Genomic DNA, 68,378 nt, shown 5'->3' with positions numbered 1-68,378 from the left:
AAAAAGGGCCAACTCCCATAACAATAACAAGTCAACAACTTTCTACATATTGATACAAGGACTGATGCCCCCGACGCATAGCCAAAAATGTTTTTGTATGCCCCAACATAATGTATTGGAACTTATGAATAAACATGTTACTGAAAGGGTATTTCGGACTTACACATATTCTTGACAATTGGTTATAAACTGAACACGTATTCAGACAATCGAACGAACCTGTGAAAATAATTTTGAATCGTATAGGACGCCAATCTAAACTGTTTTATTCACACATTCCTATATAGAAGATCAATTTATAAAATAAAAAACAAAACTCTCTTCTACTATGTTAAGATTTTTATGCAAAAATAAAATCATATTTAACTTGTTCAACCATACTGTTAGGGTATGCATTCTTCAGTTATTTTAAAAAGTTCTTCCTTATGTTATTCTTTCACTTTCATGTATACATGTTGCCGTGCTGTGCCGTTTGGTAATCATTCGAATGGCTTCTAATAACATTGAGGTGGATGCTTATATTTATAAATTGTTAAATATAAGCCAAGGTTCCCGGGCATAATAGAAATTCTGAAAGCATCCAACGAAAATAGCAACGCGTTGTATATATTGTGTACAGATATGGAAAATCGGCAGAAAGCACACAAACCGGCCTCAATTGGCCCATCGAGCCGAGGCAATGAGCAGTAACAGGCAGAAGGCAGCAGTCAACAGCATCCTGGCAATGGCAACTTAATGCCAACCAGACTTCGAGATGGCAGGCAGCGAGTGTCAGGGAGGAGTTGCAACACGGAGCGGCCTCCACACAGTTCATTGAGTTCGACTTGCTGTTTGTTTTATTTCCAGACGCGCTTTAATGTCGTTTATATTTATACAATTTAGGGCCGCTTCCCCAGAGCAAGAGCCAAGTGCAAGTGCCGCATTGTGGGTTCACCAACATCATCTTTCGTGCTCACTCCTCCTGGCCTCAATGAACGGGTCGATAGATTTTTACAGCATGCCTTCCTTTTATGACAAGGACAATAACTCCTTTGCCAGCCTTTTGTGTTTACGCATTCGCCGCAGTTCATCAATTTATTTAGCATTTTTATGCGCTTTGCCAACTCGAAATTGTTTAAAACGAGCTATATTGATTTAATTAACGTCCTTAAACGGCCCTAAAGGGAACCAATGTTCCAGTACCAAGCGCTTTGCCCACTTTAGGTACATGCATATTCAATTTGATTGAGCTTCTTCCATTTGAGGACTCTAACAGCATTTTCATGTACGCCTTTTATGTACGGGTTAACAAAAAGAAAATAAAAAGATTATAAATCAAATATTGAATTTTTTAAAATTAATTTAAAACTTCGTTATGGCAATTTTGCAGGATTACCAATGGCAAGTATAATTTTAGTTTATCCATAGTGCAATGTAACATTTTATACTTTGGTAAAGTCAATATATATATATTTATATATAAATATATTAAAATGCATTATTATTAGTTTTTGCTATGCAATTTCTTTTTAAAGAATTTATTTCTGAAAGCTACTATAAATAATAACTAGCAACCTAGAGGCATTTTAACTTTTACAATTTCATTATAGTAAAATCGCGACTCTTGTCAGCATTTCATTTATTTACCTCTTCACCAAGCCATGGTGCTGTATTCCTGAAAAAAAGGCAGGCGCCCTAATTGATAACAATAAAAACCAGTCGAGCAATACAACTTTTTAAATGAAAATTATCTTTAATTCGCTTCACTGACGACTAGGGCTAATTTATAATAATAAGCATGATGGGAGCAAAATGATTGAAGCTTATGAGAGCAATTTGAACCTATTTCAATTATGTGAGACTTAAGCAAATGGCTGCAACACCAGCCAGGAGAACTGTCAAAAACACATTCATGCCACCATCTACGGGAAAAATTGAGAAGATAAATGGCATAAACATAATTAAATTTAAGCAAATTGGGCCCGTTTTCGGTATATGGGTTATTTAGAAGGGCGATCCCTTCGGGCAACTGAACAATAGGGGTTCGGGCTCAAATTCCTTAGACACAGGCCAGCTCAAATAATGGGTTAGGTTTATTGATTAATTATAAGCGAATGCTGACAATAGCTTTTCTTGAGGAACTCTGGTAAAATGTACTGCTACATTTTAAAAATATCTCTATACGAATTATCTTTTTTGCCAGATAACCTAACAAATGCGATTAATATTTGTATTTAATTTATAATTATGAACTAGTAAAATAGAACAATCTGATATTTTTTCATATACATGTGTGTGTACTGCTATGATAAACTACACACACACATGCCCACACACAGAAAGTCACACTAACATACTGCACAAGCCACACGCAATAATCATAACAACCGAATAACCGAAATCCCTTCACAAACACAACTCCCACTCACTATCACACACATACACACACACACAACAGACACACACACACACACGCTTGCCATGCCCCAAGGGTCTAGAGAATTACGCCCGCGCATTTGGTTGAAGCCACCAACAAAGTCATCAGGACAATGATTGCTCTGGCCTTATATATTGGCAAACAAATTCGCTGAGCAGCTGAAAAAGCGCAGGGAACCCGTCCAATGCCAACACCAGGACCCAGGGACGCACACGCATTTCGGTTCATTAACCAACCCAACAAGAGAAGCTAGGAAAACAAAAAAAAAAAAAAACTGAGAATAGAGAATCGAGAAAGCGAGAAACTGTAAAGAACTAGCAGCAACGGGAAACAAAATTACCAAAAGCAAATAAAATGTTTTCGAGGGTTTGACGCTGCTTCAAATTCCGTTTGGGTGATAAGTGGCTCACTCCAAAGTTTTGCCCCTAATCCTCCCTTGCCCCGCCAACAGTCGCATAAGCTTAAGATCTGTGCAGTTTGCGATTTGATAGCCCCCTGCGCTATGCAACGTTTCTTTTTTATTAGTTCTGCGCTTATCCGCCATTTTGACAGTCGTTATTTGGCTGATTACAACAAGGACAATGCCCAGGCAGTCATTCTCTGTGTGTATATGTCGTTGTGGTGGCAACTGCTGATGTGTAACCACTGCTACACTATGCAACAAATTTGCTGCGCATTGTAATACTAGAATACTATAAGTGGAGAAGCTTTAGCCAATTATAAATATGTGAGGTACTACATATACATATCCGTTGATTTAGTTTCCAGTTTATAAGCTAAAAAGAGGTTTAGGTTTTTAATTTATTTGGTTGAGTGGTAGCATAGTGTTATTTTGGACCAAACTGCTTTAACTTTAGTCGCTTTTGTGGGTCATTAGTGCGTTGTGTTGCGTAGGTTTTGGTCGGTGGTTGGTCTCTGGCTTATTTTCTCATTAGTTAGTTGATGCACGTTGCGCGATTTGTCCCCACAATGTTAGCGAAACGATCCAATTTTCGGTGGGGCACGCACTCAGCTTAAACTTTATGGAGCTCAACATGGCAGGAAATTCCGGCAGCTGCTTGCAGTTGGCGCTTGGCTGTTACCAGTTGTTTTAGATGCGTTGCTTGCATTTCGCGCTTTGCTGACTGCATTCATCTTGGACCCCAAACCCCACATCTCCTCGCACCGGCAGACTGACTCGCTGACGGACTGAGTGTCTGCTTGAGCGACAGCTGCACAATGCAACCCCTGAGTGGCTTGTGGCACTTGCAATTGCAACTCTATTGCTTGCCCTCACCCAACCACCCAGACAAGACACCAGAATGTTAACTGAAAACTGTAAACTTTATGTCTGTAGTTTGGCCTCTGCCCCTCGTTGCAATCTTCACTAATGTGTGTGTATCTTTTTGTTGCGTGTCCATCACAAACATAAAGTGTTTTTTTGCGTGCTGCAAGCCACCAAAAGTTCGCACTTGGGCGCAACCAAAAAAAAAAAAGCTTTGGATGCTCGACCAGCTGAAATTTAAATAATGTGAGGTCAGGCTCGAGTTACTGTTTCAATATGTTTTAATCTTAATACACATAGTTACACATATACATACAAACATAGTCGTAATTTCATATATATGGAGTACAAATCTGTTTTGCTGCTTAACTTAATGGTTGGATCTTTCAATTATATGCCTGGCGGGACAAGTTTTGTGCTTCAAGTTCTGTTCGCTATTCCTATCATAATCTCAATGGCAACCATTTCCTGCTCGTTGGAAAGTTGAATCTCCCGGACTACCTTTAACCCCACGTTTCAGAATTATTGAGATTTATATATATACTTAAAAATGAGTTGTAGGCCGACCTAATGAAAAACAAAACGTTGCAATCAAGGCATTCCGCCGATTTACTATTTAAGTGTCGAGCTATATAAATGAGCTTCTTGCCTAATATTATGCTATATAAACTTTGACCCACACTTTCCACACTGGACGAGTTGACTTGCCACACAGACAAGGATCTTCGAAAATGAGTTTGAACCCGATCGGATGATGAACAAAGAAGCTCACAACATTTTCCACCAATTTTCCACATTCGCAAAATTTCAGCCTTCCAGCTCTTACGGGTTAGGCTTTGCTTTGATCGCCAATCAGTCAGTCAGGGCAAACAGTTCTATATATATAGATAAGTTTCTAGTGGATTGGCTCCAATTAATTATTCACTTATGTACTGTAAATTGTAAATTGTAAATTCTTGCTGCTGCTTCTGCTCGCATTGTTTCCCTTTCTCTCTGTGAAAGAACATAAATGGCTAAGTACACACACATATACACAGTAAGAAATATAGCTTCATGTCAAAGTTTATACTTAACGCTATTTTTGGAACGCACACACATACATCAAAATTACTCTATGAGCTTATGTGCTAAACATATTGAATATTAATAATTGCCATTTGTTATCATTTTGGTTTAAATTTCCTTCCTTCTTTTCAAAATTGTTTGTTTTCTAAACAATGAGCATGATTTTGTTTTCTCCACTTTAATTATTTTCCTATGTGAGTATCTGTTATGTCTGTCCGAATGCATTATGATGCACTTCTCATTATTATTAATAGTTTTTCTGTTTTTCATTTTTGTATAAGAAAAATGGTTTGATTAGCTGAGCATTTTATGAGCCTAATCTTAACCCAATAAATTCTTATATAGGTTCTTATATATGCTATTATAATATGTTTTATGCTGTGAGCAGCTTAAGAGCTTATGACATGCCACATTGTTAGATATTTAACTATTGGTGTTGTATCCAGTGTTCACATAGTATGCCTGTGCTACCAGTTTAGAAAATTTACGCTGTTTCATAACTGCCAACTGAAAACTATAAAAATATAAGTAACTTATGGCTAGTTTTAAACTGAAAAAACAGTTTATTAAATTAAGTTCTTAAGACTTTAAGTAGCTTAGCTATACAGATAAACTTATAATATCTTTGACCTTACATAGCTTATTGTATTATTTGTGAATTAAACATTTACTTATAGCTTTAAACTTTTGTTCATCAATAATTTGTGTGCTTTCACGAACAACTGTAAAGTCCCAGCTCCATGTAATAAATAAAAAAAAAAATAAAAATACCCTTTGTGAGCCTTTGCACTAGATGAGCTCGGCTTTTGTGTTTTCTGTTACTTTACCAAATCAAGTTGTGTTTTTTTTTATAATCTTAAACATAATATCAATGCCCCATTTTCTTCCGTTCCTGTGCAAATTGAAGGGCGCTTAGCTTGTCAAACTTTATTGGTTTGCAAAACTGTCTGTCAAAAAGTAGCATGCAGTTAAACGCTCTCGTAGTGTTGCCACACTGAAATTTTCACAACAAACGACAGCACTGGCAACTGTTTTTATTCGACAACATCATAATAGACAAATGTATATTAATTTGAGAAATGTCATTAATTAATTTGATGATGCTCTCAATTTCATTGAAAACATTATATACTCATGCGACATTTAACTTCAAGTCAAGTTAAGCTTATTAGATGCGAAGAGAACGGGCTGCGCTACAAAGATACTACAATTTGAAATAACTTGACATATTGTTAGTTTGGAATAAAATCTTGAGACCTTTTGCTATTTAATTGATAATATTATTTTGAGGCTAAGGTAGGTTTAAATTCTTTTGCACCCGTAATATTATTTTGTAGGAGTTAGGAAAAACGAATAGCTTCATAAACTTGTTAATAGCTTTTAAGTTAATTTTAAATACTCACTAGATAAGCATTACTTAAAGAGGGAAAATAGAGTAAGGGAGGAGTGTCAGGTACGTGGACAGGTTGAAGACGTAGCTTTCAGTTAAATATAATTCAGAGATGGGTTGACATTTACAGGATGCATGGCATAAAGAACTCAGGGGATATAATCTATTAATGGAAGATCTGAGATATGACGTCTAATTGTAACGACTTATATAAATATATTAATATAAATATTGGTCCAATAAGAGACATCAAGATAGTCAAGTTATTGGACCAGTAGGACCAGTAACAAAAGTAATCAAGAATTTTATCGCTTTATACAAATATCAATGTATATCTTATTACTAATATGGTTGAGTGCTTTGGGAGAGTTTACTTAACCGAAGCGCTTGAAGAACTTGACGCCATGCCCGCCTGGTACTCCAGCTGTGGCGTCGTCTGTACCAGGGCCAGACCTACGCTCTCGCTGTCGCTGTTTTCATCGCTGTCATGCACATCGTCCACATCCTCCAGCGTTGTGATTTGACTCTGCACGCTCTGGCGCAGTTCGAGCGCTGCATGCTGTACCTCAGTCGGCGACTCCGCAGCCTTTATCAACGAAGGTGCCGAGCTGGTGGCCACGGCTGTAGCGGCGAGCGATGAGTTAGAGTCGCGCAAACGCTTGATGCCCATCATGGGCAGCGGCATGGGCATAAACGATACATGATGACTCGAACCTGATGAGCCCGATGGTCCTATGTCGTTGGGCGTCAGCGCAAAGCTGGTGTGTTTCATGGCTGGCGTAATTGGAGTATTCGCCGCACTGACGGATTCACCTTTTATCCCACCGCCACCAATAGAGGCCTCTAGCAACAGCGTGCGCGGCACCGAAGCGAGCGTGAGCGTGGACACCGATGAGGGTCTGCCACTGCCACTGCCGAGATGCAATGTGCTGACCGAGGCTGCCGCTGCTGGCGGCGCCGTAATTGTCACAATAGTTTTAGCTGCGCTATTCACCGCCGACGTCGAACTGTAGTCGCCCCGCAGCTGCATGCCTGAGCTGCGACGCCTGGCGCGATGATGATGCCGGTGAAAGCTCTGGCAGCGCGTGCAAGAGCGCTGCGAGGACGAAGGCGTGGGTGCCGCCGATGAATGATATTGATGAGAGTTGCGGGCGACGCCACCGCCAACGCCGCCGCCGCAGTTGCTGCTACCACTGCAAGTGCTGCAGCTGCTCGGCTGACGTCACATCAGGGTGCGGTCCAGCTGATTGACGGAGTGGTAGCCAAAGGATGTTGAGGCGGCCACCATAGCGGCGGCAACATGGCACTGTACGAGCAAAATAGACAGACGGAGAGAGAAAAGTAATATGAGAATCTTGTAGTTAAATTTTAATTTTAGCGCTTTGCATACAGCTTACAGGCAGTGTTGAAATTTGCTTCTGTGTGTGTGTGTGTGTGTGTGTGTGTGTGTGTGTGTGTGTTTGCGAGTGTCTGTGTGTGTGTAGGTATAGCAAAACAATTTGCCTTAAAGCATCGCAACAGCGGCAACAAAGATGTTCAAGGCAACAATGACAACAACAATGACAACAATTTGAAAATGTTGCGGATTTGCTTTCAGTTTTTATGTGCACTTCCGGTGCTTTTTTTTCGGGTGCAGTAAAAGTCAAAGCGAAATGCATGATTGAAAAACAACAACAACGACAACAATAAAAGTAACAACAAGAACAAGAACAGCAAAAATAAAACAAAAGAGAAAGCAATGCAACACAATAAAAGAAATGTGGTTTTTGCAAATGGCAGCAACAGCAGCAGCAGCAGCCTTAGCCGTAGCCAGGTTGGGAGCAGGTTGGGGGCTGGTTTCACACAACACAAAAATACAATTTCCGAATATTAGCTGCAACATCTCTGGCCCACAAATTTCAATTTCTGGTATTCAGTGGGAACGTTCCCCAAACACCAACAAGACACAAAAAAAAAAAACAACAAAAAAAAATAAAATCTTTATCATCATTCTGTTGAATGTTCATTATCATCTTGAGCAGGCATAATGGCTATGCAATTTCATGAGCAAACCGGCCATGTGGTTACTTGTCTGTTGTTTGTATGTGTGTGTGACTCCCATCGAGCTGCATTCCGAATTGTGTGGTTTTTGTGAATTCCTTAGGAATTGCACGTTGCAATTTGCTTCTTTTCAAGACAGATTGGACCTTCAATTCAATTACAGGCTGACAGCAATTGTGGCACATTCTAATATCCTCTTTGCTTGTAAACGACTTTTATTACGCATACGCAACGATTTGCCGGTCCTTGGGCGTTGCCACAATTTGATTAACTGCTCTAACTAGCTTTTGATTTGAATTTCTCCCTCAGGCACTTGAATCACGTGTAACACAACTACGGCTAATTACTTTTTAATAAAACTTATAAAAATATATATATGCACCAAATTTTTGTTTAAGTATCGAATTCTCATTTCTAAACTACATATATAATGAACACGTGATTTCTCGAGTTTTACTTCTTTTCGGATTTATTACTCACAACATAGCTACAGTATTATCTAAAGGGCGTGCCTAGCTCTCAAAAATAGGCGTGCTACGGTCAAAGTTCACTCAACTCTTGGGGCCGTAAAATGATTTCTTTTTCGCTCTGGAATTAGTCACTGCTACGCCCTTTTCTTATAATTTATTACTTAATACTCTATTTGCCAGCAGTCGGGATACACCCAAGGATCAAACTGCCAGACGTTCGGGCAGCTGCCATCCATTCGGGACAATGAAAAGTGTAAAAGTTTTGGAAATAACTGAAACTGTACAGCAAAAAATGTTAAATACAGCTTATGCCGACTATTAAGTTATCCTGTCCTTATCCCATCAGGGACATGGGACAAAATTTGTCGCATTATCACTATATCCCTTAATGCTACAAAAGCATATTATATCAGGGCTTCCGAAGGCAATTTATCACAAATGTTGAAGCTTTGTTATGCACCTAGATATACAATAGCTACGTATATGAAATAAATTATGTCAACTACGAGGCTTTTACCCTTCGAATACATCTGTGTTACAGGGTATTAAATAGGTCAAAAGCTCGGTTTTGTTGAGCAACACCACGCGGCACGACGGTGGCCGCTTTTGGCGACTCTGTCACATAATTATAAACGTTAATTTCACGTTCACAGTCCATTAGGGATAATTGATGTTTTTGCAACATTTGTGGTAAATTACATTTTGATGTTCTGCCTCACGGGGTTAACAAAATAAAACCGAAACCAAAAAGAACAAAATTCCAAAATAAAACAAAAAGTCTGCACTAACTGGCGACAAAATGTCGGTAAGCACGACATCGCTTTAATTTAACCGTCAATTTGTGAAACGGCAAAGAATTTGTTTGATTGATTGTTTTAATAATAATTTGGCTTTGGATCTCATAAATGGCACAAAGCGCTTGCCAATATTGAACACAATTAGCAGCGTTTAGCACAGCAGCTCAAGAGCAATGCATAGTATTGTCAATACATGATAATTGCCTGCGGCAAGGACGAGCTTGAGTTCAGCCTCTACTCGAAGGCGCCAAAGCGCAGCAGCTCCGTTGTGGGCCCCGGTCTTAGGGTGGCCATAGAGTTCTTCTGCAAACATTTAGAATTACAATTACATATTATTTGTGCAATATACGAAATTTTCAAGCGCTAAGCAATGTAAGTGTGAGTGTGTATGGATACGTGTGTGTGTGTAATAGATATGTAAGCTTGCGTATGTGTGGATTTTCCTACTTATAGTGATGGCCGCATTTCCCTTAAGCATGGTCCCAAAGCTATATTGACAAAACACAATGCTATGCAAATTCATTGTCCACTTAGAATGTCACGCGATGCCTTGGGTAAGACATTTTAGAAGCAATCTTGGGAAAACGTTTAAATCCAGTTTAAATCCAGTTTTAAATTTAATTTAATAATTATTTAATTATCCTCTTTCTTAATCAAAGTAAATCAAAGGGAAATATTAAATAAAATCCAGGTATTTAGATTGTTAGTATTTAAGACAAGTCAGAGGACGAGTCAAAAAACAAGCAGAACAGCAGTCAAACAGCAGCAAACGTCAATGAAGTTAATTTTCAGGAGGCACTCATACACACACTTAAGCACATGCACACACAGAAGCTCGCACAGATAAGTGAGAGGACAGCGAATAAACAACGGACCAGAGACAACACAGGACTAAAACGGAAAATAAGAAGATAAGGGGTACCAGATGCACTACGGACCACAAGCTAAGTCCTGCAAAATAGGTAAACGAACCGAAATCACCCTCACACCGAGGCCTTTATGAGCGCTGTTTAACGGAACCATTTTCATTTGTTGTCCGTCTGGGAAATGGCAAACGGAAGTTGACTCATTTACCGCTAATTTCAGGCATTACTGGAACTTGTGTATGCTATTAAGTGACCGCCTTAAACATTATTTACCTTATGCTAGCCTTATGATTGAAGAACATCCCTTAGAGTAATGGGACATGTACCACAATTGATATTTGTATTATGAAAAACTGTTAATTGTATCTGTGTTTTTATTATGTTCACAACAGGATTATTGAACTCAACTTTTTTAAATAGCTTTACCCCTTAAAAGTCGAACTACATCACTGCTACTTTTAGCTTTTATAACTCATTAAAACAAATACAAAAAAATAATAATTTAATTTAATAATTTTCCTGCTTGCCACAGCATTAAATTGATAATTAAGAAAAAGCACTTCTTCTATTAGCGTGGTATTGACAAATTCGGATAATAATTAAGATAATTAAAATATAAGAGTGTCTTAAATATACATAAAAGGCCTTTCGTTTTTACATATGCATAAAGTCAGAGATTTGAAAATCAGTATAATTTCCAAGCTATCGCTTTCATATCATATCATACTTAATCCCAAAGCGTGAGAGATCACATAGCAATCTGGAAATTTAAATGAATTAGATTGTAAGCTTTTTGATTAAAATATTAAAACGAATAGAATTCGATATGCTTTTACTTTACTGGTACTTTTAAGTGCCGGGCCCCCAATAACTCAGCTGCTGCTTTCAAGACCCTTTTCAACGCTTTGTTGTTTACAACAACACATATACAATTGGAAAAGTAAGAGGAATTGGCGTTCTCAGGGTGTAATTGGTATCATGTCAGCCACTCGAAACCCAAGACCGAACTGAAAACGAACAAAAATATCCACTCCCACTTCCAAATGGCATTCGAATAGTTACTATTAAGAGCTGTAAATAACATTTTCATCATTAAATTATATAGTATATTTTGTGCATATGCGTTGAGAATGTGTATATTTGTGTGTCTGATGTTTGTTGAAAATTGAGTTGGAAATTTATAGTGCTAAAAGCATTGATAGCATTTCCTAAATATCGGATGTTGGGCTGTGCGATTTCAAAATATGGCCAAGCACACTTATCAATGGTTGCGGGTGCCTCTGCTTGTGTGTGTGTAAGTGTGTGAGTGTGTGCCAGAAGAGCCAAGTCAAAAGGCCAACAAGTAAAAGTGGCAACAATAACAACAACAATGGCAAGTTAAAATTTCAAAGTAAACACAGAAAAAAAAACACATTTATATACTTACAGTGGGAAAAAATCGGACAGAGAGAGGAGAAAGAGAGAAAGACAAAGGTGGAAACTTAACAACATGATAAACAGTGGGTACATTGTGTGAGTGTGTGCGTGTGTTGTCTGTGTATCTTTATATGTATATTTGTAGTGAATGGTTGGGAAAAGCAATAATAACAATAACAACAACAGCAACAGCAACAATGGCTTCAACGCTGCAAGGACAACATGTCCTTGCCCTGTGTGCTCGTGCTTCCAAGACTTCGTATAAGCAGGGAGCTTTTCTTTAAATTTCCCCTTACACTGAACACACACACACACACACACACACACACTTAGAAAGGGGCTATAAAATTATTGACCAATACAAGCTGTTTTACGTTTTCGCGTATGCTTAATATTGCAAATCGAACAGGAGCTTGTCACTTAGATAAGATTTTTAATTGCGAGGTATCCGATAGAACATTGAGTAGTAGTAGTATGTAGTAAGTAGTATGTTGAACGACAATAACAACATCAATAACAACAAACAAAGCTGCCATGCCAAAGGGAATATGGCAAACAGAAACATTGAGCCAAGAGTCAGGGCTGGGCAAACTCAGTTATACCCATGGTGATATGCGGGCGAGGGAGGCAGCATAGTGTAGGTGTGTTCGCATGTGAGTGGGTTCAGGTGCAATACATTCAACAGGTGGAATCATAGCAAATTTTGCAATTTCTTTTTTCGCCTTCGCATACACTTAAAAAACGAATAACAAACAACAATGTCACAGGTGAGTGAACGAGCACAACAGGCGCATCGACGAGTAAAACATTGATATAGAGACAAAGAGAATTAAATGGAGATACGGATAACAAAGAGCAACAGAGAGAGAGAGAGAGAGAGAGAGAGAGAGAGATTGACAGAAGGAGAGAGGCGGGGGGCAACAATGTGCAATGTGTACAATGTTCATCACATATATAGTTTATATGTGTGCAGGCAACACTTCGCACAGTTGGCAGTGCATGACTTTAAAGAGACGCCACGAACCAACGAACACGAAACAATAAATACAAGTTAGACAAGTCGCTTACCTTGCCATTGACTTAGAAACTTAATAGCTTGGGGAAGCGCCTCAATCATTGCGAGCGAGCCTGTTGAATGGTAACTAAATCTAGGCAAAACTATATATAAGTCTGCTCGCAGGAATTGTGGCGCACGTGTTGAATTCCGTGCAGCGAGCAAGTTGAGTAGCAGCGCCGTGTCGCAAATCTCTGTAAGAACACCACCAGAATCATAATCAGCAGCCGCATTAACCACCTATGAAAAGAGCTCCCTTTGGTTTGGGGCTCTGTCAACATGGTCGCAATGCCGCAACGCAGGGCTTTGTTGGTCTTTAATTGTCGATATAAACGAAGTTATTTTCAACTGATGATACAAATGAATATATGTATGTACACACATGTGGTATATCATATTTGATGATCAGAAATATTGTGCTATATGTTTTCATAGTCGATTTATTACGATAATAGTTATAAGTAGTGAATAACCAACAAAACGATTACCAGCTGCTCAAAAGCTTACCAATTGAAAAATTTAAAATGTTTTGCAAAAGTTTGAGGTGTGCTTTAAATATTGAGAAATATTAATTATTTTTGGCAAGTGAAGAAATCCGACTGAATGTCGAACATTGCCAACTAATCTAAAAAAATAAAACGAATGGTTTGAAATTTGAAAATTATCGGTTCATAAAATCATAGACTTAATATCTTGTTTTTATTTTTTTTTTGTTTCAGTTTAAAGTACTACTGAATTTCTAAAATTTGAAAATTACAAATTCTTAATGATTGCCATTATTCAATAAACGAATCTGGAATTACAAAAAAAGTTGTGACTATTGGATATGGCTGACGCTGACCCACTTTAAGCAGAGCTCAGATACACATTAAAAAATTATTGCAGCAATGAATGCGCGCGTGGGCGGTAGCAGGCGCAGTTGCCGATGACGTTGACTGATGCGCTGTTTATTTATGCTGAATTATGAGGATATGAAGAACCTTCCAAAGCACTGAGTGTGCTGTTCTATCTGTCAGACATGTGTGGATGCAAAGGCAGCAGCTTGGCACAGAGGGAGGAAGCGGATAGAGGCAGGGCAAGGTTAAAACTCGCTACGTTTATTTTTTTCTTCTTCTCATATTCATTAAATTTGTAAATTAATTTTGTCGTTCGTTGAGTTGCGTTTTAGGAGCATACGAGAGTAGATGCATAATTTATAAACAGTTTTTGGCGTCGTTCAGCCCCACAAGAAGACATCATGTTGATGAAATAAAATTAAATATTTCGTTATTCCAATAATGAAAGATTGAGCAAGATTGTTAAATGGAGAGTGCTCCAGATGGAGCTAGAAGTATTTGGCATGAAAGAGACGCGAATGAATGACAAATCCCAGCAATGAGAAACCAAACAAAAACCGCAGCTCAGTTGAAATGGTCCAAAAGGCTGGACAACAACTCACCTGTGACTTGGAGCGCATTGTGGGCTGATATTTACGGCGTATCTTGCGGGGACAACACATGCACAGCAGGCGCACAAAAGCTCTGAAAGGAAGGCTAAGCGTAAGACTTTCGTCTTATGATTGAAGAGTTAGGCACATACCTGCGAAAGTCTCTGCTCCAACAGGCATAGATCACTGGATTCATGCAGGAGTTAATCCAGCCTAGCCATGTCACAATTGCCGAAACAATCTCCTCGTGCTCAATGCACTCGATGCAGAAGCCGGACAGTAGATTCACTACAAAAAACGGTAGCCAGCACACAATGAACACGCCCATCACAATGCCCAGCGTCTTGGCCGCCTTCTTTTCCTTGGCAAACTTGGCCAGCTTCCGTGAAAGTGAAAAGTTCTTGCCCATGTGTCGATGTCTGGCCAGGCCATTATTGTGCAGCGCCGATAGCGGTTCGTCGTCCGGCTCCTCGGGCGTGGATGTCGTTGTGCCGCCGCTATGATTATGATGATGATGCGAATGAGAGTGCGAGTGGCTGAGGGAGCCACCGCCACCACCGCCAGAGACTTGATGTGTATTGGGGGCGGGATCCCGGGTGGTGCCGCCACGATGAATGCGCAAAGTCAGCTGCAGTTCCCCGGATGCCATGAGCACCTGCTTGGTGCCGATCTTAAGGGAGCGCGTCTGAATAACCGCCGCGCGATAAATGCGACAATAGGTGAAGACCATGACCAAGAGTGGCAGATAAAAAGATATGGTGGATGAGAAGACTAGATAGCCCAGATGCTCGGTGAAGGTGCACTTGTAGGCGGGCATCTCACCATCTCTGGCGGCCCGCCACCACACAATCGCCGGAAAACTAATTGCACTCGAGCAAATCCAAACAGCAGCAATCAGGCCAGCCGCACGCTTAACTGTCATCCGCATGGGATAACTAAAGGGATCCGTGATAGCCCAATAGCGGTCCAGAGAGATGACGCACAGGTTCAGTATGGACGCCGTGCTGAAGAGTACGTCCAGCGAGCGCCAAATGTCGCACCAGTCGGTGCCAAAGAACCACGTGTTCTCCAGCACCTCATACAGTGCCGAGAAGGGCATTACCACCAGACCCACCAGGCAGTCAGCAACCGCCAGGCTCGTGATAAAATAGTTGGTGGCCGTGTGCAAGTAGCGCTCCCTGATGACAGCCAGGATGACCAGCGAATTGCCAAATACCGTGGCAAAAGAGAAGAGGAACAGAAAGGCCAGCAGGCCAACACGATCGTTGGGCAGCGCCTCTAGATACTCGGACAGATCTGGCTCCCGTGTAGTACTGCTAGGCGCCCCACTTGTGGTATTCAAATTCAACGCTAGCTCTGTACTCGTAGGCGCCGCATTGAAGCCGTTGAAGTAGTAATAGACATCCTCCGAGATGTTGTAGCTGTTGTAGAAGACCGGAGCACGCGTCTGATTAAGCACATCGCCGCGCAACAGCGCCAGGACGGGCTCCACCATGTCAGAAGCAGCTGCATCAGTTTCCGGCGCCGCCAGCTGACGTGGCTCTTCATTGCTCTCAGCCGTAGCCATGGCGCCGACACCAACCTAATACGATGTCAGTGCAGCTGACACAACACCCAGTTCCTGTTCCTGTTCCTGTTCCAGTTCCTGCTTCAGTTCCACGCTCTGAAGTCCGCGGTAGCCAAGCAAATTAATGAGTTGCATTTTTATGTCTGCGAAGAAAAGTCAATAGGCGAATATCATTATAATTTGTATTCAAAGAATTAATGGTAAGAATGAAAATATTTATATTCTGTCAAATATCCTGCAAATCCTTACAATAGGCCTTTCTTGAAAATTCAAGGTAAACATTCACAGTAGATTTCCATAAGTTAAGTGTACTTTTTCCTGCCATGGAAGCAGCTTGTAGTGAAATTTCATTCAATTAAAATGTTGACTCGCATCCGTCCCTACCACATCTGGGCCTACAGGAAACCACACCTACCAAATTTTCAGAGCTAAAAAAGCTAAACAAACACATTAATTAGAGACGTTCGCGCGTCTGCTTATTGTCCTCTTGTTATTTTTGGCCTTTTTTGAGCACGGCATGCAAAACGATACCGTCAGACAACATTCTGGAGTCCTTCAGGGCTTCCGTTCGAAATTTAGCTGTAGACAACGATGCCAGCTGCTCTCCTTAAGGTGCACAATTAATTTACCTGCAGCCACGGCGGCTGTCACAAAACGACAAACATATAAACAAATTAAATTACATTTCAAGTGGCAGAAAGGACAGGAAGTTCTGTATAAGGCACTTTATGCAGCCACCCAGTATCCCCACAGCGTTCGAAAACGGAAGTCAATAATTGCACAGCATTTAACCACGAGCTGTTGCTACTCCCAGCGAGAATTGGGTGCATAACTCAGTTGATTGGCCTCCGTTTACTACGTATATGACGGATTTTTAAAAGAGGTATCCCAACATGGTGATAAAAAAGCAAAAAAAAAAGCACTCTGGTAAAAAAAAAACGTAACGTCGCGTTGCTGTTCAAGCGGGATTGAGTTTGTCCCGTTCTTGTACTTCAAATTTGAAGTACAATTCATACTTTAATCAAGTACGCATCAAAACTGATTTTAGTATTTGATGGTCTTAAATCATTTGTATTTTGTACATGCTGTAATGGGTATCCATACTTGATACAAATCCATTTCGTTTTGAAGAGGTTAAAACACCTGGAGTGTATTTTCATAAAATCGATTTCTTGCTTGAAATGGTCTTTTAGCGTCTAAGAAAAAAGATTTATAAGGATTAACTAAGAATTCCTAAGCGCGGCCCTAGACTAAATTTGTGCACTGGCAAGGCCAACACGTTGTTGAGCTTTCCAGCGATTGGGCTCAAGTCTAACCTGCATCTTAATAAATACAATGACGGGACTATTTTGTAAATTGCTTATTTCTGTTCTTGTTCTTTAACACTACTGACAGTTTTACTTACAAGTTATTGGAGCAGCCACAGAGCAATAAGTCGAAAATTAATTTGTATAAAAATACAGTTTGTATACTTTTTGTGCTCTTTGGCATCCGAAAATAACTTTTATTTTAGAAAATTATGGTCAAGACAAAATGCAAATTTCGCCCACATTTGAGTAATATTGCAAAAATAGTGACAACTAGTCCGAGTACCTTGAAAAATAATAAAATTTGTTCTTACAAAATTATACTTTCCTAAGAAAGTTATATGATCCACACAGCCAACTTCAACATATGTTCCACCAGAAAACAGAAAAGTATCAATTTTCAATCTGTATTCAGCCGTTATCCAATGAGCTGGGAAGTTGAAAAATGGACGCTAAGACGGGGTTTCGTTCCATCTTTATGTATCGAAAAACTTATGTATGAATCTATTCTGTTTTCCATAGTGTATCGATATGTGCGAATACTTGTTATATCAAAACTGGCTGATATATTTAAATATTTATATTTGTCCAAGCACCCACATTTTAATACATTTTATAAGTAGCAAAAATACTTTTAAGGATATTTCTTTTCTTTTAATTAAATTCTCTTCGAGAGAGTAGCAAAGCTAGAACATCTTTACCACTTCCTGACAAACTCGTTGGCCCTAACGGAAGAACTGTTAACAATATGATTGAAATTGAGTGAATATTCGGTTGACTGACGATTGGATTTGGGGTGCGATTTGCTCTGTATTCATTGAATAGGGTCCATGCAGCCGGTCGTGACTATTTTTTTCTCAGTCAATCCACTCGGGGCAGTCCAAATCTGTCTTGCATTTTAAATGACGTGTGGGTTGGCCACAGTTAGTTTTTGTTTAGCCAGATTCTGCCTTTATCACATCGTCCTGGCTGCTTTTGCAAGCTATTCATTTCATGTCTGCCTGTGATTATCACCTGCCAGTCTAAGACCATGGTGATAAGGCGTTGCTGGCAAGCCAAATGTAGCCACATACCTTGGCTTTACTTGCCTTCCAGACAGCCAGTCAGCCAGAATTTTGCTCCTCATTTCCGGCGGATTCGCGTCGCCTGCATGCCATAAATTTTCCTGCCTGCCTGGCTTCTGTCGTTGGCTTATCTCTCCCTTCACCCTAGACGCCTGCTATCAAGTTCTGGTGTCGTTATGCCTGCTTTCTTCGCCTTTCGTCTTTACTTTTCCAGCTTTTCAGCTGTTTAGTACAATTTCCTGGCGCATTTCTCACGCACGACGAAAAAGAAAACTGCGAACATTTTTTTCACTTACGATGAACGTGATGAGTCCGTGTATGTGCACTAAGTCAAATGTGAGCAAAGAGGAGTCCTGTGTGAAAAAAGTTTTGCCTCTTCAAATAGCCCAAAACACCGCCCCAAGAAACTTACCAAAAAGCTTAAAAACAGGCTGCCACATGAAATACCAAAGAAAACATGAAAAACAAGTAAAATTGCTCTGGACGGGAGTCCCCGGCTAGGAGATACCCTGAACCCAGCGCTCATCTGCCTTGGCAAACATTCTGGCTTCCTTCTAACCAAAATTACGCAAAATTAGCCAATTGCTTTGCAGTTTATGTTGCCAAGAGTAGACACGTTCATACATACGGACAGGCAGAATATACATATATATATGGGGTCTTTTTACCTGTTACATGGATTTGTACAAAACAATATACCCATTTAGTCAAATTCAATGGTCTCAGAATATAAAAACAACGGAAAGCCAAGAAGAAAGCCAAATTCAAATGGCGCACTTAAATGTGTGCATGGATGGTTGTGTGTGCCTGGTTGTGTGGGTGCGTCCGCTGGATTGCGTGGAGTAACAATTTAATTGAAGCAGCCTTAAAGCTGACCTCTACTTGGAACTCTGCCAAATCCGACCCTTTTAATAGTGGTCTATGCAAATGACGTCGGCCACGGCAGCAATTTGTACATGTGCTTAAGCCCTTGCATCCCGTTCCATGTCCTGTGCCTGTATCTGGCTGGAAAAGGACCCAAATTGGTTAAGTCATTGAATAGAGGAATGACTGTTAACCGGCACCCATTTATACGCACTGATTACGAACAATTTTGTTCACACTTCGGCAAGGTATTACAATTTAGTTGTCAACTGAGCTACGCTGCAAATACACGGTGTCCGAGAGATTTGTAATACGTTGCCCTTATAAATAAAAAGCTAAAACAAAATAAAATAATAGTACTTTTAATTATTGTATTTTATTTAGAGATAAAAACCAACTAATGAAAAGTAAAAGTAAGTATGTATTCAAGCAGACAATGTACTTAACATTGCACAACATAATATTACATTTTCAATTTACACCTTAAGCTTATATAAAGAACGAAGAAGTTGTGAATCTTGAAAATTATATTTATTTTTAGGTTGAATTCCAGTACAAGAATTAACAGGGACAATATATGTAAATTAATTTCACAAAGTGAATTATAATATTTTGAACTATATGAATACCTTTCTTAGAAGAGTAAACTGTCGAAGCTTTGAGCAATTTCTCGGAAAGAGACGACACAAAATAGAATGAAATCAAATTTAAGAAAAAAGTACTATTTGACATTTATGTATTTAACATTTGTGTAGAAATGGAATTGAATTTAGCCTTATGTTATGTTATGTTTTTTTTTATGTAACCATTAAAATATCGGTGTACTCTTGAAGACACATTCCTTGATATCATACTTGTGACCATTGACCACTTTATTTTAAATATGCGAGTACAAACACAATCAATTATGGAGAAATATACTGATTCCCACGAATGTCATTTAAGCCTAAGGGCGTTACATTTTACAATATACGATCAATACACAAATCTATTCCTGTTTCGATTTGTCAGCTATTGCAATTGGAGGCGCCTTTTCGGCCGAAATTTTAGCGCCAGCTGTAAAAACACTCTCTGAATTTAAATGTTACAAAAGCAGAAAACGGCAACTACCCTACTATGGATCTCCCCCCACTGGATGTGCTTGTTCTTCAGCTTGCCCAATTGTCGTATTTTTCTTTGAATTGTAATTACATGAACCGATTTCACTTGCCGCCTGTCGTATTGATATCATTTCAATTTATAAAATATCTACTCTTTATTTTCTGCTCTACGTTATTTTAATGTTATTCAAAGTGGAAGCCCGCTGACAAGGCGTCGACAACTATCTATAAATAAATGCTTTCAGAGTATGCATAAGGTAGTCAAATCTATTTTTATGGCCTAGCAAGCTAGTGTCAAGGACATGCTCCGCAGATATTATCAAGTTATATGCCTAAGCTGTTGAGGACATGCCTTCATTAATGTTTTTTCTTTTGACAGTTAAGTATTCGATGCGGGAACATAAATTAATTTAATGCACTATGATTCAATCGTTAGCCCAAGCTAAGAGCAAGTATTTGGTCTGAAAAGGTAAGCGAAGTGCGCACCGGGTATTGACATTGAACAACCTTTTCCCGTGCGAGTTTTCTATGCAAATTACCAAACAGAACGATATAAGTAGGAGCTGTTATCAGTGCCTATCAGCATCACCCACCCAGAGTTGCACGATAAATCGTGCCTTAAATCTCTCAAATTGCTCCCCAAGCGTTTTTAAGTAAACGCACAAATGTCAGGCGCGGCGAGGCAAGGCAAAAGGCACTTCGAGCCAAGTCGAAAATGTAAGGAAAAGGTAAACGCCATTGCAAAGGCAACGGAGTTCAAATCTTGACAATCTTTATGTGAGCCAAGCACTCAAACACGGCGTCGAAAGAGTCAGTAAGGCACTAAAACGTCGGTAAATATATATTTTGGAGTCGACTAGCTTAGCTCTGTCTACAAATGGAATTTAATCACGCGTGCGTCGAGCTATCCACACAATCTGATGTTTGTTTTATTTTCGCCTTTGCAGATTGTCCCTTTTCTGATTTGATAATGCGCTGCCGGTGCTGGTCCCTGGCGGTATCATGCTGAGCGCGGCTTAATTATGTCACAAATATTTACACCAGAAACCGAATGGCAGGACCTTTCGAGCCTTTAGTGTCATGGCACGCAAGGAATCCAGCGAAAACAAACAAAAGGCAACAGAAACAACAACAACAACAGCCAAAGAAATCAACAATACAAGCCAAAATCAAATTAAATGAGGCTAACTCCAACCCAACAATCGGAAGCAGAGAGAGAGCTACGCATTTTTGCAGCAATCAAGGACGAATAAGGACGCCAACCGGAGCAGCAACCAGAAAAGCTGATGGTTATACGAAAGCGGATTTCATGAAAATAGCAGGCATTAATTTCGGCCATAAACCGATGCGATTTGTTCGGTTTCTTGCAATGGTAGAGCATTTTTTCTTGAAATTCCCTCTATAATAAAGCAAAAGGATATTTTAAAAATTCTTAGCAAACTCAATGCATACAAATATGCACCTTTAAGGCATATATCATTTTGATTGAATAAATAGTATGCTCATCTGGCGTCAGGGTCCCTTTGAGTCGTGCATATTGGCTGTAATGATGTCATTTATGAAATTTTTGTCGGGTTTTGCAGTTTTTCATTGTCCGTTGTTGTTTTTTGCTTGCGTGTCATTATTTGTTAGCGTTATACCTTTAGCATGCTCAAAGTTATTGACAACCTCAGCCGGGTAAACACTGGGATACAGAGCTCGGGCCCACATGGGGACACATTTAGTGCGCTTGTCACGCAATGAATAATGATTGGACAGTAACAACAACAACAGGAACAGCAACAACAACAAGGTGTACTGACAACGGCGGAGGGGCTGCCATCCTGCGCAATCAACGTCTGCCGGCTGTCACTGGGCCAATCGAGCGTCCGTTAAGTGGCATATTGCTCATACGACATGTTTTCCCCATACAAATACATATTCGCAGTGACAGACGTCACCATGGCCGCTTCCCCAGCGAGTGTCGTGTTTAATAATTAAATACTGTTGTTAATGTTAAGAGTGAAGTGTGAACGATGAACGGTGAAGCTGCCTGCCCAGATGCTGATTGGCGGCTGGATATCAGAAAACAAACTTTAAAAAAATGCAAACAACCATATGCAGCATGCTGATGTGAATTCATAATGGCCATTGAATTAAAAACTGTGATATGATTTAACGCGTACTCTCTGCAGTTTCCAATAATATGCGTGGCAGATAGTGTAAGGAAATGTTCAAAAATAGTAAGCCCAAATGAGAAGTAAAGTAAGTAGCTTGAGATGTTTTTGGGTAGCACTATGTCCTATTAATTGTGATATTTATTAAACTCTATACCAACAAAATTGATATAAATATATAAATTAAATAAAACATATTTAGATCATTGCCACTTCACATGAAATTCCTCAACACGATCGGACGAGTTAATTAATTGAAATTAAAACAAAACTAAATTGTAAATAAGTTTATATCAAGAATTTATATAGCAATATTTGGAAGTGACTTAAGAGCGATTTAAGCAAAATGGTCTTAATAATAAAATAATTTTTACAAAACACATTAGCCCGTCATGTTTGTCAATGCTCGCCATTAAACTAAAATTACAACTTATCAGTGATTATCAGGTATGCATAGCAAACATTTTTGGTATCATATCCTTGTGAAACCCATAAACTGGAATTTAGTCACATATGTAAGACTTGCACTCATTTATTATTATTACACATTATTCACAGGTCCATCTGCCGTATCTGGCTGCTGAGTGTCGGGTACAACGCAAATAGCTCTTTTCATCTGTGCCTCCGTGCGATTCAGCCAACAGTCCCTTTCCGCTTCACTGAACCACGCACTGCTGTCAGCTCGATTCACTCGCTATATATAGGATCGCAGTGTCCCTCGGCTTAGCTTTGCTTTCATTTGAGGCACGCACGCACGCATTTCATTTGATGCCCTTAGGGCATACATGTTTAAAGTTTAGTTTTTGATGAGTTCGCATATGTTTTATTAGTGGCGTGCCAACTAGTTCTTTGGCCCCAATTTCTAACTTGACCAAGTGCTGGTTGCGTTCATAAAAGTCAACGGCAATAAGTTAAAGTGTATCGTATAATTTGCGTGCAGGCAACGTTTCTGATAACCAACTCCCTCTTTAATAATGTCATAGCATATTTTTGAGCTTGCACCAAAAATGTCGCTGAAAAATAAATTCCAGTCACATGCTTAGCAAAAATGTCAGCCAGTCGCCTAATATGATAACAAAACGAAGTACGCATACGCCATTATCGATACTATACGACTGGTAGATCCCCTTTGCTAAACATTGCATACCTAATCACTATCTGTTAAAATAAGGGATTTCTATTGTTACTCGCATTTATATACTATATTAGCAGAATAATAAGAGAATACCCCACCCAAACCAAATGTATCCAAATAAGTTGTAGATATCACGATGATGAGCAATATCTATAAGATCCTCTCTATTCAACATTGGCTATGGCATTGGTAGAGGCTATTACAAGTTTTTAGATTGAAGGTATTTGGCCATCCGATAGACTAAAAGTTGACTGTGACTTGGCTGTAGGTTGATCAAATAAAATTATATACACTTCATGTGATTGACTTTAGTAAAGTCACATACATCTTCATTGCTTAATGTACCCAGATCCGCGTTTGTATTTTTACAGGGTATTGAAATATATATATATACTTAAAACAAACTGAAAGAAAGAGAAAACTGGGCGCCATGCATGAGCATGAGCAAATTACAAATTGGCCACGCTTCCGTGCCGTTTCCGCTGGCGTCTTAGCACGTGTGAACGCAATAACTCCATTGCAACACAATTCAACTAGCAGAGAAAATAATTTTGATATAATGACAGGCAGACAAAGTCACGTCGCAAAGAATAGAAGGCAAATTCATCAGCGAGCCAATATTGACTTTGGTCCCAGACAGCGACAGCAGCAAAAACAAAAGACTAAAACCACCAGTAATAGACCCCAGGCGATTCCAAAGAGAACATTAATGTCGGCTCCGAGCAAACGGACAACGGCTGGGTCAAAGTTGCAGGCGCGTCGGCAGGAAGACAAAGATTGTGTCCTCGCTTATTGACGGGCTCTAATGATGTCGCAAAATAGCCACTTATATATTTTTATTAGTAATATGCCTATATCTATTTTGATTACATCTTTGTTCGAAAACAATTTTACGCGGTAGAATTTATGTTGTGGAAATTGCGCATACGCCATGTGTGCGTGCCTTGCTCATAGTGAGACCTTATGACTAATATGATTTACACAGCAAATGCCATGCTTAAAATCTTTGCTACATCGCTTTACTCCACACGCAAGTTTTTGCCACATAATATAGTAGTCATAATGCAGTCGCACAAACCAGACCAAGGCCATTTGAACACAATTTCTGAGCCCAAGTCTATCGTATTTATGGCATTTGTTGTTGGCCTTTTTTTTTGTATTTAAATCTAAACTTTGTGTGACAGCTCAACAGAGTGAGAAGCTGAAATGGCGAAGTTGGGGTGGAGTCCTAATGCATGTGTTGAGGCTTATGGGGCTTTTGGGGCTTTCGAGTGACATTCTAATCAACTGCACATTAGCATGTTGAAATGGGCCAACATGCAACTCATTTTCATGCTTCACTCGTCTCGTGGTCTGGCTGCCTAGCTGCATCAATGCCTGCACTTGATTAAAGTTTCATTTGCCACACTTGCTGCAACTGCTCCTGCTGCTGTCGTTTCCGCTCTTGCTGTTGTTGATTTTTGCTCACCATTTTATGGCTAATTAAGTCACAAAATTAACATTAAAAGGCAATCTGGTACCAAAGTTTAGCCATTTCAGCCGCGCTTGACATTTTGCCAAACTAACCTTTCATATGATAACACCCAAAAATACGCATTACTCCTAGATAACCCGGCTAGAACCGTTGAATCTCTGAACTCTCAGGCGAGGGCAACAGCTAGTTTTAATTTTAGATTAATTAGCTTAGGGAAGACGCAACAGCTCACGGACAGCTGCAAGCCAGAAAAAGGGAGCGCGCACAAAAGCTGGCCACGATTTCCCAGTTTCGCGTTCCCGCGTCCTTGGCTGGCAAATAAAAATAAAACACGCTAAGCAAAATATTACTTATGGCTTAATTTTTATGCCAACTCAGGCGCTTTATTAATGCCGGAAAATTATTGCGGCGTATGCAAGTAGAAACGTAAAAAATTTGTTTAAGAAACAACCCAGCACGCACACACACACACATATACAAGCACATTTTTCAAACCAACTTCAGACGCAGGACCTTCAAAACCAAATGCAGGCCAAAAAGGTGAAAATTAGAAATATAAATAGACGGACAAAAGTGATGGGCAAAAATTGCACAGCACAAAAGCAACTACGAAAATTCCTGCCCAAATCAACCGACCGCAGGATACTCTGTTCTCACTTATATAAGAGATCTAAACAGTTGGAAACCACAGACATTTAAGTGGAAGTCGCAACAATATGCCTTTCCAGTTGCATTAATGTAATTCAACCAATCATGTTTTGTTCCCATACAATCAATAATTATCCATACTGTAACTATCAAAGAATCTATAAAAAAGTTGACATAGGGTTGGAAGTCTGTGTATTGAAAGTAATCTTATATTTATATACATCAAATATAATCACACATCAAATATAATTAACCCAATAACGCGGAATGACTTGTATAAATATTTCGAGCTTGGGGGATATCTTTGCGAAATTATTTCCCTCACACGGCAGGCTAATAACATTAATATACTCGTTTTCCCAATTCGAGAAAAGTATAAAAAAGGCATAACAAGCAAAAACTGCTTGCTAAGCCTATTGCGATCATGAAAATATGAATTTAATTTCACTGCCATAATTTGCTGTAAAAAACATAATTTACACAACAACAAGCGCACCACCAGGCAGCCAAATGCGAAATGTGAAATCTTTGCCAGAAAGTAATGAATTCGAATACCTGTGCGCTGCGCCCAATACCAGCTCAGGCGTAATGCGGGCGCCCCGCTGGCGACAGCGCCCAAATGTGTAGGCCACATGGACACACACAGCCACTCACACACAAACACATAGAAACATACACACACACACAGACAGACACCAGCCGCAATAGGCACGCATTGTGAGCCACAAGCAAGCGGCTTGTGTTGTTTACTCGTTCTGCAGCCGCTGCTTGTAAATTGTCATTCAAATCTGCCGTTTTACCCCGCAGCGGCTCCCTTGCGGGTAGCTGGTCGTTGGGAATTAGGTGGGCAGGGTGTGGCGGAAGGGAGATGTAGCCGCTGAAGCAGTTTACTGCAAAATTGTATTTGCGACAGCAATTTTGAGCGATTTGCGTTTAACAGCGCTGTATATGGGTGGGTGTGGTGTATGTGCTGTGTGCTGTGTGTGAGTGTGTGCTGTGTCATTCATTATTTTCAATTTTTCAATTCACAAACTTTTTTCAGCTACTGTTGAATGTGTGGCTGAGTTTTTGCCCTTGCCTCGCCAATTTTCGTAGATATTCAAATTTATTATGATTTTCATTTAATTTTTTGCGCTGCTCACACTTCAGCCAGACACCGGCGCAGGACATGGCTCAAGTAGAGTTTTAAACTTTGCAGGAGTTGGTTCGAATTGGATTGGATTTGCGCAGCAGCCATTTCGATTATTACATGTAAATTCTTTCTTTCTTTTTTTTGGTGTAGCCGTCTACATTTGTTGCTGTCACAAACTTTGCTGCTGCTGGCCAAGTTTTATATTTCAGGTCTGGCGTCCGACGTAAAGTCAATTAGCGCAATTGATCTGTAAATTCCTGGAAATGCGAAAGTCTCCAAATTATTTATTAGCTTCGCAACGGCGGCAGCATAAGCTGGCAAATTGTTAAGTGTCGCCACGTGCTTAGACTTAGTGACTAAATATTGAAACGTGGTTGGACTTAGGCCATCTTTTACTACCAAAATTTTGCACTTGAATTGTGCCGCAAAATTTTAAACGAGCCCTGGGTTTAGCCTACTATCTGTTGGTTAAAAACTTAACTGAAATGTTTTTTGAATGATTTCCTCATGTTATCTTTAAGAAAATTTAATTGAGGTTCGATGGTTCGAACCTACTCTTGCTCCCCACAATGATTGAGCGGATTTGATCGAACTTATGTGACAACGTTGGATGTATTTCATGTAGGTATCAATGTGGCTTGGCTGTCGGTAGCCAAGCGCACACATTTCTCTGGCTTCAATCCTTTTGGCTAAATGCCCATAAAAAACTGTTACATTAATCATTTCCAACCGACAGCAGCGACCGCAGCAGCAGCAACAGCAGCTGACTGGCTGTGTCAAGGCGCATTGTTGTAGCTCTTCTCGTCTAGCAACCGGTCATAAGTTATTAACAAGACGAGCTCGAGCCGGCCCACATACGGTATGGCAATTCACAAAGTACTGCCACGCGTCTACTCGAAACCCAACCTCCACCTTGTCTATTTCAAGAGGAATACGTTATGGCTTCTCTTACATTTGCAGTTTTGCTAGAAAAAAAATTTCAAGTTCGCTGCATTTTATGTTATGGTGAGATCGTGGACGACACTGTCATACCCCAAATTATGACCACTCGGACACAATTTACTGGCACTATGCCAAGGACGCTGACGTAGCCCTTGTGCCTGACAGTTCATTGGAATTTTCATTAGGGTTACAAGTGTGCCGCCATTGAGACGGCAATGACGGCCAACGCAGCGAACACTGCCAACCGACGCGAGTCTACGCGACACGACTCAGACGGTGACCTTTCAGAAAACCTAATGGACACACGCATCTAACGTTAGACCATGCCGACTGTCCTCTTCTTGCTTTTGGCATATTTTAAAAGTCACCAGTGGAAATTGCTATAGCCAAAGAGCCATCTTGAGACCGAAAAATTATTGAAAACACACCAACCATGTCCGTGCATCCTTTTCCACATTTTTTTATGGATAATTATCCATAACAAGACGAAGCCATTTCAATTATTTAATATATTTCCTTAATTTAAATTAATCACAATCGATTTTTTGTTCACGTATACAATTTATGAGAATTTCTTTTATCTCTTTCGTCCAAACCATTGAAATGCAATTTTAAATAATAAAACAAATAAGAGCGCTCTAGTCGGGAGGACCCGACTAGGGGATACCCTGAACCTTCTTTTACCAGAAGGATTAGATAATATATATACTTCATTTGTATATACCTTACGAGTAGCAACATTCCAAACTCTAGCTCTTAAAGTCCAAGAGATATGAAGATTGAAACGAGTTAAGTTATCGATGATTTGAAGGAAACTCCGACCTCGTATGTACGGACAGACACACGGACATGGCTAAATCGACCTGGCTATTGATGCTGAAAACGAATATACATATATTCATACTTTATGTCGGAGATGCTTTCTTCTGCCTGTCTGCCTGTCACATTTGCACAAAACCAATTCAGCCCTTTTACCCATTTTCATTGGGTTCAGGGTATAAAATTACTAAGAGAAATAAAAAATTCGGCATCGCTTCCTTTATATATTTCAATGCAATTTTTCCCAATTTTGTATTATTAAAATTCACATAATCTACGTGCATATGCAAAACTATTAAAGTTTCTTGCTTGACTGCTTGGCTGCTTGGCCGTATAAGCTGAGCGTAGATACCCTAAAGTCATTTTAAACGGCTACAAATACGGTATACTACTTTGTGCGAATGCATGTAACAGGCAGAAGGAAGCATCTATAATATTCTAGAGGCTATAGCCCGGTCTCGCCTGTGGCACATATGAAATAAATTTTCCCAGTTTGACACTGATCGGACGGTAAAAAAACAACTTTCATGTTGTTTTCCGCTATATCATGTATATATTTGAAATTATAAGAGCTAAAGACATTCTGCGAATGTATGGTTTTTTGTATTTCTTCGTTCCAAAATCAAACCATCTTACATTTCTTCTTCTTTGGTGTAAGAAGGTTGCCTTGAGTGCGACATTTAAGACATTAAAATTTTATAACTATCAGACAATTAACCCCAAAGTCATTCAAGAATGCATTTCCCATAGAAAAAATAATAAAGATGAAGAAACAAAGTGTGCATCTAGCGGCTTGCGTGCTTGTGTGCATGTGTTTGTCTATGAATAAATTTGTATAGAAGAAAGTTCCCCTGTTTTCAGGGTATCTCACAGTCGGTGTTCTCGACAAGAACACTTACTTGTTCAAAATAGTTTGTTTTAGTGCCAATTTTTATTTTGTAGGGGGCTATAAACTTTGTTTTTCGCTCAAACGGCTTTAAACTCATTTGTTTAGATCTTAGAAAAAAATCATTGAAAACGTTCTTAACCAATTTGAAATTTGTTTAGATCTTAGAAAGAACTCATAACCAACTCTTAGCCAATTTGAAATTTTCATCCCCCAAATGGAAAATTGCCGTTGAAGATTGTAGGAGAAAGTTTTGTTATTCGTAGTTAAAGAAAACTTAAACTTTGCAAGTTAAATATTGGGTGTTAAAAGCCAGCCTTGGGTAAGTGTGAAGAATCAACCCAACAAAAAACTCTTTTATGATATATTATGAACATCTTATGAAATTTAAGGCCATATGCGCCATCAACTTTTAACCCACCTAGCTTCAACTTTTCCACGGCGATTATGGGTGAACCATTTTAAGTGTGCGCCCGGCACACATGGTCAAACATTGTTGCACACTGCCATACTGTTAATAGCTGTTGTTGTTTTTGGTTTCGTTATTGTTGTTGTGGTAATTGCACTTTCGTTGCTTTATGAGCGGCACAGTCGTAAAACATTATGTTCATCATGTTGATGCTTATATGTGTCCTGCCCAGTGATGATGCCACTAGTTTAGGCTACCAGCTCCGACAATTAAGTATTTATTGTTGGACTTTGCATTCTCTATCCCTATCGCAATCTCGTTTTCTCTCTCTCTATCTCTCTATATGTGTTTTTTGCTTTAAACTATGCAACTGGTTACATAAAATGTTGTAAATTGCAATGCTTGTTAGTCATGCTTTTAGTTTTTTGTTTGATCCTTGTTTGCTTTAAGTGGAAATCAAGAGCTGCATGCAGCATTCCTCATGTATATGTATATATATATGTATATATGTGTATGTATGTGTTGTATGAACGGAAATGTGCACTTGATGTTTGGCTTTTATTGTTTTTCTACGTCGCCCACTGTTTAAAATGTAAACTAAGCTGAATTGGAATCGCATTTGCCGCTTCAAACAACAAAACAATGCGACAAATATAAATTGTGACGAATGTAAAGGGCATAGTGTGTGAGTGTGTGTGTGTGCTTGTGTGTGTGTGTATTTTTCTATGGGTAAAAAATGTGTGTGTAAGCGTCTCATTATTTTTGGGCGCCTAGCTTGGTAGGCCCGCGTGTAAACAATTACTTCTGTCACAAATGGATTTCCTTTGTTTTATTGAAAACAAGTTCAGCCCACTCACACACACACACACACCCATTTCGCACCCATTTGCACATACACCACATGTAAGCCACATTGTTGGTTGAGAAACTATTTCAATTACAGCTGCGCGGCTATGGCGACCTACGCAGAAGCTAGCAGTTGCCAGTACACCTATGAGAAACCCGCCACCTCTCACCACACTCACTTGTATTGTGCCAACAGCAGGCACAACTTATTCCAATAACAAGTGTGTGCGCGTGTGTGCTTGTATGTAGTGTGCCTGAACTAAGGCATTTGCCTTTGCCCCAGCATTGAAATATTTATATGCAAATAAATAGTTTAGCGAGCTCTCAGCTTTGGTTGCGTTGTCATTCAACTTAATGTATACGCACGTATGTGCATACATACATTATTGGATGCTAAGGAGGAGGAGGTGTGCCAACAGCTAAATCGTAAAACACACGCTTACATAGACTCAGACACACACTATTGCATACACCCAAGCGCCAAATTACAACCCCCCAACCCGGTGCATTATTACCCGTTAATTGTGTGTGGCATTCAATTGTTAATCTATTGCCCCAGTCGTGGATACACCTTGTTATACACTCTAACGAGCACCTTCATAGAGGGAGAGTCGGAGCCCCGATTATTATAGTATGTATATATCTTAACCAAAAAATGTTTGTGCAAGGCCTTGTAACTTGTTGTTTCTATGATTAGTGTGCGTGAGCCTTAAATGGCAAGCCAGATAAGAAATTGTTTATTGGGTTAGGTCATGTGTTATGGTAATTAGCTTCAATTAGTACGCATTTAAGACTCCTTTACATTTGCGTGTCTTTTAACATAATTATGAAATCAATAAGCGCGAAACGATAAGGAGCAACATGAACGAACTACTTAACTTAAGCGCTTATTTGTTTCGAGAATTTCTTATCTTAATTGAACATATTTCAAGCTAACACACGAATATCTGCATACATGTGTTTAGTTATTAATTCTCACTAAAGATACAAGGCTCAACTTTGTGCAAAAATAAATTTAAGATTTACAAAAGCCATTACGTTAAAATACTAATTAAATTTCGAGTACTTACTACTGAAAGAAATATCAGAAATTTGTAAAGAAAACCCCTACAACTGATTCAACAGAATAATGAAAAAACGGACTGCAAAAGATAAATTCGTAGAGCTATAATATTTGTGCTTAAGGAATCTTTCAACGAAAATACTTTGAATAGCTACAAAGCAAATTGTTTTTCCGCTTACTTAGCTAATTCTTATTAATAAAATACTAATAATTTATTATATGTTTGTTTTAAATTTGATAAAATGTACGGTTAAAATTCTAGATTTTTATAATTCTTTAATTCAAATGAATTATAGAGAATTATGGAATTGCACACTCATTACCGTTTACGATATTGTATATTAAAAATAAGCAAAACAGAGTTTTATAATCCTATATATGGTTGCACTAAAAATCTTCTTGGAATCCAACATCCAAAATCTATAGCTATATGATATATGATGGAACACAGTGAATATATATATATAATAAGAAAGAAAAGGAGCTTATACAAGAACTTTATTTTCCCCCGACGACAAATATATGATATACTGACGGAATGAAAAAGACAGGTGGACAGACAAACAAGGTGACATCGCTTAATTTACTCGCTTATTATACACTCTATAAGGACGGCGATGGATACTTCTATGCTTCATCCATCTCATGGCAACATTTCTCCACAAGGATACAAATTATAATAGCCTCATCAGGTGTATAAGATGCAATACATTTAGGTTACTTAATTTGATACGCAATTCATTTATATTTTTAAAAATCTCTACAAATACGCGTTTCATACGCAAAACAATTTTGGGAAAAGTCCGTGAAAAACATGCATTTGCATCAAAAGTAAATATGAGCTTGGTATACAGAAACTGCGCATAAACATAGTTACGCTGTTGACTTTCATTACCTTGCGTAAATAGAGAGAAAGTCATTAAAAATTTTAATGAAGAAAGTTTTTTTCTTTTGTTTCCGACATCGTCATCGTCATCTTCAACAGCGTTGTCATTTTAGCCACCGCTTTAATTTTCTATTTAAATTTTGTTTTGTCTGCAGCTTTTCGCTATATGCTCGCATATTGTTAATAACAATCAAGCCCAGACAAGCCGACCCAAGCTGAGCAGCTCCGACCACTGGCTGCAGCCCTGGTGCTCGGTGCCTGGCGCCTGGAGTATGATTTATTAGAACGATAAAATGATTAAATTATAATTGATTTAAATAATAAGTCAGTAAGGCAGCGTTAGCCAACACCAGACAGATGTTGTTGACGCCAACTAGCAGCACTTCACCTGACAGTTCGCGAAGGCGCCGCGATTATTTGCCTGTTTTTGAAAGTATTTTATTTCTGTCAATGCCAAAAGTTAGCCGAGGGCAACAATGTTTGCTTAGGCGGCGCCCTGGCCAACACCAAGAGTGAAAACTTACTAATTTATGCTAAATAGTCAACAACGCAGACGACTAGAGCCATTGCCATCGTACAACATGGCGTATGATTAACCTAAATGTTATACTTGTCGTCGCTGTCGACTTGCCGACTTGCTGTCTGTCTTGCTGCCAAACGCCGTTTTATATTTAAATGGCAAAACTAGAAAATAAAAAATAACGGTCAGGGCTTTGAATGCGGAAAAAAGGTCTTCAGTCCCACTGCGTCCTTGTGTGTTTGTTTATTTAGCCCATTCAAAAGGGCAACTAATTTGCGAGCAATAATACTGTCCCCAAATACAGGCAAAATGTCAAATTTTGATAAACAACCTTCAACTCATATTTCGAAATAAATATAGCATTATTTTGAGCAAGTTGTCCAATTAAATTTTCAGTAAATCTTAGAAGCTTCAATCAACTGAACTACCCCTATAAACAGCTTTAAGAACACGCTGCACAAATAAGCCCATATTCATTTTCACACAGTTAAAACGCACCGTTTGCAGACTGTGGCTCCTTCCTCCTGGGGATCTCTGCTGCAGTACACCAGCAGCTCGTGTTGCTCTTCCTGTCGATTGCAATTTCTTGTTTCACTGCGTGCTGCTGTTGTTGGGATTTTTTCTTGACGTTTTTGTAGTCTGTAGTTGTTGCTGGTTTCGTTGGTATTTTCGGGTAATTTTTCGTATATATTGCTTGGTATCCTGTCGCTTGTGCTCGTGTGGTGCTTGCTACTCGCGTTGTGGTCGAAATTGAATTTCACTTGGAAAATATATTAGCATGATTAATCACATAACGAAGCAGCCTCCTCTACTCAGAGACAGCTGAACAGAATCCACACTGAGCGAACATTAAGTTAAGTATTCTTAGCTAGTTCTCTTAAGTAGTTTTAAACGAGATCCTTCTTAATTGCTTTTTTAATTTTTAATATTCTTTAACTTTTTAATTATTGAAGTTTGATTAAACAAAAAGCTAGTATACAAATATATGCAGAAACGTTAACTTATAAAGTAAATTAAATTAATCGCCGTATCGTAGTATGCAGAAATATGGTTCAATATGAGTAAACCAATAATAACTCTAAAAAAACGGTTCCTAGATATTTTTTACTCTAAGCTTCAACTTATTGCTTTTAAATTAGTCCATTTACATGAATTCATCTTTTCTTGCTTAATTACATGTTTATAGGTACACCTTAAATACCATTTAAATGATTTGATTTGAAAACATTTTGGGTGAAAGATAAACACCTGTTTTCCAGTTGTTTACAAGGAATTTACCATATAAAATTATTTAACTGAATTCAATTGTTGTAAGCAACAGCAAATATTTAGATATATTTTTAGCGAATTTTATTTTGAAATATTTACGAAAGTATTTCGAAATTGTATTATTTGTTTATTATTTAACTGACACTACACAAAATTTTTAATATTTTTAAATTACAGTTTAAGTTATTTTTAACGAATTTTAGCTTTATTCGTTTCATTCGTTCATTCGGCTGTGATGCGAATACATTCAGAAATATATTTGGCAATCGCGAACTAGGTACCAACGCGTTGTGAACGTCACTGATGTAACTAACGCGAGTGAATAGCTTCAAAAACAACACGAAACTTGGCACAAGCAGCGGCGACAGGACGTGCCACGACAACGAATAACAGTGCCGACAGCAGCGTGGACAACGACAACAGCGACGGTGTTCGACTTCGTGCTTGGCACTGAATGATGAGCCCAAACATTTGCTGGCATTAAAGAACCTCAAATCGTGGCGCGCAACCAAACACGAGGACGATGATGGCAGCTCAGCCTGCAAGAAGCTACCATCGCACAGTTCGTACGGCAACACACATATAAACACGCGCACACATATACGCATTTACACACACTTATATTTATTGCAGCGACCCTCTACTCACTTTTCACAGCATACTTCTGTGCGCTGCGCTCGGCTTCAACGCGAGCGCCGGCAAAGCACACAGCTGACGAATTGGCGCCAAAAATGTTGTTGACCAATGCGCAGGCGTGAAACTGTTATACACTTGATGCAGGAAGCTCGTCGCACAGTTAGGGTCAGGACCGTTTCAGCGCAAAAGTGCGCCCTGTTGTAAAATGACGCTTTAAATGAAAAGTAAACTGCCACTTTTAGTATTAAGAAATTGGGATACACCCTTACACTTTTTATAAACTATTTCCTTTCGATTATATCACATGCCCATGCACTTATGCGGAAGATGTGAAACTTATTCTTTTATACATTGATCCCCTACATCACTCTCATCTACAAGATGATTTGAATGCTATGCAACTTTGGGTTTCGGCCAAACAATGACATACAAATTGTTTAATGTGTATGTTTATTAACTGCAATCGTACTACACCTTATCTTGTCAATTTTATAAATCATAATACTTTGTTACTACATATACTAACAGTTAAGGACCTAGGCTTTCTTTTTGATTCTAAGCTCTGCTTCAATCTTTATATATATATACCATCGTAAATGAGGCCAAATGTGCTTGGATTCATTAAGCGTTTGTCTAAGGATCTTAACGATCCTTTCATAGCGAAACTTCTACACATTTCTCTTGTTCGCCCTATTATTATTAAATAATTAGGAAGACACTCGTTTTTGTCGACCATTAATAAACAAAATAAATAAATAAATAAATTTTTAAAACTTAGTACATTACTAATTCGACGTATTTAATAATGTATTTAGATATGTAAATATTCCCATCAATTGTATGTACATTTACAAGTACATTACACTTAAAGCGATAATAAATTGAACAGAAATCTGATTAACTTACTTCTCTGCTCATGTCGGCATGCTCAGGCAACAGGTGTATTTTCAATTTGAGCCTAAACTATGACATGCTCAGGAATCTGTATAAGTTTTCATACATGTTGTACTATATACTGCTGCCAGGCAACATTGATCGGCAGAGATTGATTGACTCCAATTATTTCTAAAGGCTAAGCGTAACCAATCGCTGCCAACAAGGAGTACATGAACTCACACACGTCCCAATATAGTCATGCAGGCTCAACAAATGTAACAGGCGCCCTTAGCTCCACACAGAAGCCCTTAATGCAGAAACCTTCAACACTCACAGTCGCAACCAATTAATTTGTACAACATTCGAATGGGGATTCCATCTGTAACAATATTGAAAGGTCCGTAAAGATACACGACTAATTTCCTATATAGTCAAGAACTAAGGCAAGGTAATTCACATTCATATTTACTACATTAAACTTTTAAATACTTATCATAAATTGCATTTTGTTAATTTAATGTCAACTGAGTTTCCTCCTGCTAAAATTCACAGCCAAAAATGTGACATAGGCAAGTGCACTGAACGGTATTTAAAAAGTTGTTAAACAAACTTTCAAATTAAACACACGGGTGCTTAAATTGTGCAGATGCCTTTCAGGCATACAAGCAGGCAGGCAGACACACACACATACTCGAGAAGGTACAGTAGGTTGACGTGTGAAGCTTAACGGTAAAGTTCTTGTGCTTCCTTCAGTGTTTATTGCATTCTGCACGTGTTAATTCCGTTTTCATTATAATGCCCATGTCACGGCAAAGGTGTGAAAAGTCCAAAATGAACATGCCTTTTTGAGTTGTTTTTACTCAAAGCCCATAAAAGTTGCCTATGATATTGTGATATTAAACGCAGTTTATGGCTCGAGTTGAATGAATGATATTTGGTAGACAAATTCAAGCTTCAGAAGCAACGTCATACAAATGCGTCTTCCTAGCGATAAAGGCAAAGCATACATTTTACGTTTTCCGAGATGTTTATAAATTTTGATAAAATATAAGTTTTTCGCTTGGCATGTCGCAAGCAAATTCCATCTACACGACCAACCTCCATCTAGACTAAAAAAATCTTTTTGTGGCATTTGCATAGAAATTTAAAAAAATTTATCATAATTCGATAATGCTTTGAGAAAATGCCAACTACAACCACTTCACAACTTTTCAACATAGTTCACAAGCACAAGCAATTCGATGAGCTTTAACTTTGAGCCTGATTTAGAGCTGCGGAGAACTGGTGCAACAGACTAAAAAGAACAAGTAAGAGGTTCTATTCGGGAGCTCCCGACTAGGGGTTACCCTGAACCCTCTTCTTCCAACATCATCAATGCATATTCTATTTAAGAAGCTATATGTCAAGTTTGGTGACTCTAGCTCTTATTATTTACCAAAATTGTCAAAAACACAGGATATCGATATCGATTTTTATCGATTGCTTGTAAACGGAGTAAGTTATCGATTATCGGTATCAATCTCGATCTGCGCGGGAACTTGGAGCATCTACATCTAAAATTTCAAGTCTATAGCTCTTATAGGTTTTGAGATCCTTGCGTTCGGACAGACGGACGGACGGACGGACGGACGGACAGACGGACAGACGGGCAGACAGACATATGGACATGTCTAGATCGACTCGGCTATTGGTGCTGATCAAGAATATATATACTTTATGGGGTCGGAGATGCTTCCTTCTGCCTGTTACATACATTTGGATTTTGCAGAAATACAATATACCCTTATACCCATTTTTAATGGGTTTAGGGTATAAAAATATGAAAAGTGAAAACAGGAAGATGAAAAACAGAAAAACAGAAATCCGGTGTCCCATACAAATGAAATGGATTTAAAATGCATAGCATCAATTATAAAAAGTTTTCTTAATTTTCTCAAGTTCATAATTCAAATTGAGGTTCACACGCATGCAAGCTCTTTCAAAGGCAAGCAGCAAGGACAAAAGGCAAAAACTTGCTAGGGAGAACACGCACATGCATACACACACGGATGTATGCGCACATCGTGTGCATTTGTTTATTCCTCGATTGCGTACAAATATTTACATTTGCAAAAGACATGCTAAGAGCATTGCCGGCACCAGGAGCAGCTGCCATGCAAATGTGTGTAAAAATTGTGCCTGCATCCAGCTGCATCTTCAGCTCAGTCTCTATTTTGATGGTGCAACTGGCATTTGGGATCTGCCGGGAAGCAGCACACATTTTATATGTAAATTTACCACTTCTTCAGAAAATTATTCAAATTACTTGCAAAAAGTCAGAACGCAGCTGAAATCAATGCAAGCGGAAGTGGATGTAAACAAAATGGCGTCGCCTCTGAGGAAAACTTATCTTTAGCATGTAGCCTTGGCCGCTTTTGCAGCTCATCAGCCAAATTGACAAATCTTTGCTTAAAGTCAACCCAAACAATTGGAAATATGTATTTTAGCCGGCATTTTGCAAGCAAGCGGCTATCATCAATCACCTCGTCTCTTGGCTTTATGGCTGGTAATCCTTTAATATTATTAAATAATTAACACGAATTTGGTGGCTTGTTTATGATTTTGACACGAACACAACACAAAGCTCAGACGCTAGCAGCAGCAGTATTTATGAAGCTCTGCGGGGATTCAGTCATCAAAAGATAAACGCAATTATAGCGCAGTTACGTGGCAGCAGCAGGGTAATGGCCAGGACGGGGGGTCACAGCGCAAATGAAGACAATGCCGCGGTGCTAAACATGCAAATTAGCGTGCAAAAGTTTGACACTGACGAGCACCACGAAGGAGTTAAAGTTCCTTTTAAGCCAAATTTGCATATTTAAATGGCTTACATGCGGCACTTGGCACTCGGTCTGTTGGCAACATGCAGAAGCTCATCTTGTGCCCTGTCAGCGACTTGTTGTCACGTTTCCCTTGGCTCATAAAAGTAAGATTGAATTTTGAGCGGACGAGCGACAATCTAGGAAGGGTGCGTAGTGGCGCTAGCTCTGCTGGCTTTGCATGTCTAACCAGAAAGTTTACATGACTGCGGCGCTGTCTGCACTTAATAGGCCAAATGAACTTGAACCCTGGCGAGGATGGAGTCGACAAGCCGTCGGAATCCACACGCTTGTGCTCAAAGTTAACGTGAAAGTGAAAGTTTTTGATCCTGCCACAGCAACAGGAAGTTATTAACGCACGAGCTAGATACCTTCTTGGCCATATACTTATAAGAATGTCTTTGCATGTGTCACATCATTGAGCAGGAAATTAAATTTATGCTCGTCATTTCATACATTTTGTTTAGTATTTACTACTTTTGGAAACTTCAAGTCGATAATAAAAGATTTTTATCGCAGTTATAAATTTTTACTTTTTTGAAATCCGATTTTATATATCTCATCTGGGCACTTCTGAGCCTGAAAGCAAAGATTGTGTGGCTAGCTGCTGAAAAATACTGCGCGCTTGTAGCTATCTCAACCCATTAAACTCATAATGGGGACTTACTTATTGATTCAGAAGTTCACTAAATATGCCGGCACAGCAGCTAATGATTTTCTTAGAGGCCCGCAGTCCTGACCCGCTGGCTAGATGTGTGTTTCATAGGCACCCCGTTGGCATGACCCATGCTCGGCATTCATTCAGCTAAGCCACTACACTTCAGATCCCTTTTGTTGACTAAGTTTAGCACATTATGTATACGCAACGTGATGCTGCAAAACAAAGCTAAGTAGAAAAGCAACACAGTTTTAGTTGTGAAGATTTAATTTTTTGCATTCAAAACACAAATTGCAAACAACCAACAACGATTCCAAATTAGAGCTGATTTCTTGGCCTTGACCGCTTTACCAATGTCTAAGCTGGCAGTCCTTCTCTGTACCATTGCTATTCATTAAGCTGGCTTATCTGGCTTAGCAGAATAACATGAGTAGCCCATTCACATATATATATACATACAGTAAAATCTCTTAAGTCTCTCTGTTATTGATCATATCAATTGGCCGAAACTTAGTCAAATCACAGCAAAGTGTTTGCCTCACAAATTCGTAGCATTCCTTGGCGCAGTCGAAAAGTATTCGTTAGATGTGAGCAGAACAAATAAATCATACTGCCAAAGGCAACCAAACAACAACTCAATCGTCAAGACATTCCCGACGAAAACGCGCAATGATAAATCGAAAATATTTTTAGTTGTTTACACAAAGCAGTGTCGAACAACCGCTGGAGCCGGCGCCCAACCAAGTGGAGGCAAGAAAAACTGTCACACAGCAGCTCTTCCTGGCCAGCACTCAACAGAACGCAACTAGAAACTCTCCAACCACTCGACGACACTCAGTGATGGAGGGCAGTCGCTTAATGAACTTGCAAACAGTCGAGCAAACAGGAGATTATGCTGCCACTGGACAGAGCTTGGGCTACCTCCCTCCCAGAATCGTTGTGTAAACATCTTGCGCGACCTTGTCTACTTGTAGCGGTGCGTCCATCCACAGCCCCTCTTTCACTCCATCCGGACAGCATTCAAGTGTTAATTGCGTGCGTGATTTAAGCTTTACCCAGAGCAGCGCTCTACCAGCCTATGCAGGACGTCAAGAATAATTGCTTTTTGATTGAGTTCAATGTACATGGGGCTTTTTTGGCCTACAAATTAAACTTGAATGCTCAAAAACGTTCACTCATCAACTGCGTCGCAATCCAGCAGCACTCAAGCAAAATGTACTATCCGCAGGAGCTGACACAGCCACGACCACGTCGCCCGCTTTATGGGAATTACATCAATGAAACTGCTCCACGTCATCGAAACGTCGGGCGCTGCTGCAAGGAGAGCAAGTTTCTAAAGCTAGTAACCCCCTATCTTAAGGAATACTGTTCTTCTTCTTCGGTGCATGGGATTCGATATTTGACGGATCCAAAACTGCGTAATTTTGAAAGGTGAGCCTAGATAAACATACCTATAAGCAATAGTAAATTAAAAAAAAAATATTATTAGAATAACGAGGAACTATTAATATTATGCGCATAATGTAGGGACTACCTGGAGTTTCAAAATGTCAAATTGTCACCTCTTTTCCGTCCGTGAAAAATTCAAATCTATATTGAACTTTAGGTCTACGTTTTGAAATTTTCAAAGACATCGCAAAGTTGGAATCAACTGTTTCCTTCCATATTAGCCTTGTGAAGAGAAACAAGAAGCCGAGAAATAAAAATTTTAACCGACTTTTTCAGTCAAATCGTCAATCGTTTAAAAAAATTGTAAAAAAGATCTTTGGAATGATGATCGGTTTGTTAAGTAGCTTCGCATAATCAATTAAAGTTGAGGTGGCAACAAGGGCTTTATTTTGCAGAGTATTCTTTGGCTTCGAAACCCTCGAGGATGAAATTCACAACACTATTTAGTTGTTCTGGTATGCCATGGGATTTTCGGAATCCAAAATGAAAAGGAGGAATTTTTTGTTTATTCCTTTCGGATTCGGTCGGTTTCCTTTTGACTACGCAGCTCCAGTAGCTTTTGACCCGATTCGACAATGTGCCCTTGTCGCCTAACTTCTCCCTAATGTAATCTTCAGGGGTGGTGCTAGCCAAACAGTGACAGAGTAAGAGGACGCGTAGATGGAGTTTGACGAAATCAATCCACGAATTTCCGCAGGTGTAGGCCAGCAATTTTCTCAATTTTCTCGAAATCTGGTCGCAGCTCTCTCGGCTAAGAGAGCGCGGATGTAATAACATCCATGCCCAATGTTGCATAATAGATGATAATATATTGTTTTTATTTTTGTTATTATTGTTATTAGTTCCAGGAAATCCGTTAACACAATTTTTATTTTTATTTTTAAAGAAAAATTACCTCTGTATTCTTCATCTTAATACCTCTATTAAGCAAATGAGCCTTATTCATAGGTCATAAAAACTTTACTTTTCTTTAACTCTTTAGGTTGATTTGGCTACTGATTTTGGTAGGCACCTTTATATGCGCCACAATTGTCTATGTTGACCTGACCGAGCTATACAACTCCGCGCGTGTGCACACAACCATCGAAGACAGCATGCTGCCGATATTCTATGTGCATTTCCCATCTGTGGGCATTTGTCCACGCAGTCGCATCAATTGGCCCAGATTGCAGGAAGAGGTCCCAGCTTACTTTATGGGTACCAATGCCACCGCAGAACAAAAAGAGCTCTTTAAAAGCTTCTTTACAGCCGTCTCTGCTTTGCACTTCAATGATATGCGGAGCCTGGAGAGCTTCTTTAAGAACTCGTCCCTTGCAGCAAGTATCAGCCAGTTGGATGGATTGGATGTGACAAAGGTATTGGAATACATGAATCTAGATTGCGGCGATTTCTTTTTGGATTGTAACTGGCGCGGCAGGCCGCACAACTGCTGTGAGATTTTCGAAATGCAACGCACCGAATTGGGATTTTGCTGGGTCTTTAATTCGGCAGTTAGTGCACAAATGCGACAACGGCAGGTGGGTACTTAAAACTGAAAATAATTTGATAATTCCTAAGTATTCCCTTAATAGAGGGAAGACAAGTATTACCCACGCCGCACTGCACAATCTGGCCCCGGCACTGGCCTACAAGTAGTCATGGGCCTAAACAAAACACTAGCTAAGCCTGGATTGCGTGGTGTATACGTTATGGTAAAGCAGCCGCAACAATGGAGCGAGGCAGCACGCTTGGTGCCACACGACTCTCACAACAGAATCAGTGTGATGCCCCGCTATACTGGTTCCGATTCAAGAACTCGAGTCCTCACGGCAAGAGTAAGACGTTGCATTTTCCCTGATGAAATTCACGATCCGCACTACAAGAATCTACCGGGCTTTGTTTACTGGCGTGGTAACTGTCGCACAAAATGCCACCAGGAGCATGTGATTGACCTGTGCAAGTGCTCACCATCTCTGCTCTTTCCCCGCAGTCAGGGGGGTGAGTATGAACTTGACTTTGGATTGACTTCTTTTACTAATTAATCTGACTCACTGCAGATAACTTAACGGACTGCAAGGCCTCTGACTATAAATGTCTTTACGAACACAGATGTAAGATATAGATGTCTATATATAGATTACAAGTCCTTCTGAAACAAACATTGTATTCCGTTTAGTGACCTTTAGCGTGGAGCGCCTTCCTCTGGAGCAGCAATACGTGGATAACGTGTACAAGGATAGCATGAACTGTGACTGCCTAAACAGCTGTTCGCAGCTGGTTTACGATACCATCTTCAGCAACAGTGCTATGGAGTAAGTCAGTATTTCTTAGTATATCCTAACAGGTCTATAACAATTCCATATTATAGCTCCCAAGAACTAAATGCTGATGTTATTAGCATGCACTTGGAAGTCTTCTTTCAATCACCTTGGTTTATCAAATACCAGACTCATATGCGGTTCACTTTTGTGGAACTTCTGGGTGGGTTTTATACAGTACTCAGTCTATGCAAATATTAAAGTCCATGTCCCTCAATTACAGCTAGCTTTGGCGGCATTATTGGTCTATTTCTTGGCGCCTCGCTCCTTAGCGCAATAGAGTTGGTCTACTACTTTACCATTGGCCTCTATTTATATTTATATCGCGGCAACAGAGAGTCCAATCAGCACCCACTAACACCACCACCACCAGCTCCCATCACACTGCACTTCCGCCGCAAGATAACACCTAAAAAAATGTTTATTGATATCAAATAATAAATACAAGAATAAAGAGGTATTTTTGATGTGTCATATTTTATTTCCTACCAACCTTTAAATTTCTGGTACTACTTGATAATAAGAACTCGGTTTTCAAATGATTTCCGAATTAAATAATTGGTATTATATTTAACCGACTTTGCAAATGATATATATATTATGTCGAACTAAGAATTAGATTGTAAGTGAAACATCAGCATTGTAACTCAAATACATATGAAATAACTTGTTGGTTTGTTAGTAAAAATAAAGGGATACAAAAAGAAAGACAAAAATATAATATTCACCACGCATTGGTTCTGTTATTAAACGGATGCCGCAGTTTACTTTTGGCCAGAGATTCCGAAGGACCAGCTTCCTGGTGAACGTGACTCACTTCGTTACGTAAATAACGCAGCCCCTTGGACCCCATCGCTTTGAGTTTCTTACGAAAGTCGACATAGTAGTTGTTATCATAAAGGTGTAGAGCAAATCCGACAGTTAAGAAGTAGAGCAGCTCAACACAACTGACCATAGAGGCGCCCAGGCAGAGGCCAAATATGCCGCCAAGATTAGCTGGAAGAGCAAATAAATATTTAATATGTATGCGCATATACTATTTAAAATTTTATATTGTAACTGAAATACCAATCAAATCGATGCTGCTAAACTCCAGACTAGTGCGAAACGTTATCATCATTTCCACTTGATAATGCACATCCACCTTGAAGAACTTAAGAGTCGGTGATGCAGGCCTAGAATAACAGTTATGAATATACTATTACCAATTGACTTCTATAGAATAACTCTACAATTCTCTTGAAGACAATGGCAGCGTTGTTGTGGACGTATAGTACTCCAGCAGATTACAGTTGACCAGACAGGGACAGGTCATGCCCGGCTTGGTGGCGCTAAAGTAATTATCCTCCTCCAAGTGCTTGTCATAACCAAAAATATCTGCAATATACAATTTAATAATTGCTGCTCGAGTTGGCAAGAAGCAAAGTTTGGGACTTGCCATTGTGACGCGAAATACACCGCAGACTGGACGCAGTGCAGTTATTGGCTAAAGTGAAGAGAATAGTCATAGTGAGACAGTAGTCCAAGTAGTCCAAGAGAGTGGTCGCTCACCTTTCTGATTGCTTAGAAAGAAAATTGGTAGCGTGCAATTGCACAGTTTGACCAAATAGGACTCATGACAGTTGTTAAGGCAGTTGGAAAGCAAAAAACTCTTACTAAAGCGACCAGGAGCAACGCTGATGCCAAAATCAACGTGCTCGTCCGTGAAGTGGCAATTGCGACGCTCCGGCGGAATGTTGCGAGTGGTGTTGTCGGTGCGTGTCAACAGGGGCCGCACTGACACATGAGTTTCTGTGTTGGGCGTTATGGAGTAAACCGCGTTAGACACTTGGTTTGGCTTCTTGATCATAATCTGTAAGCTGACAAGTTTTATAAAAAGCAGTCAAGATAAATGTGCGAGCTATTCACAAACACATTATCCGTGGCTAAAGTATCTGGGCGCTTAAAACGCTCTTTCAGCAGTAGATTGAAATTGAGACCCGAGCTCTGACCAGCCTTGGCATTGTGCTTCGGATAGTAAGCGGCGCCCTCACGCTTTTTAATTTCCTTTGAACGATCCGATAGTTCCGAGTTGAATACCAAGCAGAAACCATACTCAGTCCTCTCCAGCACAAAGTAGTCGCAGCAGTTGAAGGACGATTGTCGCCACTTACAAGAGCCTGGCACCAGAATATCCTCACAGCGTAACGTTAGGAAGTGGGCCAATGCACTTAAGTTGATAAAATCCAAAATCTCTAGATGTTCATCCTCCATTTCGGAAGTGCTATACTCAAAGTTTGCAAACCTCAGCGTTTCCAGGTATGTAACTAGAGTCGTAAATACTTCGACAACATCTTCACTAGCATTTACCGGCAGAAACTGTGCCTTGGCCGCATCAAGCTTGCTCCAGTTGATGCGGTTATCCGTGCAGACGCCCACTGCCGGGAATTGCACATAGAAGACTGGATACTGCGAATCGTCAATAACTGTTTGCAGCTTCTGCGCTCCATAACGCTCCGACAGCAGCATATAAAAGGAGCAGCAGAGCGTAACGCTTATGATGAGCAACACGCTCCAGATGAATCTAATTTGAGAATACATTAGTTAGTTGGCCTCATATCGAGCTCGTAAGCAGCACCTCTCAACATTATGCAGCCTGGGATCGTAAAGATAGCGCACACAGTGTATGGTTGATCTTTCACAGTAGTAGCGAAAGTATTCGCGTACCAGCTCAATAAAGCGCCTCTCCACATCCTTATCCGACTTGGCAGCGTTCACTGCCTTAACCATTTTGTTACTGTGCATGCTGACAGCTCGCTCTGGCTTTATTAATGCGATTCCCATTAAAGTTTGGCGTTGTAATTGCCGAGCTGAATTTATGACTAGATATCCATTATGCCTAACAACTTTTGTAATTGAGTTGTTATGTTTCGGTTGCCTGATAGGCCCATTGACAGATATCCGGCTATGAACTTTTGAAATTGATATCAACGCTGCTGTTCATTGATTAACTGCCACGCCTGTCAATCAGTTCATCAAAATGAGTACAGCGATTAAGTCTTCTGATTTCAATGATGATAATGATGATGACAAGCCGACCAATACTGGGCCAAAGGATACATGCCTCTGCCTTCGACGGTAAGCACTTAATCAGTTAAATTATACACTTAACTCTTTTGAAATTGCTACCCGCAGGTTAACGCGCATTATACTAATGCTCGTCGGAGCCGTGATGACTATTTACGTCTGTATATTATCCTCGGAGCGCTACTTCAAGTACTGGGTTCAGACCACAATCGATCGCACAGATGTTCACGTGTCAGAGATTGCCTTTCCAGCCATCACAATCTGTCCCACGCACTTAACTCTTCACAGTCTTAATAAGGCGGAACAAAGTAGCAGAGAGCAGCGGTTACATAGACTCTATAATCTAGTGCAGAGCATTCGTTGGCGCACCCCAGCAATCGACCAGGCCGCACACCTGGACTTTAACGAATTCGAAGAGTTTAATAACCAAACATTGCTCAATGTCGATAGCATCTTCAACTATGGTTACAGCTGCAAGGATCTATTTGTACAGTGCATGTGGCGACGCCGAGAGGTGGATTGCTGCAGCATGCTATTCAGAAACTTGAAGATCGGCTCCTGTTATGTATTCAACTCAATACTTGCGGAAGATCCCGATCCTACATGGCCCTGGTCAGTGGGCGATGCTGGTTTCAAAAGTGCCCTAAATATCAAGATCAATCGTTATATACATGACATTAGGCTGGAGGCCATTGGGGTAAGCATGATAACAAAGGATGCCAAAAATATGTATCTATGCATTTGTAAAAACCAACTAATATATGTATAACAGCCAGTTTATATTGTCATCAATAGGTAGATCGAACTCCGAACTCTCTGTTTATCAGAAAACCAGGGGGTCCGTATGACATACCAAAAAAGTATTGATAATGTAGCAGGACAATATGTAACATGCTTATCATACTAATCAGTCCCCAATTTTTTCCTCGACTCTGTTTTGTACTCGTACTTTCTGATACTCTTATTGTCATAAGTAGTTCTTAAACGCATCTACAGCTTAAGGTTTTTATTGCAATTATATGTCAAACACATAATTTATTAAACAATTATTTATTTATCTCCGATGCAGCAACTTTGCATCTATTTAAACATATCATAATAATAACAAAAGACAAGAGGTTAATGATCACCCTTTCAAGTACATAGCACATTAACGGTTTTTTACTCCACATAGCAGCAGAAATGGATTTGTCAGCACATATATATCATATTACATATTTATCCAATTTAATTTAGATTTCGTGAAGTTTTAGAAACGAAGTGAAATCCTTAACAAATAATTTTTACATACAAGAACTTCATTTATATCCTATGACAGCTTTATGATATAGTGGTCCGATCAGCTGATTCTAATATATATATATATATATATTCTGCCTGTAAGGTAAGGTACTGATCCACAAAATAAATGCTTTATGGGGCCGGAGACTTGTCCAACTTTGATTCCTCAATGCAAGTATAGTATAATAATAAATATAACAAGCTTTGATAATCCGTTCATTATGTCTGATAAAAGCAAAGTTTAAACCATTTTTTGCGACTGAACTAAGTATAAATCAGTTGTATTCAACAACAAAATTCTTCTATCCAAGGTCATCGTACAAGAACCAAGTCAGTATGTGGGCTCCAGTGTCACTTATTCCTCGGATGATCGCATTGTAGTCGCTCTCCAGCCGATACATTTTACAGCTGAGCCAGCCGTGAAGGCACGCCCAGTGCATATGCGTTATTGTTATTTTACGGAGGAGCTGATTAAATCGTATTCGCAATGCATAATCGAATGCCATCTACATTACATATCAAAGAAGTGTGAATGTAGCCATAGCCTTGTACCAGAGAGTATTGATCTGCTGACGGAGGAGCCGATCCACACATGCACAGTGGCCGATTTGCCGTGCATGCAAAAGCATGGAGGTAAACATCAAGGAGTACCTGTATTTTCAACATTGTAATTAAGACTAAATCAATATTTTTTCAAAAGTGTCGATATTTTACATGGGCAACATAATTGAGGAGTCCACAGACAATGTCTTTAACACTACCGATTGCAAGTGCTATCCCAAGTGCACTCATACACAGTATCATGCCGCCACATTCACGGATCGTCTGAGCAGCATGGAAAGCAAGAACAACTTTATAGAAGTTGACGTCTTCTTTCAGGAGGAGACACTTTTTTCCTACCGCTCCACACTGCACATAACAATGCTTGACTTGATGGGTAAGTTTTATTTTGGTTATCCAGTAGTTTTCACTCGCTGATTGCTTTTACTCTCTCACAGTTTCTTATGGTGGCATAGCAGGCTTGTTCCTGGGTCTTTCAGTGCTCGGGGCCATTAATAGCCTGTTGGATCGAATTCCTTATTGCAGCAAACCCATACAACAACCCATTAAACCTGATCGCGAGGTTCCCGAGGCTCACGTTTCTTTACCTGTAAGAAAAACACATGATTAAATTTAAGGAATAAAGGGATACAGATGAAATCAGTAAAAAAAAGTAAACACCTGGCTGCATTGTTATACAAAGGAACTCTTAAGATTCAAAATTTCAGCTACCTGCATCCGCAGTGGAAAATTTCCATGTGACTCGACTTCAACGAATATGAGTGCGCGTTTATATTCCACAAATTCAATTGATTGCTCTGGCGCAAATACCTTAAGAATCTTTGTGTAGCGCATTTTGTGCAGTTCAATAAAATTTGCTTTGTGTATGTATACGCCTGACCCGACAACAAGATTTCAATCGAAACCCTCATGGAGGATCGAATGCTCATCAAGCAGCTTTGGGTTTATCTGCAGGTCAACACAAGTACTTTGAACCTAATTTAATCACATCGCTGAAGAGAACTTACTTCAACAAAATACAAACCTTCTCTCATACATGTAAAGTATATTAACTACGACATCATGTTGGTTTTGCTTAAAATATTAAATAAAGTATATAAATTTCTCAAATGCTCTATTTTTATTTTTGTATAAACATTTGAAAATTAGCTTAGAGAGGCATTAGGAAGTTGGATTCAGCACTTTCGCCCATTTTCGGCAAAGAGTTCTGAATTTTCCGAGCAGTGTAAAATCCCACTAAAACAAATTTGAGCAAAGAACTTTAACTATAAATTTGAGGTCGAAAAGGCAGAGCAGTTGCATACACCACTTTTTGCACACCTCCGGGTGGAATTTGTTAACTTAATTCTATTTTCAGGTTCCAAGTTCTTACAGTTTGGGTGTGCATTCATCACCAATCTGTTAGTCAGGACAAGACGTTTTATATAGAAAGATGAACAAGTAAGCCTATACAGTCTTATAGTCTCCGAGATCGTCGCTTTCGTGAAGAAAGATGGACCATCTCCATCTGTGTATATGATATGGATACCAGCTTTGAACATATATAATTTATATGGTGAGCGATAGTTTCTTCTGTCGCTTAAACGGATTCATTATACCCATTTAAATATAGGTGCAGGGTATAATAGAGCAACTGTCCATAGATTTTATTTGACATTTCCAAAACAACCATAAACTAAAATCTTAGCTTACCAATTAAAAATGAGGATATTTAAATGTCGCATTGCCGTTAAAAAAAATCTCCCTTGTCATTTAACAGTAGGTAGCGAAACCCTAACGAGTACAATCATAGCAGACGGGTATAAATGGTTGTTCCGCCCGTCAACTGTGCACAGTCCAAGTTTGATCGTTGAGCCACGCACAAAAAGAATCAAAATGAAATTTCTCGTTGCCGCCTGTATGCTGTTCAGCTTGGTGAGTACTTTGGACAACTGATTTACCCATGCAAGTTTTAAGCAATCTTCTGTTTTTTAGGCCTCAGCCGAGTATGTCCTCAAGAATAAAGATAATATGCTGAGCTACCGCGCGGAGTGCGTCAAGGAACTGGATGTGCCAACTGAGCTCGTCGAGCAATATCAGAAATGGGTGTATCCCAACGATTCCAAGACACAGTGTTATCTGAAATGCGTGTTCACCAAATTCGGTCTCTTCGATGTCCAATCCGGCTTTAATGTAGAAAACATTCATACGCAGCTGTCACGCGGCGATGCGAACCACGACGATGAGCTGCATGGCAAGATAGCCGCCTGTTTGGATAAGAACGAGCAGGGTTCGAATGCCTGCGAATGGGCATGGCGCGGTGCCGACTGTCTTCTAAAAAATCATTTGCAGCTGGTGCAGCAGAGCCTGGCCCCCAAATCCTAAGTTACAACTAAGTACATTAAGCTTCTAACTAACCATCAATTTTCTAATTTCGTTAATAAAACTATAATTGACATATATAGCGTACTCCTTAGTCACTCCTACACAACCGTTATTGACCAGAATAAAGCTGTCAGCGCTTCATCGAACACTTCTCAGTTGCCATGTTGTACTCTAAGGAGCTTGTAGCGCCGCGACCCAAATCAAAGGCGGGTCTGCTCCACTTTAAATCTCATCCACTGCGGAAGAAATATGAGAGCATGTTGCGTCGCTCTTTTGCTCACTCGACAATTCACGGCATGCAGAATGCCTTTTTGGAGCAGCATCGTAGTGTGCGCTGCTTTTGGTTTATTATTGTGCTGTTGGGTACGATAAGCTTCCTTAGCATGTTCTCCATATTGCAGCACCAACACAATGAGCAGCAGCTGGTAAGCGTAGTGGAAACGACACAGTTACCGGTATATAATGTAGAGTTCCCGGCTGTTGCTATTTGTCCCTGGAATCATGTTAACTGGTTGCGCGCCTCAACGGCTGCGGACCGTTTTCTGCCCAGAAATGCTGATCCATATGTGCGCGAGTCCTTTCAGCAGCTGCTCATTGGCATGGAGCAGCTTACCTTTGGTGAGTTTCAGACACTTGGCGCGCTAGCTGAGCGAAACTTGTCTTCGCTCGCCCAACTGAGCCTCTCCAAGCTAGCCAGTTACTTGGCATACCGCTGCGACGAGCTCTTTGTGCCGAACTCGTGTGTCTTCGATGAAACCCACTACGACTGCTGCCAGTTGTTTGTGCAGGAGCGCACTGAAAAGGGTTTGTGCTTGGTATTCAACTCCCTGATTTCGGAAGACTCACGCAAGAAGAGGCTTATAAATGACTTTTATCCCTACAAACTTAGCACTGCCGGTGAAGGCTCCGGACTACAGTTCATGCTGCGCATGAACGACTCCTATTTGCGGGCGGGAACTCAGGTGCCCTTTTCTATGAATGTGGGTTGACAATTTAGCCATTTAAAATATCGCACAAGTTGCATTAATAATCATCTTTTGTATTTTAGCTAATGATCAAGGAGCCCAGGCAGTGGTCACACAGCATGGTCTACCATCTTTATTCAAACACTGAAAACTTCTTGTCCTTAGATCCGGTGGTTATACAAACGTCCACAAACACTTACGAAATGGATCCCGCCAAGCGGCGCTGCTATTTTCATGTATGTGCACAAATCAACACAAGCCAAAAAAATAATTTACTTACAATTTGATTATAGAACGAGCGTCATCCCTACTTTCCGTATACAAGTCTGCCCTACAGCCGTGCCAACTGCATTGCCACCTGCCTTCAGTGGTCCGTGCACCACCATTGCAAGTGCACCTTGCCTATACACTTACCAGCCATTGGTTAGTTAAAGATTGTTTTAAAACAAAGTTGATATAAGGACAGAACTTCCTTCCAGATGATACTCGCGAGTGCAACGTGCTGGACTTTCCATGCCTTTCTCGTCACACCGACGTCTTTGGCTACGTGAAGACGCGTGGCCAGGAAAAGTATATTAATGATTCCCGTCGTGGTCAGTTTTGCACGTGCCCAGATAGCTGCAACACACAGGTGTACCAAACATATCTGAATGTGCGCCAATTGATTAAGTAAGTTGGAGTCCACTGCTAGCTCATTTAAGCCTAATTCCTCGCCTATTCAACACCACAGCTCCAATACAACAAATGACACACTGCCACCAAGACGCATCAGAGCAGATATACATTACACCCAGCGTGTGTTAATGAAAATAGAAACTAAATTGAAGTACACCTTCCATGATTGGGTCGCTGGTTTTGGTGGCATTCTGGGTCTTTATGTGGGCGCCTCGGCACTGAGCTTTGCCGAGCTGGGCTACGCTGTTGGCCAACTTTTGTGGTCGCTGCTTAAGGATGTATTCGTTACGTTAAAATCAAAGATATAAGCAAAATGTATTTCATCATTAGATTAATAGTCAATAAAAAGGAAGCGCATTTATTTCTGCTTTGTTTCCTGGTCAGTCGGGTAACGTATATAAATAGCCGGATTTGGCACTGTGGCTGGCGTCTCTGTGAACTGGTCCAAGTAGGAACAGCCAATGGCGAGTGCACTTCCATCGGCACTGAAGTTAAGCGATGATATAGACGTGTCGTACTCGTGGAACTGGCACAGACGCTTCTTATTGAAACCATCCCAAATGTTGACAATGCAATCGGAGCCTCCAGTTGCGAATGTGTGATAAATGTTATGAAAACTGACTGCGTTAACCGGATATATCTGCTCAATGTTATGATCTCTGTTGCGATGGCATTTAAATGCAAATTTCCGGCGCTGTACTTCAGGATCATGGTCAAGGTATTCAACGGCCACACGGCCTTCAATGGAGGACATCACATAGCCTTCCTTGTTGGGGAACAAGCGAATACAGCGCGTTTGATACTTCAGCGACGATTCGCGCTTCATAATGTAACTATCCGTCTTTCGCAGGTCCCAAATTAATACCTTGCGATCAGATGTGGCCACCACAATTTTCTCGTCAATGACGGACATGGAGTAAACCTTGCCATTGTTCTGTTCAAAGGAGCCCACACAGCGCTTCTCGCGCATGTCCCACAGCTTGACTGTCTTGTCCCAGCTGCCGGTCAGTATGCCATTGACATATTCGGCATGCTCCACGCAGCGTATAGGTTCATCGTGGGCACCTACCAGAGTTTCAGCTTGTGTATTCACATCGTACATACGCAGTTGATTATCCAGTCCACCACTCACCACGTGCACAATATTCTGTTACGAAAATAATATGTTAGCGCTGTGTGTTTGGGTATATATATATATGTATGACAAACCATGAAGGCGCAATCCAATATAGGCGCATCCTGTACAAATTTTTGGCGCATTGAGTTTGCCGCCACATCGTAGAAGCGAAGCGTCCCGTCCCACGATGAAGCTGCCATATACTGATTCGACTTGGAACCGAATTTCACTGCCGATATTAGGTCCTCGGGCGGATTGTTTAATTTAAACTCTGAAGGGCCCATTTTCAATTTTTGTTTGGTTTAATCAATTTTAACAAATAACAAATTACAATTCCCGGTCGCTTGGAAAAAGCGGTAATAAAAAGTGCCAGAAAACGCCAAAATAAACACGTAAAATGGTCACCCTATTTAGTCGCAGGCAGCTCGTTAAGTGAAGTGCTACAAAACACTGATAGCTATGAAACTGTGCTGCGTACAACAAAAACGAGTCTGTTAAATTCGAAACCGTTTTTAAATGGGTATTTATTTCCAACGAACATTTACTATCACAACTAAATGGCATTAATTTTACACTATTACACTAATATTTTGGAAGTACATATTTTGGTGGTTGCGTTATGGACATTAATTGAGCAATTAGCTGCATTATTTGTTTTTATTCCTACAGGGCGGCGATGGTCCATCATCGGCAGTGCTCAACGCAATGGCAAACTGGGCAGCATAATAGGTTATCATAATTTGCAGCCGTGGTGATGGCAGTTGTACGCTCAGGAACATGGTCACGGCAATAAGCGCATCGGATATAACAAACAGAACAGCGCCGACAGCACAGAAGATTGCCAGGAACCTTTTTACCTCCACAGCCCGAGCCAAGGAGCGCCACAACATGGTGGTAATTAGCACACAATAAATGGGCACGCCGACTATTAGTATCTCATCCAAGTGCTTGTGCACTAAGATGACAACTGCAATGCACAAATATAATAATTATGAAAAAAATTGAAAAGTGATTACTTTCAGAATATGTGCTTACAAACTGTTACCGGCACATAAAGACATACTCCAATAACCCACTTGAGTGGATGCCAGCCGAAAGCGCTAATGTAGAAGATATGCGCCACGCCAAAGGAGACCATGCCAAAGGGAAATAAATTAACATTGAGCAAGGCATCACCGCCGCAGGAAAACACTAAGCCGAGTAAAATCAATTGAGAACGGCGGAAGCTTAAATTTACAAAGAATTACAATAAAAAAAAACTATATAATACAAAGCAAGATAAGTGCAAGCTTACTGCTTATTGAGCGAAAATCCTTTGGCCAAAACATAAAACATCAATGCCACAATGGGCAAGCACTTCAGCACAGTTGTCCATACTTCCCCCTCTGGATCTTTACGCACCAGCGAAAAATAAAGCGCCAAACTTATAAAAAACGGTGTTAGCTTCAGGGCTTGAACTCTGGCCTTTAAGATAAGTATTAAACAAAAAGATTAGTCGATTACCGTTAATCAGCACTCAAACACTTGTGCGGCCAAAAATATGCAAGAAGCGATAAGCCTTGTACAATTGCCACTACCAATTTGGTAGCACTATTATAGGCGATTAGATTAATAGGTTAGCAGCATTCATGTTATAAATTTGCATAATATAATGTTTGCAAATGAAAAAAACTTTTACTTTCTATGTGTGAGCTTTCAATAGCAACACACTCAGAGCTAGGCATAGAGAGGGAGAGGAACAGGGAGAGCGTCGCAGAGCACAAGAGATGTAGAGGCAAGGTCAAGGACAGAAGCTCCACATTCTTTTTTACTTTTTTTTGCCGTTAGATAAAGCATCCACTGTGCACAAGGTGTCGAGCTCACAAATACGCTCACGCACGCACACACACACACACACACACTCACGCAAAAAAAACGTAAATTTACCGTATACATAAAAATAAACTAAATTAGCAGCACGGCTAATGGAGCGAGCAGAAAGGCAAGCAAAGCAATGCAATTCCAGCGCCAGAATATCGCATTGCTCTGTATTAGTGTGCATGTATGTATGGATGTACATATGTTGAACAGACAGCCGACTTCTAATTTAAAATTAAAATTGACTGCTGCAATTACTTACGAACTGCATTGTGTATCTCATAATTGGCGCTCAGCCCGTCAGTTCTACCGTGCTTCCACAGAAGTAAATATTATTGCAAACACTCAAGCAAGGTGACGATTCGCACGATGAAACAGTTATGCCCCCCAAAAACAATAGCTCAACCGGCACAGGCAAACACGTTGCGCAGTTTTGACCAACGTCAATATACTGAATCAAAGCGTATAATTTTCCCGTTGGCTGCGTCGCTTGCTGGACGCTAGTCCGGCTCCGACATTGATTGCGTTCGCCCGCCGCTCTGTGTGTGAGTACGAATGCAGAGAGTACGCGCTGTGAGCGCCGGTAGGCCACGTGCAGCATAAGCAGCATTCTGCCAGATACACAAACAACTGTAGGCAAGCTAATTGTTATTGCTGTCCACCTCAAATTTCATGAACCGCTGCAGAGCGAAAAAGCGTCAAAGGCAAGCCAGCCAACGAATAAAAGAGAGAGAGAGAAAGACTGAGTATGCACGGCAGAGAGAGCTGGGCAAAAATATAACAGCGTATGTGCTTTTTGCTCACGCAACAGGTTAATTAGTCGAAAAGTGCGCTACAGCGCGCGGCATATGAGCCGCAAATAAAGCTTCACCAATAGCAAAATTCACAGTTAGAAAAAGTCATGCGCAAAGTCACTTAAGTCAAACTTGCTTGCGGTAGCGGTAGCGTGCTGTCCCTCTCACTCACACCCTAGCTGATAACAATTTCAAAACAATGCAACAATTTCTGCACACTTTCACTGCACTAGACAAGCTTAAAGCTCCAGTAAACGTTGGCACAAGCTTTTTCTGTGTAGTTTGGGCCGAAGCTTATTCTGTATTAAGTTTTGGCATTTTTCAGGCGAGCGAAAAACTCTGAGGTTGTTTCGGAAAATTTTAACAAAACTCAAAAACAACATAGATAAAATTATTGCAAATTACATAAAAATTGTGAACACATTTAAACTAGCTTATCAAGCACAGCAGGTAAGGCACAAAACAATCATTAGAGCCAACGCAAGAGTTGTTGCCCAGTGCTCGGAAAATTGTGTATCCATTGAAATGGGGTGTCCTGCATACTGGACACATTTTAAATACTCAGATGGGTAAAACTGTATTTTCGGTATCCTAATTATTTTTTAGTTAGGCTTGCGCCCCTTCAAAGTATGCAATTAAAGTACTAACACTAAAAAAGAAGTATGCAATGATTCCTAATATTTAGTGCTAAACATGGTTCTAGTGAGTTTTTAATAACTTTTCACGTCCTTTTTATTTGAAATTTATAGCTTCTCCTGCGAAGTAGATTTCATTTAATGTGTGTGTATTTGTACTTGCTGCAATAAATAAAAGCGTAGGGTGGTGAAGTGGGCGGCACAAATTATACCAGACATCCGGCCCATACATATGCAATTAAATGTAATAAATTAAACAAAAATTGCATTTTAATGAGGTTCCCATAATGAAAGTAAGTGTGAGCCTTGGCACACGCTGATTATATTCACAATCGACCTCTAGAAACGTAGACGAGACAAGAACAGTCAGTGTGAAGGGAAATCCTGCAGCCACTCAAGACGGCTGCACGACCAGCGCATTAGGAGGGATGAATAGAAGCCACGGTTTTCTGGGCCAGTGGGTGGCACACGTACAAAGACAACAAAAGGCAGACATGCGGCTGCACATATGTACACACATACCTAAGTGCACGCTGAACTTGAGCAGCTTTTTCACATAATTCAACGCTGACATCATGAACAGGCTGATATGATGAACTCTGTGTGGACACATAGATATACTTATACAAAATAATATGTCTAGACCTACAAGTTGTGGTGACATACTTTCAATAACATTAGAAGGTCCTGATCATAGCTAATTAAAATCGAACTATTAATACTTCAAACAGGTTTGACCGACACTCAATTCATCATATTCAGAGATATCTATCAGTAGTAGTCGCACGCAGTATGGCGTGTCCTTTCTTTCGTCGCGCCGACTCACTGGCACGCCAACCATCGGTCACTGTGGAGCCGGGCGCTCATTGGAATTTAGAAGATGAGGAGCTGTCTCTCGCAGGTGACGCCTTGACTCTGACCCATCTGCAGATGGCCATACAGCTGCTGACAGCGCCATCCAATGAGGATCTCAATACAGCTGTCACCTCACTGGTGGCCAAATATCGCCAGAGCTGGCCCAACATTCATAAGCTGTAAGTAGCAAAACAATCGGCAACTTTACTTTTAAGCTTAGTGCAAACCCTTAACCCTCAGTAAAATGGATCCCAAGTTCTTTAAGAGCTGCGCCAACTACGATTATCTGGCAGATATACAAGAGTTGCTCTTGAAGATGGACGAGGCCAGTGCTAGTGAAATTCTTGTGCTGCTGGGCGAGGAGCTGATCACGTGCTGCTGCACTGGCATTATCGAGCGAGCCTTTCGCTGCCTGGGCACCGATCTCCAAGAGTTTTTGGGCTCGCTGGACGGGGTATACGATGTACTGAAGTTGCAGGAGGTTAGTAAATATTGCAATAAGATGACTTGAAACTTCCTCAATCCTATTCCGTACCTATCCAGGCTGACGTCACCGATACGGGCTTTGTATGTGCGGGGGACGGTGAGTTAATCTTCACCTCGGAGCGTCCGGTGATAGCATGGCTGCTGCTTGGGTCCCTCAAGGCACTTACTCGCATGCTGTACAAGGTGGATGTGAATATTAAAATTGAACCAGTGGAGGGTGATGCACGTCGCTACCGTTACTTGTTCTCTCTAGTCAAAGACAGCTCCCAGACACTACAAATGAGTCGACCGGACGTGGCTACGAAACCGCATGAGACAGTGCAGCGCAGCAACTCGGCCAATGCTTCGGATCTACAAATGAATTCGGCCAGCTTCTGCAAGATGTTCCCCTGGCATTTCATCATTAACGAACAACTGGAGCTGGTGCAGCTGGGGCGCGGATTTAGCAAGCTCTATAAGCCGTATTTGGCTGACTTTGGCTGTCAGGCCAACACCTACTTTGATTTTAAGCGCCCCAAGGGCTTGACCATGAAATTTCGAGATATTGTGCGACGCACCTACACGCCCTTTCTAATTGGTCTCAACAGCCCTCCGGGAGTATCAGACTTTCCCGCCATTGGCTTGGAGATTAAGGGTCAAATGGTGCACTGCCCGGAATCGAATTCACTGCTGTTCATTGGCTCGCCCTTTTTGGATGGTTTGGACGGTCTTACCTGTAACGGACTTTTCATCTCTGACATTCCCTTGCACGATGCTACGCGTGAGGTGATATTAGTAGGTGAGCAGGCACGTGCTCAGGATGGCCTACGTCGTCGCATGGATAAGTTGAAGAGCAGCATTGAGGAGGCGAACTCGGCGGTGACCAAGGAACGTAAGAAGAACGTCAGCCTCTTGCATTTGATCTTTCCGGCTGAGATTGCTGAGAAATTATGGCTGGGCTCTTCAATAGATGCCAAGACCTATCCGGATGTGACTATACTTTTCAGCGATATTGTTGGCTTTACCAGTATTTGCTCCCGGGCCACACCATTTATGGTCATCAGCATGCTAGAAGGCTTGTATAAGGACTTCGATGAATTCTGCGACTTCTTTGACGTGTACAAGGTGGAAACCATTGGAGACGCGTATTGTGTGGCCAGCGGATTGCATCGGGCCTCCATCTACGATGCTCACAAGGTGGCCTGGATGGCGCTGAAGATGCTTAGCGCTTGCTCCAAGCACATAACACACGATGGTGAGCAAATCAAAATGCGGATCGGCCTGCACACTGGCACGGTGCTCGCAGGCGTAGTGGGTCGCAAAATGCCCAGATACTGTTTGTTTGGACACAACGTAACCATTGCGAACAAGTTCGAGTCGGGCAGCGAGGCATTGAAGATTAATGTGAGCCCCACAACCAAAGAGTAAGCTTTTGTTCGAGCAGATTGGAAAAACCATTAATTTGTTAACTAATCTTTCAGTTGGCTAACCAAACACGAAGGCTTTGCCTTTGATCTCCAGCCACGCGATCCTTCCTTCCTACCAAAGGAGTTTCCCAATTCGAATGGTAATGGCACCTGCTATTTCCTGGAGGGCTTTCGCAACCCGGCGCTGGACAGCAGCCTGCCGCTAGACGAGCATATTAATGCTGCTATGAAGACCATATCCGAGGGCGGCGATGCCTAAGCATCTTAGAGAATCAATTGCTCAGTAGCCACTTAAACATAGTTCAATGCACATGTAGCCTAATTTTGTTGCACTCTTGCATAGCCTTTAACAATAAATAAACTTTCCGTCAATGTTTGCGTTCAAGCACAAAAGACACATTTATTGAACTTAAGCCTTTGCCGCTGCCTCTGCCTGCTTGGCCTTGATGAAGTCCTTCACTCTTTCGCCGATCTTGCTGGCCATCAAGCACTTGTGCCCGCGGAATGCCCACACGTCCGCTGGGCTTTTCTCCACATTGCTGTCAGTACAGCTCTGTGCAATTTGCAGCGCATCCTCCTCGGTGAGATTCATCTTGAACTGTTTGGCTAGACGATCCGCATGGTAGCCTTGGTGTGTGCAGAAGATATCCAGCTTTGTGGCAGTGCATAACAGATACTGGCGAACCTCGGACTCGTCTGGGAACTCCAACTGCTTCAGCTTGTTGATTTGGTCGGCATTCAGCGGATGCGCCTTCAGGCATTCAGCGCGAATCTCTTTGATTTGATCACCAGTTTTGGGCACCCATTCTCCATCAGCATAAGCCTGTGTTTGCGAAAATATAAAATATATAATAGCTGCAATTAGATCTATTGCCACTCCTTACTGACCAATGTGCAAAGCGCCAGGCAAACGATCAGATACTTCAACATGTTCAATACTTTCAAGTCGCAGAAAATGATTAAAACTGAATGGTCTACGGTTGTGTTGCCTATATTTATAGCTGTTTCTCGTCGCAGCGCATAGTCCAGATTTTATGTTCGACAGCTTGAAATGTGTCAAGAGTTCAGCGATAAGCAATACAGCCAGACCGTAACTACACATTTTTTTCAAAAACATCTGAAAGCACTTAAATGTAGTTTATTTTTTTGCATTTCCAATAGTTGATAAGTTTGTTCCACAGTTTTAACATTGCGGCATGCAACGGGATCAATAACTTAAGAACATTAGTTGTTTAAAGCTTATGTTCCATTTGGGAATTTTATCAGTAAACAATAAGAATATATACTATGCGCGTATTATCAGCAAACCATTAGTGGCCTATTCCAGTCCGTTCTACATCAGCGACTAGTGTTTGATAGACCCCCTTATAATCACAAATTCCGGACTGACCTCGCCCTTGCCAGCTAATCAACCCCACAGAGATGTATGTATGAATGTCTTTACAAACAACTGATACTTGTTGTTGTTTTTAAAAGACATGTTTAGTATTTAAATCAACATAATACTATTGCTACCTTACACTATTGTAATGCAATAAGGCATACACAGTTTGTTAATTACGCGCACAAAGAAAATTCAAGTTATTTCGATCAAGCTTTCTTATAACATTTATAAATGATTCTTTTTGTTTACTTTTATTATTTTGCTTGTGCATGACATCCATAACTATCTTAACATTGTTAACTAATTTTTTAGTTTTATATTAATACCGATTATTTTGAAAATTTTCTCTAATAATCGTCAATATTGAGCTGGGGTTTAATTAACCGCCTAATTATGTACAATCTAATCCTATAAAATATTAGCGTTATAACCTTGAATCTCAACATAGTCGATAATTTGCCGCCCAAAATTAGATGTTCACCATAATTATAATTTCGATAGGAAATGCAAGCCCAACACATTCGATGGGTAATGTTAAGCAACAGCTGTTCAGCCATTGCTCGTTATCGTTTATTAGAGAAATTTTGAGCAAAATATCAGTTATAAGGTTAAATTTCCCTTTTTAGCTCAAAAATGAATCCATCTTAAAGAAGAGTTTTGTTAAGACTGTTTGCACCTCTGAATTTTTCGTTTCTTTTCTAAACAGATAAATATATAACGGCCACTTTCAAAAAACAAATCTGTGCGCACTGTAACATAACAGTTTAACAGATGCTCATTTTTTTGGGTGGCCACAGCTGTAATTGCAGATAACAGTGTTGGGTAAAAAGAGAATAGTCCCATAATAAGAAATTTTCGACAGGAAAAGACCCGTGGAAACGCAAATAGTTGTTAGGTATACATTTCGTTAACTGTTACCCTAAAGTTAGCAATGTGAAGAAATCATTGTTAGTGCTGGTTTGACAGTTGAGTTTATGACAGCGAACCGCTGTTTAAGCTAGCGCACATCGATTTTTTCCATTCGAAGCGAGTGCAAATGTGGATCCATCTTTTGTCTCATCCCATAAAAAACACACAGTTGCAATACTGAAAGATAGGGTATAAGAAGCCACACGAAAATGACAAAAACCGACCACGTTGCCCTAACACTATCCTCAACATCCATAGCGAGCATAACATGTGGCGCTGGAGGCGATGAGGGTAACCTTTCCCGCAAAAGTTTGCGACGGGTAAGTTTGAACACGTATATATTCCAAAAATAGGCATGTATTAGATAAATAATTTAGACAAGTTAATTGCCAATCACTAGGTATTATAGATTACGTGTCTCATATTAATTTGTTTTGCTTTACTTAAAATTGCAGTCATGGAATCAATTGCCCCGTTGTCAACGTAATCTCATTATAATGGCCATCACAGCATTTCTCTTTACCGCGTTACTCTTTTTGCCCGGTGATCAGCTAATAAATATAAAGGATGTGCATCTAAAGCCCGGAGCAGCACCTTTTCATATACGACGTGAAAATACGTTACAGAATCCGCATCACCATCCTAATCTCGACAAGGACAACAAATTATACGATGATATTCCTGCCGCTGTGGCGTCTCCAATGACAGATGGGAGCCGCCTGATTAAAATAAAGCCGGCAAAAGACAAGGTAGGTCAACAAGTCTGATATCAGTTAAGCAATTATGTTTTTAAGTACTTTATCAGCTGTGAAAGCTTTTTATCAATAAATGAACTTTTGTTTTCCAATACACACAACCGAGCATGTTAGGGGCGCGGCCCACTTGAGATATCATAAGAGCAGCTCCGCTGAGGCTGATAACAATGACAATCAGTACTTTTACGATTATGTGCTTTGATTTATTGACAACCGGTATTTTAAAGAGAATATTTGTGTTTGTTTGCAGTTGGATAGCAATGTGGCCTATGCCGATGGCAATAACGCGGAACAAGTTGTTAATCTTCCGGAAACGGCGGCCGCTATCAATGATAATAACAATGGGCGAATCGATATAGTGAACAATATAGACCAGCCCAGTAAAGAGCTGTCATCATTGGCTATCAGCGACCCGTTGAACATTCGCACAGAGCTAGAGGAGGCTATTCGGCAACCCTTCAAATTGGCAGGTGTCAGCATTGAATCGCATCTGCAGAATATGGAAACAGAGTTGGCAAAAGGGCAGCATTTCCATGGCGCTACCAATGAGCGGCAGACTGCGGTTGTAGCGGCTTTTAAGCACTCTTGGGCTGGTTACAAGACTTACGCCTGGGGTCATGATAATCTAAAACCGGTTTCCCAAAGCTCACACGAGTGGTTTGGTTTGGGGTTGTCAATTGTGGACTCTCTGGACACAATGTACATCATGGGCTTGGAAGATGGTAAGCATAAAGCATATTTGTTGTTGAATTACTAATACTAACTGCTTATTCTTTTGCAGAATTCAATGAGGCACGTGATTGGGTCAAAAATTCTCTGCACTTTCACACGAATCGTGATGTGAATCTCTTCGAGGTCACCATACGTGTCCTGGGCGGACTGCTGTCTGCTTACCATCTGAGCGGCGACAAGATGTTTTTGATCAAAGCGGCTGAACTGGGCAATCGCTTGTTACCCAGTTTTCTTTCGCCATCGGGCATACCGTATTCAGATGTAAATCTAGGCGAAAGGTCTGCACATTCGCCAAAATGGTCTCCGGATAGTTCAACCAGCGAAGTAACGACCATACAGTTGGAGTTTCGGGATCTCAGCCGCTCCACTAATGTACCTATTTTTGAGCGTGTAAGTTATATTCAGTTACGTGCCTACAGTTAAATTTATTAATGTTAACATTGTCTTCCTGGTAGGTGGTAAACGTAGTTAACGATAAAATACATGCGCTGGATAAAAGTCATGGCCTGGTGCCAATATTTATCAATGCAAACACAGGAACCTTTAGGAATTATGCAACCATTTCCCTGGGTGCTCGTGGAGATTCCTATTATGAGTACTTACTTAAGCAATGGGTGCAAACAGGTCGCAAAGATAACGACAAGTGAGTAAGCAACAACGATAAAGCTATGCATATTTATTAATATACGTCATTCATCTTTATTAGTCTTATTCTGGACTATATGCAAGCAATAGATGGCGTCCTCACGCAATTGATGAGACGCACGCCACGAGAGCATTGGGTTTATATTGGGGAACTGATAAATGGTCACGATTTTAAACCAAAAATGGATCATTTAACTTGCTATTTGCCTGGTACACTCTTGCTGGGCCATGAGAATGGCATGCCCGACTCACATCTACTGCTTGCCAAGGATTTGTTGGACACCTGCTATCAGACCTACATTAGACAGCCCACTCAATTGGCAGCTGAGATTTCGTACTTTGCGCTAAATGATAAGGATGACAGTGACATCTATGTGAAACCCAATGATGCTCACAATTTGCTACGACCCGAGTTCATTGAGAGTCTATATTATTTCTATGCACTTACCGGCAACCGCACTTATCAGGATATGGGCTGGATAATTTTCCAGGCTTTTGAGAAGCATTCAAAGGTAGCTGCCGGCTACACGTCTCTGGGCAATGTGAAAAATACGTTAAACACACGAATGCGCGATCTCATGGAAAGCTTTTGGATGAGCGAAACTTTAAAATACTTTTATTTGCTATTTAGTGACAATCGCAAGGAGATAGACCTAGAAAAATGGGTCTTTAACTCCGAGGGTCATCCACTGCCCGTGTACCAACATTAATTGTAAATACGCAACCGAATTGCTTCATCAATACCAACTAAGATAGTTTATAAGGTTAGTTGAACCCCAGGAAGTGTGGAAATTTGGCGGTACCCCTTAGTCGTAGCTTAGCACAAATGCCAAATACAACGCCAAGCTTTGGATGCAAAATATATAAGTTCACTTGGCCAAAAAATGAATAAGAATCAAAAATATGCAAAAAAAAAGCATGTCAATGATTTGTATGATATTCGTACTGATTTTAGCACATTATTATTATTATTATTTATTTATTTACTAATTATAAGTACCGAAAACATGTTGCACCCAAAACTCTAGTACTCTAACTGCCGCAATGTTGATAATTATAATTAGGAATAATATCGTATATAACATATAGCAATATATAACTGGTAGGTACTTAGTACATGTGTATGTAATTTGCAATATGATATTGAATTTGTAAAACCAAGCACAATGCATTGTTTAGTAAATTAAACATTTAGCCTGTTTTTAAAATAAAGAAATATATAAAAAGTCTATTGATAGTATTGAAAATTGTAATATTGGATAAGGGGAAGTGAAGGATTATATGTTTGTTCACAGATACTGAGCTGAAAATTGTAATCAATCAGAAAGTCGCCTCTATAAAATGTCAGATAATAAAAGACGCATATTTAAAATTGTCTGAATTTTGTTTATTCTTATGAATACGTATTTTTCAATTTTTTTTGCCTTCGATTTGCACTTGCACCCAACAACATGCATTAGATTTGATTGCATTTTTATGGGTTTTGGTTTGTTTGTTAAAGTTTTGTTTCAGTTTCAATTCGGTTTCTTGTTATTTGTTGCGTTTATTTTTTTAATACGATTATGTACTTAATGTTTATGACGACTATGAATGGATGGGCTTAATAAACTATGAAATATTAAACTTGCTTGATTTCTCTTTTAAGTTGATACTGTAATTAAAACTCACAATGTTGCATTAAAAATCTTTGCTTTGTATTTTTTTTTTTTTTTTTTTTTGTTTTGTTTCATTAAATTACATTTAGACACATTTAGCTGAACCATTTTTTATACGATATTGAGTTTTTCTTTTTTTTTTGTTTTTTTTTTTTTGGTTTTAGGGAGAGGTTCTGTTGAAGCCGATTTGGAGTAACCGCTTAGTTTAGAATACAAATTGAAACGATGCGTATATAAGTTATAAATGATACAATTTAATTAATAATTAATTGAATTGGGCTCCTAGCGAGTGATAAGTTCTGTTTGCATTTGTTTTCACCGGCAGCTATATTATCGAATGCAATTTTTCTTGACTAACTTAACTTTTAGCTATTACATATAAATTTTTATACAATTGTTTCATTATTTGTCTTTGTTTAACAACTAGAAAGTGTTGCGTGCGCATCTGTTTCATAAATCAATACAGATAATAGGGCTTGAGTAAGTCGGGATCTAAACCAATTAAACTCGATATAGTAATACATACAGTTTGAATGGTACCGGTACCACTCAATCATTCACTTACAAGCTACGTGTCTTACGAGTACATCGTAATTTAGTCACATTCCATACCAAAGAGTACTAGGTTTTGTAGTAGCTGTTTATGATTTCTTTTTTGCTGTTGGGGTGGAGTTATTTAAAGTAGTAGTATTTATTGTAACTGGTTTGCAATAATATGTGATACGCACGACTGATTACTCAAGTCAAACATTTTCTGTTTTGTGGTGTGAATCTAATGCGCGGCTTCCTAACATTTACATTATTTGGATTAAGTTCGTAGTTGTTGTTGCTTACGGTTTATGGATTCATGTATCTGTTCTAAGTTGTGTTACAAGCTAATCAGACATCGATATTTAAAACGTGGCACAAATCACAAATCAGATTTGTGGCAAGATGAAGATCAAGATACAGTGATACGATTCGTTTACAAATTTTTTTGTTTGTATTGTTTTTTGTTTTGTTATTGCAAGTACAATTTACACACAACTCTATGCATTTATAAGTATATCATTTACAATTCATAAATGATTTAAACTAAATTTGCTAAAATTGTGATTTTTGCTTTTGAACTGCTTTTGGTTTGCTTCGTCGTTCGTCGTCATCTGTCGGAGTCGTTTGACTCTTGAAACTCCCTAAGACATATTTTCTTTGATGATGTCACCCGTAGTCAAAGCCAAGGTGGCGCTTGGCTAACAGCTTTCTAATTAATATTGAGCACATTAGTTATTCGAATTATTTACGCATACATGTGTATATTTTTCTCAGTGTGTTTTGTTTGTTAGCTCAAAAGCAGACAGACGTTAAGCGTTTTTTAAATTATATTAATTTAAATTGCTTAGATTGAATTTATTAAATTATTTTTGTTTACTTTACGTATTTTTGCATGCTTTTTTATTCACATTTATACACTAAGAGCAAATCCTTTAATTTGTATTAAAAACTGCGATTGTTGAACTGACGCATGCTTCACATTACATATATATTTATATATATATATATATATATATATATATGAATAATGCTTAATAATAAATAATTTAATGTATATGTGTTCAATTTTTTTGTATTGTATATCGACTTTTGTTGTTGTATTGCATTTGTTCTCATTTCAACAAAATTGGCAACGTAGTTACAATTGTTTTGCATAATTCTAATTACGAATTTTGAATGCTCTCTCGACTGGCATATTCCTCCCAACCAACTTAATTGTGAATAGCACAACCAATCGCGTGAAATAATTTAGTCGCGAAATGCGGCACACTTGATAGATACGCGCTTTGGCCCATCTGTGTTATATATTTTTGAACATAACGTATTTTTGCTCTCCGTTTTGGAGCTGTAACTTGGCATTGGAACTTATTAGATCAGATCACGTGTACGAAAAGCTTTATATTAAAAGTCTCTATCAACAATTCAGTAAAAAGGTTCGGACAATTTAAGTGTAAATTGGCTTTACAAACAATACTGTTTTGTTCGTCGGCAAGCGTATTTACTAATCTTCGGCAGGCCAAAGCAATTTCGGTTTATACTTTTTTAGGTTTCTTTGATTGGTTTACGTTCCTTTTCACTCTTTCATAGTTAAGATATAATTTTAATAAATTGTCTAGGCATTTTTCACTTATTTATTGTAGCTATATAATTTGTATTACATTAGAATTCATTCAGTTTACTTCTCTAAGAAGCATTTCATGCTATTCGTCGTTTTGTTTTCAATTCTCTGCGTTAATTGCTTTTCACTATTGACTTTTAAGGACCTGCTGTCCCTTAATAATGCATTCGATTGTGTGACTATAAATTTATACAAATAATTACCAGGCTGTTTTGTCATTATCTTTTAGTTTTTAAATATTGTACAAACACATTGGACTAAAAACGAAAACAAGAATTAATACAATTTATACTACACATTCAACTTAGATCTAAAATGAAAATAAAAATTGTACAGAGCAGGATGCTAAAATGTGTCAACTGTTGCCAAATGCATTTAGCACAGTGGACAACAACTAAAGAGAACAAATAACATGCAAAAGGGGGGGCTTAATATACAATCAATGTGTCATTGCCTTAGGCAGTCCTTTACAAGGTGGTCGCGTTGAATTCCAGTATAAGACTGTTGGCTACTGTTGCCGTTGCCGCCGGCGGCAGCTCAGCAGTTATATTTTGTGCCGCTCCAGTTACTGTTGTTGTGGATGTATGCAGCCCAAGTCAAGAGGTCATAATCGACTTGACGGCATCATCTAGGCCAGCGGCCACACAGCTAAAGTCATTTAGCTGCGCATGATGCTGAGGCTGTGCCTGCGACAAGCCATGATGGAGTTGCGCATGATGCTGCAGATGTGGCTGTTGCTGACCCAGATGACCCTGCAGTAGCTGCTGCTGCTGCTGCTGCTGTTGTTGCTGCTGCTGTTGTTGATGATGATGATGGTGATGATGATCGAGCAAAAGGTTGCCGCTGGCATCAGCTACAGCACTAACAGCTGGTCCGGCACCACCACTAATTAGACAATCGCCCATATCCTCCCCCAGCTGACGGCGCCTATTGTTCACCTGCTCCTGCTGGCAGCTGGGCAAATTGGCTGCTTGTCGCTGATCGTCCAGTATACTGTCGCCCAGAAAGGAGCCCAATGAGAA

The 68,378-nt window shown here is 39.9% G+C and overlaps 13 protein-coding genes across 13 annotated transcripts in view; 7 read left to right on the top strand and 6 right to left on the bottom strand.

Moving 5' to 3' along the window:
* Positions 1–3,996: 3,996 nt before the first annotated feature.
* On the bottom strand, positions 3,997–15,855 carry LOC115764899 (dopamine receptor 2). The gene is given in 3 exon segments (XM_030708190.1): positions 3,997–7,441; positions 14,217–14,298; positions 14,357–15,855. Coding segments are annotated over 3 exon segments (2,433 nt in total). The 5' UTR covers positions 15,772–15,855; the 3' UTR covers positions 3,997–6,505.
* Positions 15,856–40,532: 24,677 nt separating this feature from the next.
* LOC115765072 (pickpocket protein 19) lies at positions 40,533–43,503 on the top strand. The gene is made up of 7 exons (XM_030708448.1): positions 40,533–40,750; positions 41,751–42,285; positions 42,340–42,745; positions 42,805–42,858; positions 42,924–43,059; positions 43,116–43,228; positions 43,289–43,503. Exons 1-7 carry the CDS (start codon positions 40,533–40,535, stop codon positions 43,501–43,503), a joined length of 1,677 nt encoding a protein of 558 aa, XP_030564308.1.
* Positions 43,504–43,789: 286 nt separating this feature from the next.
* On the bottom strand, positions 43,790–45,834 carry LOC115765071 (pickpocket protein 19). The gene is made up of 7 exons (XM_030708446.1): positions 45,683–45,834; positions 44,974–45,628; positions 44,617–44,917; positions 44,504–44,551; positions 44,298–44,442; positions 44,134–44,240; positions 43,790–44,061 (listed from the first exon to the last, which is right to left on the bottom strand). The coding sequence occupies exons 1-7, from the start codon at positions 45,832–45,834 to the stop codon at positions 43,790–43,792; spliced, it is 1,680 nt and encodes a 559-aa protein (XP_030564306.1).
* Positions 45,835–46,084: 250 nt separating this feature from the next.
* LOC115765070 lies at positions 46,085–46,930 on the top strand. Its single transcript, XM_030708445.1, has 3 exons — positions 46,085–46,182; positions 46,240–46,828; positions 46,904–46,930. Exons 1-3 carry the CDS (start codon positions 46,085–46,087, stop codon positions 46,928–46,930), a joined length of 714 nt encoding a protein of 237 aa, XP_030564305.1.
* A 720-nt stretch (positions 46,931–47,650) lies between these two features.
* On the top strand, positions 47,651–49,020 carry LOC115764946 (degenerin-like protein asic-2). Its single transcript, XM_030708267.1, has 3 exons — positions 47,651–48,045; positions 48,113–48,349; positions 48,411–49,020. Exons 1-3 carry the CDS (start codon positions 47,853–47,855, stop codon positions 48,581–48,583), a joined length of 603 nt encoding a protein of 200 aa, XP_030564127.1. The 5' UTR covers positions 47,651–47,852; the 3' UTR covers positions 48,584–49,020.
* Positions 49,021–49,788: 768 nt separating this feature from the next.
* On the top strand, positions 49,789–50,421 carry LOC115764923 (general odorant-binding protein 99a). Its single transcript, XM_030708229.1, has 2 exons — positions 49,789–49,887; positions 49,948–50,421. Exons 1-2 carry the CDS (start codon positions 49,849–49,851, stop codon positions 50,335–50,337), a joined length of 429 nt encoding a protein of 142 aa, XP_030564089.1. The 5' UTR covers positions 49,789–49,848; the 3' UTR covers positions 50,338–50,421.
* A 77-nt stretch (positions 50,422–50,498) lies between these two features.
* LOC115765009 (pickpocket protein 19) lies at positions 50,499–52,368 on the top strand. Its single transcript, XM_030708359.1, has 5 exons — positions 50,499–51,317; positions 51,386–51,538; positions 51,596–51,725; positions 51,782–51,971; positions 52,033–52,368. Exons 1-5 carry the CDS (start codon positions 50,499–50,501, stop codon positions 52,283–52,285), a joined length of 1,545 nt encoding a protein of 514 aa, XP_030564219.1. The 3' UTR covers positions 52,286–52,368.
* Positions 52,290–53,435, bottom strand: LOC115765010 (mitotic checkpoint protein BUB3). The gene is made up of 2 exons (XM_030708360.1): positions 53,187–53,435; positions 52,290–53,124 (listed from the first exon to the last, which is right to left on the bottom strand). The coding sequence occupies exons 1-2, from the start codon at positions 53,376–53,378 to the stop codon at positions 52,336–52,338; spliced, it is 981 nt and encodes a 326-aa protein (XP_030564220.1). The 5' UTR covers positions 53,379–53,435; the 3' UTR covers positions 52,290–52,335.
* Positions 53,436–53,611: 176 nt separating this feature from the next.
* On the bottom strand, positions 53,612–55,400 carry LOC115764928 (lysoplasmalogenase-like protein TMEM86A). The gene is made up of 4 exons (XM_030708238.1): positions 55,214–55,400; positions 54,389–54,558; positions 54,130–54,320; positions 53,612–54,061 (listed from the first exon to the last, which is right to left on the bottom strand). Exons 1-4 carry the CDS (start codon positions 55,232–55,234, stop codon positions 53,742–53,744), a joined length of 702 nt encoding a protein of 233 aa, XP_030564098.1. The 5' UTR covers positions 55,235–55,400; the 3' UTR covers positions 53,612–53,741.
* A 674-nt stretch (positions 55,401–56,074) lies between these two features.
* On the top strand, positions 56,075–59,417 carry LOC115764957 (head-specific guanylate cyclase). Its single transcript, XM_030708279.1, has 5 exons — positions 56,075–56,195; positions 57,112–57,414; positions 57,476–57,716; positions 57,779–59,124; positions 59,182–59,417. Exons 2-5 carry the CDS (start codon positions 57,173–57,175, stop codon positions 59,384–59,386), a joined length of 2,034 nt encoding a protein of 677 aa, XP_030564139.1. The 5' UTR covers positions 56,075–56,195; positions 57,112–57,172; the 3' UTR covers positions 59,387–59,417.
* An 82-nt stretch (positions 59,418–59,499) lies between these two features.
* On the bottom strand, positions 59,500–60,114 carry LOC115764958 (general odorant-binding protein 99a). Its single transcript, XM_030708280.1, has 2 exons — positions 60,016–60,114; positions 59,500–59,950 (listed from the first exon to the last, which is right to left on the bottom strand). The coding sequence occupies exons 1-2, from the start codon at positions 60,055–60,057 to the stop codon at positions 59,537–59,539; spliced, it is 456 nt and encodes a 151-aa protein (XP_030564140.1). The 5' UTR covers positions 60,058–60,114; the 3' UTR covers positions 59,500–59,536.
* Positions 60,115–61,365: 1,251 nt separating this feature from the next.
* Positions 61,366–65,269, top strand: LOC115764935 (endoplasmic reticulum mannosyl-oligosaccharide 1,2-alpha-mannosidase). The gene is made up of 6 exons (XM_030708246.1): positions 61,366–61,740; positions 61,876–62,169; positions 62,426–62,897; positions 62,957–63,297; positions 63,363–63,550; positions 63,614–65,269. The coding sequence occupies exons 1-6, from the start codon at positions 61,630–61,632 to the stop codon at positions 64,260–64,262; spliced, it is 2,055 nt and encodes a 684-aa protein (XP_030564106.1). The 5' UTR covers positions 61,366–61,629; the 3' UTR covers positions 64,263–65,269.
* A 1,526-nt stretch (positions 65,270–66,795) lies between these two features.
* LOC115764895 (mucin-4) overlaps positions 66,796–68,378 on the bottom strand; it is a 59,847-nt gene continuing 58,264 nt past the window's right edge. The window contains 1 exon segment of the mRNA XM_030708186.1: positions 66,796–68,378. This exon segment is cut by the window's right edge and continues 2,094 nt beyond it. Within this exon segment, the coding sequence (XP_030564046.1) occupies positions 67,824–68,378 (555 nt within the window). The 3' untranslated portion in view covers positions 66,796–67,823.

Source organism: Drosophila novamexicana, unplaced genomic scaffold (assembly GCF_003285875.2).
Source record: "Drosophila novamexicana strain 15010-1031.04,08,12 unplaced genomic scaffold, DnovRS2.1 tig00000877-arrow-arrow-pilon, whole genome shotgun sequence".
Classification (NCBI taxonomy): domain Eukaryota; kingdom Metazoa; phylum Arthropoda; class Insecta; order Diptera; family Drosophilidae; genus Drosophila; species Drosophila novamexicana.
This window is presented reverse-complemented; position numbering and strand designations above follow the sequence as displayed.

Coding starts and splice junctions, on each gene's coding strand:
- LOC115765070 (XM_030708445.1), top strand. CDS start 46,085: ATGAGTACAGCGATTAAGTCTTCTGATTTCAATGATGATAATGATGAT. Junction 46,183..46,239: donor ACATGCCTCTGCCTTCGACG/GTAAGCACTTAA, acceptor TGCTACCCGCAG/GTTAACGCGCATTATACTAA. Junction 46,829..46,903: donor TTAGGCTGGAGGCCATTGGG/GTAAGCATGATA, acceptor TATGTATAACAG/CCAGTTTATATTGTCATCAA.
- LOC115765071 (XM_030708446.1), bottom strand. CDS start 45,834: ATGGTTAAGGCAGTGAACGCTGCCAAGTCGGATAAGGATGTGGAGAGG. Junction 44,918..44,973: donor TAGCCACGGATAATGTGTTT/GTGAATAGCTCG, acceptor GTCAGCTTACAG/ATTATGATCAAGAAGCCAAA. Junction 44,062..44,133: donor TAGCAGCATCGATTTGATTG/GTATTTCAGTTA, acceptor TTGCTCTTCCAG/CTAATCTTGGCGGCATATTT.
- LOC115765072 (XM_030708448.1), top strand. CDS start 40,533: ATGTACTATCCGCAGGAGCTGACACAGCCACGACCACGTCGCCCGCTT. Junction 42,859..42,923: donor ATGTCTTTACGAACACAGAT/GTAAGATATAGA, acceptor TATTCCGTTTAG/TGACCTTTAGCGTGGAGCGC. Junction 43,229..43,288: donor CACTTTTGTGGAACTTCTGG/GTGGGTTTTATA, acceptor CCTCAATTACAG/CTAGCTTTGGCGGCATTATT.
- LOC115765010 (XM_030708360.1), bottom strand. CDS start 53,378: ATGGGCCCTTCAGAGTTTAAATTAAACAATCCGCCCGAGGACCTAATA. Junction 53,125..53,186: donor TATTGGATTGCGCCTTCATG/GTTTGTCATACA, acceptor TTTTCGTAACAG/AATATTGTGCACGTGGTGAG.
- LOC115764946 (XM_030708267.1), top strand. CDS start 47,853: ATGCGTTATTGTTATTTTACGGAGGAGCTGATTAAATCGTATTCGCAA. Junction 48,046..48,112: donor GTGCATGCAAAAGCATGGAG/GTAAACATCAAG, acceptor TTTTTTCAAAAG/TGTCGATATTTTACATGGGC. Junction 48,350..48,410: donor AACAATGCTTGACTTGATGG/GTAAGTTTTATT, acceptor ACTCTCTCACAG/TTTCTTATGGTGGCATAGCA.
- LOC115764935 (XM_030708246.1), top strand. CDS start 61,630: ATGACAAAAACCGACCACGTTGCCCTAACACTATCCTCAACATCCATA. Junction 62,170..62,425: donor TAAAGCCGGCAAAAGACAAG/GTAGGTCAACAA, acceptor GTTTGTTTGCAG/TTGGATAGCAATGTGGCCTA. Junction 63,298..63,362: donor ATGTACCTATTTTTGAGCGT/GTAAGTTATATT, acceptor TCTTCCTGGTAG/GTGGTAAACGTAGTTAACGA.
- LOC115764958 (XM_030708280.1), bottom strand. CDS start 60,057: ATGTTGAAGTATCTGATCGTTTGCCTGGCGCTTTGCACATTG. Junction 59,951..60,015: donor GCCTGGCGCTTTGCACATTG/GTCAGTAAGGAG, acceptor TCGCAAACACAG/GCTTATGCTGATGGAGAATG.
- LOC115765009 (XM_030708359.1), top strand. CDS start 50,499: ATGTTGTACTCTAAGGAGCTTGTAGCGCCGCGACCCAAATCAAAGGCG. Junction 51,539..51,595: donor AGCGGCGCTGCTATTTTCAT/GTATGTGCACAA, acceptor ATTTGATTATAG/AACGAGCGTCATCCCTACTT. Junction 51,972..52,032: donor AATGTGCGCCAATTGATTAA/GTAAGTTGGAGT, acceptor TCAACACCACAG/CTCCAATACAACAAATGACA.
- LOC115764923 (XM_030708229.1), top strand. CDS start 49,849: ATGAAATTTCTCGTTGCCGCCTGTATGCTGTTCAGCTTG. Junction 49,888..49,947: donor CCTGTATGCTGTTCAGCTTG/GTGAGTACTTTG, acceptor TCTGTTTTTTAG/GCCTCAGCCGAGTATGTCCT.
- LOC115764957 (XM_030708279.1), top strand. CDS start 57,173: ATGGCGTGTCCTTTCTTTCGTCGCGCCGACTCACTGGCACGCCAACCA. Junction 57,717..57,778: donor ATGTACTGAAGTTGCAGGAG/GTTAGTAAATAT, acceptor GTACCTATCCAG/GCTGACGTCACCGATACGGG. Junction 59,125..59,181: donor GTGAGCCCCACAACCAAAGA/GTAAGCTTTTGT, acceptor CTAATCTTTCAG/TTGGCTAACCAAACACGAAG.
- LOC115764928 (XM_030708238.1), bottom strand. CDS start 55,234: ATGAGATACACAATGCAGTTC. Junction 54,559..55,213: donor TGAGATACACAATGCAGTTC/GTAAGTAATTGC, acceptor CTTATCTTAAAG/GCCAGAGTTCAAGCCCTGAA. Junction 54,062..54,129: donor TTATGTGCCGGTAACAGTTT/GTAAGCACATAT, acceptor TGTGCATTGCAG/TTGTCATCTTAGTGCACAAG.